The 61,574-nt window shown below is 41.9% G+C and overlaps 1 protein-coding gene across 4 annotated transcripts; it reads right to left on the bottom strand.

Annotated features, from left to right (window-relative positions):
* Positions 1-6,207: 6,207 nt before the first annotated feature.
* Positions 6,208-24,820, bottom strand: LOC103180709 (NSFL1 cofactor p47). Of its 4 annotated transcripts, none has more exons than XM_007896704.2 (9): positions 24,670-24,820; positions 19,962-20,065; positions 15,981-16,061; positions 14,885-15,041; positions 13,135-13,227; positions 10,552-10,661; positions 9,480-9,617; positions 8,860-9,018; positions 6,208-8,169 (listed from the first exon to the last, which is right to left on the bottom strand). In XM_007896704.2, exons 1-9 carry the CDS (start codon positions 24,775-24,777, stop codon positions 8,007-8,009), a joined length of 1,113 nt encoding a protein of 370 aa, XP_007894895.1. In that variant the 5' UTR covers positions 24,778-24,820; the 3' UTR covers positions 6,208-8,006. The 4 variants fall into 4 exon arrangements, with proteins under 4 accessions (XP_007894895.1, XP_007894894.1, XP_007894897.1 ...); XM_007896703.2 differs by having other exon boundaries at positions 19,962-20,061; XM_007896706.2 differs by lacking the exon at positions 13,135-13,227 and having other exon boundaries at positions 19,962-20,061.
* Between the last annotated feature and the right edge of the window lie 36,754 nt (positions 24,821-61,574).

The raw sequence follows: 61,574 nt of genomic DNA, 5'->3' as shown, positions 1-61,574 counted from the left end.
TGATGCCATCATTTTTTTAAAAAAATCTCAATCAAGTAACATTTATTTTTGTTATTTTTGTTGGCCATTGGCCACCACTGGAGTAGAGTGCAAGTACAACAACAACAACAACAAGATTCCATTTATAAAGCGCCTTTCACGTCAGGAGGACGTCCCAAGGCGCTGGTTAGAGCAAGTTAGAGAGATACAAGTATATTTTTTAAAATGGTATTTCCTATTATATACAATAATCAAAAGTTGGCTAGGCCTAATACAGCAACAATAAAATCACATTTGTAAAGCGCCAGGTCGCAGATGGACAGAATGTCATTTGTCACTTTGACCAGAGCTGTTTCTGTGCTGTGGGCGGTACGGAAACCCAATCGGAGGGTTTGAGAAGGGAGTGGCAGGAGAGGAAGGAGCGAAGCTGAGAAGCAACAACTCGTCCCAGGAACTTGGAGAGGAGATTGGAGATGGGGCGGTAGTTAGGGAGTAGAGAAGAATCCAGGGAGGGATTTTTTAAGGATAGGAGTGATGATGGTGGTTTTTAATGGGGTGGGAACAGAACCAGAGGACAGGGAGAGGTTTATGATGTCAGTGAGTAGAGGGGCAAGGAAGTGGAGCTGAGAGGTAAGGAGAGGGGTAGGGATGGGGTTAAGGGAGCAGATGGTCAGTTTCACACAGGTTATGGTGGTGATGAGAGAGGAAGGGGAGACAGGTTCAAAGGTGTGGAGGGAGGGATGGGTAGGGGCCGGGATGGGAGGAGGAGCTGGGGAGGGGGTAGCAGTTGCAGAGACAGCTGAGTGGATTTCCTTGAATTTGGATTCGAGGAAGTCCAGCATCGCCTCGCAGTTGGCATTAAGGTGAGGATGGGCGAGGCGTGAGAGGTGGGCAGAGGAGCTGGTTGGTGATGGAGAAGAGGAGCCTGGAGTTGTCCTTAGCCTCCAAGATTGTCTTGGAGTAGAATGACGATTTAGAGGAGGCGAGGGTAGAGCTGTAGGATTTGATAAGGTCCAGCCAGATCTGCCGATGGACCGTTAGGTTTGATTTAAGCCAAGTGCGCTCAGCGGAATGCACCTGGGCTTAAGAGAGCGGAGGTGGCTGGTGTACCATGGTGACGTATGTGAATAGGAGATTGTTTGGGAGGAGAGGGGGAAGCGAGGGAATCAAGAGTGGAGGATAGGTCATTGCAGGAGGACACCCAGAGGGGAAGGAGTTCAGATGACTCCAAAGCAGCCGAGAGGGAGGGGGAGGAGATTTTTTTCTATTGGCAGTGGGTGATGGAGGTGGGTTGGGTGGCATTGGGGAGATGGATTGAGGAATTAAGGGAGATGAAGTGATGGTCCGAGATCACTTTATCGATGATGGTGAGGTCCAAGAGGGTGAGGCGCCAAGTAATCACCAGGTCGTACCTCCCGAGTTCCTCATAATCCGATTGCAAAAACGATATCAACTGCAGGATTAGTGCTGCCTTTTTCCCAGCACATTGTGCAAATGGAGAAGGTTCATGGCCCTCATTGATACACTTTTATGTGAAATTATTCTGTAATTGGTCCCGTAATATTGTAAGCGACAATTAGCAGCACATTTTGGCACATTTCCTCAGTAGTACGTCAGCCTGACTCAGTTGATAGCATTCCGCTGATGTGAACAAAAGATCCACCTCAGGCCTTTGAATTTTGTAATCTAGGTCACACTCCCTTGTTGGAGATGTTGTTTATCATATGAGAGATTAAATAAAATCCTGGCTGCCTGTTCAGGTGAATGGTAAAGATCCCATTGCATTATTCTAAAAGAGAAGGGAGTTTTTCCTGCGCTATGTAAATGCAAATTGATGTTGTAGCTTGTAAGAGCAGTCAGAATTGAGGAAATTATTCCATTCAATGTGAATTCAAATACAATACAGATGAGGGCTGCAAAAGAGTAGATATTTGCTAATCAGTGTTATTTTACCCGACATTTTAGTGTTTTAGGCATTATATCAAAAGCAAGAATTATTATTGCTATTTACCAAGCAATCTGTTTTTAATTTGACTTTTGGTGGATTTCAATTTAGTGTTATGGTAATCATGATCCCTGCATGTTATCTGTCCAATTGATCTATTTTCTCATAGGTTTTAATTGCAGGCTGGCTTCCTGTCAGTCTCACACACCAGGCTGTAAAATATTACAGCCTTTTACTTGCAGAAACCCACCAGGTGGTAGATTGTAAAAGCAGTCAGCTGGAATATTCTAACTGCATAAAAATGTTCTCATTTGTGGAGTGTGAAAGGAAGCATTAAAGTTGTAAATTCCTACAAAATTATTTTGGAACAGTTCAATCAGGTTTTCTTATTCAAGAAGACACTTTGCGCTGATGTTTGAAATAAAATTTTGGACCAAGACTTTTTTACATTACTCAAATGCATTATATATTTTCGAGAAAGATGCTGCTGCATTTGGACCTTGTTGTTGCATGCTTCTTATGTAATGATTCTGAATTTTTAAATAACTTTACAAAACAATATTGTTTGCTTTAATTAGAGGTTAAAGACGTACCATTTTCCTTCAATTCCATAATTTCTTTAGAAACTATCTGAAACCATTAGCTCCTCAGCTCCCACCAACACCTCTTTGCTTCTGGCTCCAATTCCTTAACCTTCTGATCCTCTCTTTCCAAGCCATTGAAACAGGTTTGATCCTCAGCTCTCTTTCCTCATATACTGTCGCTGACAAAGACCGCTCGTCTGCTCTTTTACCTCATTGCCCACATCCAGAAGATATATTGCCTATAAAACTTCAACAAATCAGTTAATAATGATTTTTTTCTTTTATTTGAACATCCTGGATTATTTCCTAGCAGCATTTTTATTCTGTTTACATTTTATTCAAGGCTAGTCATGAAATACCAAATGTGTTTGTTTTACTTTTAAGCAGGATAATAGAAGACAGTAAAACAAAACACAAAACATGAAGTGCAAGAACTTTGGTTTCCAGATCATAATGTTCCTTTAGCTGGATACACATTAAGCTAATTGCATAATTCAATACAGTTCTTAGGATCAGATTACCTAGAACGATATGGACATTGCTTCCAGAAAGAGTCTATTTCAAATACAGTCTGGTAATTTAGTAGGTGCAGTACTAAGTGAGTTTCATACATTGAAACAAAAACAGAGAGAGCTGGAAAAACTCAGCAGGTCAGGCAGCATCTATGGAGAAAGGAAAGTGAGTCAACATTTCGGGTCACGACCCTTCATCAGAACAGTGATCATGTTTCTTATTGATAGTTTTCTTTACCAAAATTTCGAGATAGGATCCATCATTTGGGAGTCTATCTATAACTAATGAAGAGCAGTCTGTCCCAGGACTGGCAATAGGATTTTTGTACTTAATAACTTTCTCCCTTCCCTCTCCCCCTTTTCTCACACCTTTGATATTTAATGTCAATGTCAGGTAAATGTCCTGTAGCTCAGTGGTTAGAGCACTCGCTTTGCAAGCGAGAGACCTGAGTTCAATTCCAGGCAGGGCGAAACCTTGGGCAAGTTTCCTTACTCCACATCCCTAATAATAATCCCTCCAAAACCAAAAACAATAAATTGGTCAATCTACGACTGTTTGTGGGACATTGCTGTGCGCAATTGGCTGCCGCGTTCGCCCACAAATATACAGTCAATTCGCTTTACAGTGTGTTCTGTGAAGCGCTTTGGGACGTCCTCCCGATGTGAAAAGCGCTACATCAAATGCAAGGATTATTATGTCAATTAAACATTTGTGAAAATATGGAAGAATGACTCACCGTCAGAGTTCATCAGTTGTATTTGTTCATTCGAGTTGAATTTGTGAATTGTGCAAATATTAGGTATGTATAAATCACCAATGAAAAAATTTACAGGCGATTATGATATCTGTGTTTATGTTTGTCAAATGTCAAACCTCTTAGGAAAAGACTGGAGAGATCAACATGACATCTCAAAATATATCCCGTATGTTAAACATCCATGTCAATGTGTTACTGCAACTCCTGTGGCAATTTTACTCATTGTTGCCAATAAAACACTAAAAACAGCTGCCACCATGAAACCAGGGCTTACGTACAACACAAGGCTGAAAATAGCAAGATTGACACATTCTGATATCAGCAAAACACATGAAATGTAAAGAAATAGAAGTAGGGATGTGTTTCCAAACTGTAAGCAGGAGGATGGTGGCAAGGACATGCTTGTCAACTGAATGTTGGAATTCAGTCAATCATCTGTGGAGGTCTTGATAGTCCAGTTCCTGAGCCAAGCACATCTGGAGTACTCAATAGCACTGTTCATGACAGATGAGAAAGTCTGGCTCATTGGATGGACTTGGAGGGGTACACGATGAGCAGGAACTCTTCTCACTTGGCTTCCGTTAACCTTTCAAAGCCCGAAACCCTAACAGACAGGGTGGTCCTCATTGGACAAGCATCAGGAAGCTTGCCAGACAAGACTTTCAATGGCAAGCAACAAAGTTAGATTCCAGCAGTATCCAAACCCACCCTCTGAGGTCTCCAAGGCTTGGCTCTTGGCAAAATTTCATGCCAAATGCATTCGGTTATTAGGTAAACTGTATGTATCCCTCCGGGCAGAGAGTACGCACTTAATTCCAGACAGAGATATCTCCATGTATAGATTATACATAGCTGAAACTGGTTTGGAAACTTTGTTATGGTTTTTCATGTGAGAGCCACAAAAAATTGCTTATCCTGTGGATTTCACCTTTCATTGTAAACAGATCAAATTGCACAGTTCCAGAAGCTAGTGTCTCTGAACAGGGACCCTGTGTTTCTCTGGTACAGTACTTAATCATACTGGCTCAGTGGTTAGAGCACTTGCCTCGCAAATGAGAGACCTGGGTTCAATTCCCGGCAGGGCGAATGTTGGGCAAGTTTCCTTACTCCACACGCGTCTGTTTACCTAGCAGTAAGTAGGAACCCGGTTGTTGATCGGTTGGTGGATCACTTTTCCGGGGATAATAAATCCTCAAGAAAAAAACACAATAATAATTTGGTCACTCAATCCACGACTGTTTGTGGGACACTGCTGTGCACAATTGGCTGCCGCGTTTCACACACAAATATACAGTTAATTCACTTTACACTTTGAGACGTCTAAAAGACGTGAAAAGCGCTATATAGATGCAAGGATTATTTATTATTATCATCTATTTGCTTACAGGCAATGTTTACTTTTTAACAATACGTTTGTCTTAGTACTTTGCTGTGCAGGTTGCTTCTTCTTCATGATTTCCCAATATTTGGAAACCTTGACCCCTGAACTTTACCTTATCTTGTTTTATCTTGTTTCTCTTCAACCGTGGCTTCAGCTCTCCTCTCGACTCTCTACCCCCTCCTCGCTCCCTCCCTTGCCTCCCCTCACCCTGACCATTTTGCCCCCTGCTCGGGTCCCGACCCAACTGTCCAGGGCCTTGGGACGTCCTCCCGACGTGAAAGGCGCTCTATAAATGCAATCTTGTTGTTATCTTGTCCTTGTTTTAAAAGAAAACTTGAAAGGGTAAACAATCTAAAAGCTCCTGCTGGATGTAGAAACAAACAGATGTATATTATGTAAACTGTGTTTTTGCAGAATTCCCTATGGCAATAAGATGAAAGTGAAAAGTGCTTGATACAAGTCTTTCATAGCAAGGGAGAAAATATTTTCTGATAAGTCATGCCCTGGACCTTTTGACTTTTCCGAATGGAATTTATAAATAAGCACTTAAAAGCATTGTAATTTGCCCAATAGTTACCTTACCTAATTGTAGTGACTTCTGGTGCAGAGAAAAAGTATTAGAGGGCAAAGAGAAAGAGAAGGGAATCAGAATTAGAATAAATTGCTTCATGGAAGAGCAAACACTGACAGTAGGTTGAATGGCCTCCCACTGTGTTGTAGATTTCCATTTCCATGGTTGTTTATATTGTAGATTTTTATGGAATCTGCACACACCCATAATTCAAAGTCAAACTCTAATGTATTGATCTTAGTAAAATAACATTAAACAGGCTAAAAATCAGCGTGTGCTGTCACAACAAAGAGCAGTTAAAACAATTCTTTAATGAGACCTGTGTAGGAAGGTAGTTCTATTGGTTTTATTTCCCCTCCCTACAGATTTTGTTCCATTGCAAAAGAAAAACTCTCCTCCCAAAAATCACCTGGTTCTCTGATGTTGCAACTCTTGCAGACATCAGTTCATGATTTAGATAGACTCTCAGATCAGTCAGAGATTAAGCAGTTTCATTTTTAATCAATGCAGACTGCAAAACACTTCCATTTAGAGTAGTGACAATATTCACAATTTTGACAGTGACTAAGTATACAGTAATTTTAAGATTTATCTGTGCTCCCTCCCTGTAAATTTTACTTCATATTTTTCCTGGATCTATATTTTTATTGAACTGGAATAAGAATAAAAGAGTGAATTAATTTGAATGCATGCAATAAGCTTTAAATGTTTTAGTGCTGCTTTACTGTTAAGATCTTTCCAGGTTACAAAAAATGTTAACTGAGGTGTTATGCTGTGAATCAGCATGAAATGTAAAGCTTTTTTTTTGTTTAAAATAGCTATATGAAAACATAATAGTTCTGTAATATCCCCCACCCTTCCTGTACCTTTCGCCGATTACACATTTCTGCAGCAATTTAAGATGTGGACAGATGGCAAGCAGCAATATGAAAGGATATGGCAATGGAAGGTGGTGGTGAGTAATGCTATGGACTTGATGAAGCAAACAGTAATTTCCTTTTTCTAAATTTGTTCACTTCTCAAATCTAAATTGAGATTATACATTGTCACAAGCTCAGAGGGTACAGATGCATTCTTTTTAGGGAAGGTGAACAGTTCTGGTATAATGACCTAATCCACTGTGCTGAAGAGGAGGAATAGACTCTGGGGAGTTGGCCGGGGTATATTGTGTCAACACACCATTTGGAGAAAAATGAGAGATGAGAAATGGTGCAAGGGATAAATATTTAACTTTTTCCTTTAAATCTTATTGTGGAAAGCAAACCTGCAGCAAGCACTCCAATGCTGTATTGAAGCAATGCTGATGTGAGTTTCACTATGAAATGACTACCTCTGTATCTCAAACTAACCTCACAGGTGAACTAGCTGATAGTAGCTGGTGACTGGCTGGCCATTTTAATAACACACAGCAATGTAGTGTTTCTGACAGGGGAATTTACAGCTAAATATGAGCGCAAAACACTTATCACACCGTTATTTCACTTTGAGAATTGTTTTATTCCATGATTGTGAAGGTACATATAAATTAATTTTTACTTCTCTCATAAAACGTCAGTAGTATGAAATCTTGATCTAGGTAATAATTATCATGCATAAATAAGAAAACATTAGGGTTTAATTTGTATTACTGGAAAAACAGCTAATTGTGATTTCCGAAACCACCGAGCTTTTAAGAAAGTGCTGACGCCTGAAATGCTATCTGTCTAGAGTTTTCATTTGTACTGTGGTAGCTTTCGGAAATTGCAAATTGCTGTTTTGTGAATATCACAAAGTAGAGAGTTTTCAGACGTTGCAAACTGAAGATGCAATAAGCCCTTCCCATCTGTTGCAAAAATCGCAAAATTGGACTTCGTTGTCGGCCCCTTACAACTTTGTGCCTTCCACCTCGCCAATAATAAGTCGCAAATAAGTAAACATTATTGCAGTGATTCTAGCCCATAGTAGTGATAAATTGAATCAAATTGCTAAGATCAAACGATGGCTGCTTATTTCAATTCAGATTATAGTAAACTTTACATCTATTCACAATATGAATGAGTAGCTATTGACAATGAACATACAGTGGGAACAGTTCCCACAGGCCTTCGATAGGAGAGTCAAAAAGCAACCAATTAAAGGTCAACAGTGGCTTTCTTTTCAGTGCTCAATAGAGCATTCTGATGCGAGTGCCTTGGCAGTGTTACCACAGTCCTGGCACACAACTGCGCCTCAATACACCGAGAAACAAATATCACAAGGCTCATTTTGTCGGTGTGGCTCTGTTAAGTTGAAGATAACTACTTCAGGCGCTGAACAATCACTGCGTTGAGTAGCTTGGCTTCTTGCAGAGTCTGGTCTTCATCTGTCAGCTCTTTATTTGGGAAAGTTGTCATCAACAGAAAGGAGGAGGCCGCAAAGACAGGATAATGCTGAACTATAAACTGACGAATATCATGAATCCTGTAATTAAAAGAATAGGTTGTGACAATCTCAGAACCCTTGCTTGGGATTCACAAAGAAAAAAGAACTGAAACTTGATAGTTTTCGTGTAGGATATTCATCTATAATAATAATTATCCTTGCATTTAATACCTTATGTCCTGGGTGCAATTTGAACAAAGATTGTTTTGTTTTTCTACAAATTTCTTACAAGTGCTATTATTGTGTGAAGGGTGCATAATGAATCCGCAAACAACAACTTGCATTTATATAGCGCCCGTCATACAGGGTAGCGTCCCAGAGCGCTTAAAGAAAAGGTGGATTCGGATTGACCTCAAGATCCTCACCTTCACAAACAAATCCCTTCACGCCCGACCACCTCGTTACCTCTGACCCACTTGTACCGCACTCCTCTGCCTGCCCCTTCACTCACCTGCACGTACCCGAACCCCATTATCCACCATTGGTTATCATGCCTTCAGCCATTACACCAGAACCTCTGGAACTCCCTGCCTCAATCCCTCCGTCTTCCCTCCTCTTTATCTTCAAATCTCTAGTTAAGACCAACTTCTTCAACTGCAGCATCTAACCCTGCAGTTATGCAGCTTTCTGAGACACTATCCTACATGAAGTTATTGTGTTATTGATGTAATGAACGGTAGGGAAGGGGAACTGTAGCAAGTCTAACCGGAGGCTTGTATTAGTCCTTACCTGTGACTTTGATTGAATTTCTGTACCACGCGGCTCCCATCTGCCAGTCGGATCTGGATGTTGGTTGTTGGCACAGAGTCATCGATGCTCATAACATTAACAAAATGCTTGAATTCCTCTTCAGGAGAAGATGGAGTACTGACAATGGTTGGAGTAGGACTACAGGAAGAAAGAAAAAAACACTTGTAGCAAATTAGTGTCAAAGGAAGCACCATCCCCTGAAATAAACACTTGCAGAAATTGCAATCAAGTCAATTTGCAAAATCGCAAATTGAACAATCCGATATTCACTAAAAGGAAGTTACAGCTAGAATTATCACAAATCAGCCCCTAGTGTATATCTTACAAATTAAAAACTCCATTAAACCTCACATGGCAACCCCATTATAACTGAATTCAGTTTAGTATTGATCTACTTGTAGCCTGTGTATATTGTAGACATGTGCTAGATCAGATGCCTGGTACATTTCTGGTGATCTTTCAGCCAATCTGCTGCCTCTGTTCTCTGGATCTCCATCTCGGAGGTCTTTCACCTCCCAAGTAAAATATTTTCAATGACATAATACTGACCAGTCGAAGATTACTTGGCCTAATGACACACCAAATAAAATGCCCCCTACCTTCCCAGCTTCTGTCCCTCTCCAGAAAATGGCTTGAACTTTAATTTGTGCCTTAAATATTCTTCACGTCTGTGATCCTCCATATCCAAACTTACTTGGCCTCCATGTACCAGTCTTTGCAGCTCAAGGGGAATTTCTCTAGAGAGAACAAACAGCAATGAAATTGGAGATTTGAATGAGCGTGATGAACATTTTTTTAAAAAATCTGCTTCAAATGAATCTAGTGCTCACTAGTGGCCCAGAAAACACCCATGGGATTTCCTCTACAGGTAGTTTTTATGTACAATTAACTTAGGTTATAGCGAAATTATATTTTTAGTACACATTGCAAAGAAATGTCTATGAAGTAATTTCTCTACCAAATCTATATGTGAACGACAGATTTCCTGCAAGATGAAAGAAAGCAAAACTTCAAACCCCATGCCCAGAGAGAATTCAAACATGTGTTCCATCTTATAAGCATGTCTTCAGGGAGGGGGGAAGGAAAAGAATAATAAATTGTCTGGTCATCCTCTTTGTAATCCAATGAGGCAAAATATATCAGTATACCAACCATTGATGAACTCCCATTGATGATTCAGAAAACAAACCTCCACTACATACTACATACATAAAAGATGACTTTTCATTTTGAAGAAATGCTGCTTTTTTTGTACAAAATGGAGTACAATTGATGTTAAAGCCAGAGCCTTAGGCAGAGTAAAGCTTACATAGTGAATTAACATCAAGAAGTCAATACTGTCAAGAATCTAAGTAGGAGCTTAAAAAGTACTCAAAATATGCACTACCTCCTGCATCTGGCAAGCAAATAGCACACTGAGGTAAGAAGCTGTTTTTCCTTCAAATTAAGCACAGCAAGATGTGTCACATTAATCTGGTAACTGAACCCAGTAATCAAGTTTCACCTTAGAGGATAGCTCTGAGATTTAATCTGCTTTTGGCCTGAATTCTAGTCTCTCGGGGGGACTAATGTGCATTAATGTGCTGCAATGAACTGCAAAGGCACTCAAATATTTCAAATTATATTTTTCTAATTTTGAGCATCAGAGCTGCTGTGCTATCAGGATCTTACCCTCTGCCGACGGATTCTAAAAACCGAGAGTTTGCAGGGTCATTGTAGGTCCGAAGCTCTCCATCATCCAAACTAAAGCCATTTTTCCAGAGCTTCAGTAAAATTTGAACCTAAATATAAAAAGTACAGTATTGATATTTAGTTTCACACAAAAAACACAGAAAAAATATTCCTAACATTATATTAAATACAACTGAGGAAATCACACATTCAGAACTTTATAAAGAGAAACAGAAATAAAATAACTTCAACCTCGATTTTCATGTCTCTCTCTCTCTCCCCACCACACCCCTCATTTCTATGGTTTAACATTTAAATAATTATAACTTGCTTTTATATACGACATTTCATGCAAAGACATCTCAAAGTGATATCCAAAATATAATTGCTTAGGAAGCCAATCTCCAACAGTAATGTCAAATGAATAATAAGGAGATAAGCAGCCAATTAATTGGAATTGGGGATAAATTTGGATTAAAAGTGAAAAAATAAACCAGGATAACCAGGAGAAAGACTCCTTGCTCCACATTTCTCTGAAATAGCAGTGGTAGGCTCGCCCTCTAACGTCTACCGGAATCATAAGGCAGACAGAAGCTAAAATGATCAAAGAATGGATTATTATCTGAAAATCAATAACATGATTATACATAATATAGATCGTTGTGAAGGTAAAAGCAGCAGTTAGTTGCACCAGGACCATCCCACAAACATGTGAAATTAAAATCGAGGAAGAAAATGAAGAAAAGCAAAATGCATTTGTTCAAAACAATGAACAATGGTGACATCCCTGGTGGGTGCGGCCAGATTTTAGCAAAGTGTAGCAGAGTCCTACACAGCTCACTCACCAACATATCGCTCACAAGGCAAACACTGGAGAAATCTTTGTAATGACCAAAATTCTCCATTTATAGAACCAGAAGAGGAGCAACTCTTGCAACACTGCGATAGATTAAATGGTTTACACAGGTTTACACAGAATTTGCCCAAATAGTCTGTGCCAGCCTTTAAACTCCACACAAATTTCCGGCAACTCCTTACTCCCTCCATACCCCTTCATTTCCTGCTCCCTCATTTACCCATAAAACACACAGTCACTGCACTATACGCTATATCCTGTGAAGTGCTTTGGGATATGCTCCCAGCATGAAAAGTGCTTTATCAAATGCCTATTATCATTATTACTGTTGTTATGCATTTATCTAGTTTCCCCTTAAATCCATCAATACTATCCTACTGAACCACTGCTTTGGGGATCAAGTTCCATATTCTCACTACCATCTACTAGTGTTGCTCCCAGTAACTTTTCTTTTTAGATCTCCCAGTCATAATCTTACACTCGTGTACCCTGGTTACGGAGGTCCCCAAAAGTGGGAACAGTTTATTTATGGTAATTGTTTATAATTTTGAATACTTCTATTTGGTTCCCATTTAAATGTCTCCTCTCTAGTGGAAAAGGCCTAACCTATCCAGTCTATCATGACAGCAGTAACCTGCCAACTCTGGTACCATCCTTGTAAATCTATGCTGTACTCTTTCAATCGTTGCTATATTCTTCTTGTAATGTTCACAGAAATTGACACAATGCACTACTGGTGTTTTTTATAGCCTTATCTACCTGTGTTGCTACTTTTAGAGATTTATGGAATTCCTAGATTTCTTTTCTCTTCTACTCCTCTTATGATTCTAAGAGGATCGATCGATGGCTGCACAAATGGTTTTGGAAATCACATTAAAAAGCAATCCTGCTCCCCAGTTGGAGTCACTAGCTGTAGGACAGGAGAATAAAAATAATTGATCACAAGGTCACAAAGTCCAAAGAAACTGAAAATAACACTTACAATAACATCAATAGAAGTTATATCATAACAAAATGCTCATGAATTAATTAGTGAAATCTCAAAGTAGTGACGATGGGAATGACACAATGCGAATGACAAGGAAATGCTGTATGATAGAGGTTGAACAAAAGCAACGCGGCATAGATTTTACACTTGCGATTAACCCACACTTACAACTTCTTAATAGCAGCTGCAAGGGCTGCGGAGATTGGGTCAGGAAATCACTTACCCCAAGGAGAAAGGAGGGTGATGAAGCAACAATAAAATAGTGACATTTATCCTACAGCCAGTCCTGCATATTACCTAATGGCTACCTCAGAACAGAACAGTTGGAACTGTTTTCAACAAGAAGAATACATCAGGCCATTTAGTGGGAAATCAGATCGTGGTTCTGATAGTCATTTTTGCTATTGCCCATCATGATGCCTGGCACAAGTGAAATGATGTCAATGGTATCACTTGGTGGGAATGCCCCTAAAGGGAGATACACTGAACATGATACTTGGAAAGGTGGAGCACAAGAAATATAATATTTCTCAATGATTGAAACAGCGGTTGCAGACAGATTGCTGAATTGTAGAAAACAAAAACCACAGACACAAGTTTCAAACAAAAGGCTCATCATAAATCTTTAAGACACGTAGACATAGGAATAGAAACAAATGGAAAACAACAGGTTGTGATTGATGACCTTTCTGATGAGCTAATTTTTTGCTCATTTTAGCCTTTAGTTCTCACAACTTACATCCTGCACAGAATCTCGCCTTTTATCTTCTGAAAGGAATGTAGAATGTTCTTGTAATGATGCTCCAAGTCGGTACCCACCACCAGAAAATGGCTACAAAATAAATCAATTCATTTTAAAACGGAACCCTCACACAAAATGCCAACATATCTCTCAGATTGCTCGTTTTATACCGGCGATGGGGTTATAAATCTTATAACCGTTCATATCAGTTGCATACTGCTTATTGTAAACTCTTCCCTTGTATAATACAAAATGCAATACAAAATTACATTTGTATAGTACCTCTCAAGGGCAATAATATCCTTTATAAGATGAGGTCCAATGTGGAGCACACTCGCTCATTACTCATGACAAAAATAAGGCAAAATATTACTTCCACTTGTATAGTTTCCTCCACGCAGGGTAGTGTCTCAGAGCGCTTAACAGTGGCGGAGCCTGACTCAGAACCGGGAGGGGAGTGGAGGTAAGCACGGTCAAAGACGAAGGTTTTCAAGCAGGACTTGAAAAAGGGGAAATAGAGGGCAAGGTGGAGGGATTGAGGAATAGTGTTCCAGTGTTTCTGGGCATAGTGACTGAAAGCACGATTAGTATATTAGCTTTCAAAAAGGAAGTAGATAAATACTTAAAAATGAATAAATTATAGGGTACAGGGGTATAGAGAAAGGGCAGGCAAATGGGACTGAAAGGATTGTACTTAAAAATGTCAGCACAGACACGATGGACCGAATGGCCTTCTTCTATGTTGTAAATTTTGTTGGTTCTACGTGTAATCGGGTGAATTCAACATGAGAAATTACTCTTTCATCCTAAAACATTATAAACACTTGTTTTTCAGAAAACCATTGACAAGATTTCTCAATGGTAATTAATAGCTAATATAAGAAGGGGTTTATTATACAACACCTGGATAGAAAATTGGACTGCAAACAGCAAATAGAAGGTAACTACAAATGGGTGAACTTCCCAGGTTAGAAAGAGACCACAAGTTGGGTTCCTCGGGTGTGTGAACAGTAGCCTGCAATTGAAGGGGGGTAAATTCAGAACAAATCTGCGGAAACATTACTTCAGTGAGCGAGTAGTAAACTTATGCAACAGGCTCCCTAGGAAGACAGTGGAAGCAGAAAATGTTGCTTGTTTCAAGAAAAAAATTGGATAGATTTGTGCTGGAAAATAATATCTCGGGATACAGTATATAATTTGTGACATGAAATGTCAAGCGATTGCCAGGATGGTGGAAGGCGAACTAGATGGTCCTTGGTTTTAATTCACCTAGCAAATTCTTATGTTCTGATGTTAAGTTGAGAAGCAAGGTATTTTAATGTTGAATCAAGCTGAGCTCTAAGCAAAATGTCACCCAATCTTAAATTACTGCCCTGGAGAGGCGAGGAGCCATATATATATATACAAGGTTTAAGTTAGAAAACATGAAGGAAGCTGTGTTTGCTCTCTTTGGAGAAGGGGAGAACAACGTTTTCTACTAGTTTTGCTTGACGGTCCTTTTTTTGGCGAATTGATTTTGCAATTTATGTACCATGAATTTCACAAAACACATCAAGTTTGCCAATACTGCATGCTTATTAGACCCCAATATTGTAAGAATATTCTCAAATTCCTGGTGAATGACCAGTGTTCATTATTGCTACATGCTCCTTTCCTATGTAACAAATAACAAAATAGCCGGCATCAGTATCTTTTGGAACAAATGTTAGCACTATTGCATTTTGCAGTGCACTAGACATGATCTTACCATCGCACGACTGGACTCTGCCGCCCAATGATCCACAGGAACTGCCCCATGCTCTTCAGCTTCTTTAAAAAGCTCTTCCACAATTTCATTTGGATTTCTTTTCTTCGGGGGCCCTACTATCTGCTGGCCACTGTGCTCAGAGCCACCTGCATAAAATCTGAGGGGAGATTTGGTTCCATGAGACTAGAAAGTACCCAATGGGGATTAAAAAGCAGAATAAATGGCAAAATTGCAGCACAAATGGTACTTTGCACAGATACAAAGCATCTGGGGACTTTGCATCTCCTGTTGGGCACCCCTGGTATGTTATGTTGACTGGTAAGAGTTTGGTTGAAACCCAAGATCTCTTCTATATGTAAACTGATAAATCCTTACTCTCCTCTCAGTATTGTCACGTTCAATTTAGCCTGTTTCTGGAAACTGTCTGCACATCCTTGCCCAGAGCATGGTGATCTGGGTCTCATGCAAATTACACGTGGGTCTATTCTGACATGATTTGGGATGAGGAGAATATGAGCCAGTACAACTATTACATTGTCCTAGCAACAAAAGGGAAGAAACTTATGTGACTATGTGACTTACAAAGCAGAAGGAACCAAATCAATCCAAAGAAAGAGATGATCTGAAAATAAACTTGAATTTAATACGGAAAGGTGTTGTGTAAGCAAATGCAGAAGCCAATTTGTACCAGCATTGTTTCACAAGCAAGAATGAGATGGAGTTAAATTAAATAACCCATAAGGATGACAACAACAACAACAAATTACGTTTACATAAACATCGGAAGGACGTCCCCAGGTGCTGGAGAGTTAGGGATTTGGACCTGAACTGGGGGATGGGATCAGGAGGGGTGAATAGCAGGGAGGGTCGGGATAGAAGGGTGACTGAAGGTGCGGTTGAAGAGGAGGTTCTTGAGACGGGCCTTGAAGGAAGCAAGGGAGGGGGCGAGGTGAAGGGGCTGTGGGATGGAGTTCCAAATTGTGGGGGAAGAAAGGCTGAAGATCCGTCTGCCAATGGTGGGACGGGGGACATGAAGCAGGCCGGAGCCCAGTGAGCAGCGGGAGTTATCCATATACTGAAATAAAGTAAATTTTACCTTTGCCCCTCTTCACCGTCACTTTTACTTTGTTCATTCTTCTTGAGGTCATTCATGGACGCTATTTTTGAATGATTACCGCTGGAAGAGTAAAATATATTGCTCATAATACAGTATCTTATTCCTTACATCACTAAGAAAAAGATTTTCCATTCAGGATTTCTTTAAAACACTATTGAAAACTGTACGGCTCAATGTACAGTTCATCTCATTTTTGTACCGTGAGCATATCTTCTGCAGCAAATCAGTACAATACAATATTTATATAGTGTTTTTCATGTCACGGGAACAGAGCGGATGTGGAAAGGAAAGATGACCCGAAAGCTCGGTCAAAGAGCCTTGACCCCTCCCTTCCCACCTTCAAATCCAGCCTAAAGATCTTCTCTTTTGATTGTGCTTACGGTCACCTCCCCCTTCCCTCTCCCCCGGCTCGTTGTCAGACTCCGCCATTGTGAAGTGCTCCAGGACACTGCCCCGTGTAAAGTGCGCTATATAAATGCAAATTGTTGTTTTGTTGAGATGGACCTTAAATGAGATGAGGGGGACAACAAGTATTATGGTGGTTATTCAGCAATTAGTGGTAAAAATGGATGCATAAAGGTACCTTGTAGTATAATTGAAATACTGTATTAAAATGTTGGTTTTATAAGAAATTCAATTGATATTAAAAGCTATTAGGGATATATTATTCAACTCATTAGTGAATAAAACCCTGGCAATGAACCAATTCTTCATTATTTGCTTTCTCACTTGTGTCATTTTAGCATTGTGCCAATGTTAGTCATTTCCTCAAAGACTCAACACAGAAAATTAGAATACATATGGAAATGTAATGGGATGGACATCCTAAAGTTAAAAATGAATATGTGAACCTCAAGGGTAAAGAGCAGATTTATCAAGCGTTCTTTTTAATCATCATCCAACTTGGATATTAAAATCATCCACATCAAAATTAGCCATTCGAAATGCACTCTTAATAAATACCTGGAAATATACAGAAAATAATGTCCAGTCAATATTTTACAGCAAATTTCACTAATTTATATTTCTTTACATGCTTCATTTTATTCAGTCGTTGCCGCTACATAAAGCATGAGTGAATGTTTCTGAATAACAGCAATTCTGAAACTTTTACTGGACAATGCACATTTTTGAGTAAAACTGAAAACCTAAAAGCTCTATGGTGGCAACAATACAACTGACAAAGATGAAAAGAATGTGTAGGATCTTCTTCACACTTTAAATTGTAAGATTCTGGTCCACACTGACACTAAAGCTTTGGGGAACCATACAAATGGGTAAAGCTTGGTTTTGCCCCCTAGTGGTTTTCACATAGTGCTGGAGCCTAAGGTTTTAATTGTGGATAAAGGGATTAAGGGATATGGGGATAAGGCAGGTAGGTGGCGTTAGAATAGATCAGCCATGATCTTATTGAATGGCGGGACAGGCTAGAGGGGCCAAATGCTCCTAATTCTTATGTTCAATTTGTTTATACCATTCCTATGCCTAGTTCAATACATGCTCTCTTTACAAGGGCCTATGCAGAGGCTACTTTTGCAAGTCTCTGAATCCAATTTCACTGCTACCTGTAACTCAGAAGGGGTGCAGTGCTAACCCTTGTATTCTCTTAGTAGGGAACTGCATGATTTCATCTGAGATCTTTAATAAAAGCGAAACCTGAACAGATTGTAACCATTATCTGAAACCTCGATGATACACTTCAGATCTCCTGGAAGCAATTTTATTTCAATTTCTGTTTGATTGATGGTGGTATCATTGCTTTATCTGGCTGATTTGTAATGAAGAATCTGATTTAGGCTCAAGGTTAGCAAGTGAAAATCAATAGCTGCTTAAAATAGCAGGAATGCTATGAGTATATATTACGAGTGATTAATATCACAAGGCAATGACTTTCTCTTAACATAACATATCAAGGACATAGAAGATAGTTATTGGCAGAAAATGCCTAAAAAACAATGAACTTAATTCTTTGGTCCATACTTTATTGTATTTTTACAAACAGAACTCTGCTTTAACTACTAACAAACTACAATGTTTCATAGCATTATTCACATTTTGTAACATTAACAACTCCCAGTATTGCCAATGTCAAACTTTTGCTGTAATTGAGCAATTAAATGAAAGAGATTAGGAAAACAACAACATTCACTTATATAGCGCCCTCCATGCAGGGTAGAATCTCAGCGCGCTTAACAGTGGCGGAGCCTGACTCCGGGGCGTGGGGGAAAGGGGAGAGGAAGGTTTTCAGGCGGGACTTGAAATGGGGAGAGAGGGGGCTAGGCAGAGGGATTGACGAAGAGTGTTCCAGAGTTTCAGGGCGTAGTGGCTGAAAGCGCAACCTCCGATGGTGGAGCGGAGGGTGTGAGGGACGAGCAAGAGGCCAATGCCAGTCGAGCGGAGGCGCTGGGTGGTGGACTGGGGAGTGAGAAGGTCAGAGAGGTAGGGAGGTGCCAGAGAGTGAATGGATTTGAACACGTGAGGATCTTGAAGGCAATCCGTTCGGTGATGGGGAGCTGGTGGAGCCTGGCCAGAATGGTGAGATGTGGGTACGGAGTTGGTCCGGGTCAGTATGCAGGCAGCAGCATTCTGAATGAGCTGGAATTTTTGAATAGTGGAGCTGGGGAGACCAGCGAGGAGTGCATTTGAGTAATCCAAGCAGAAGGTGACAAATGCATACACGAGGGTTTCAGCTGCATTTGGGGTAAAGTACAATCGGAGGCGGGCAATGTGGAAGAAGATGGTCCTGGTTAGGGACCAGATATGGGGGTGGAAGGACAGGTGGGGGTTGAACCGGACGCCTAGATTGCGGACTGGTTCGGTGAGTATGAGGGAGAGCCTAGGGAAGTTCAGGATTTCAGATCCGCAGGAGTGAAGACGCTGATGGGTGCCAAGGAGTATGGCTTCTGTCGTGTCCACCTTCAGCTGCAGGAAGTTTGCACTCATCCAGGCCCTGATGTCTGCTAGACAAGCTGATAGAACATCAGCGCACCTAGAGTTATTACTGGAGGAGGCAAAGTAGATTTGTGTATCATCCTCGTACATGCGGATGACATCGGCCAGAGGGAGCATACAGATAAGGAAAAGAATAGGGCCGAGGATGGAGCCCCGGGGTACCCTGCAGGTAACCGGGGTGGCGGGAGGAGAAATCATTTGCCAAGATGAAACGGAGGCGGTTGGTTAAGTCGGACTCAAACCATGCGAGTGCGATCCCACTGAGGTGGATGAGGGAGGAGAGGCGGTGGAGGAGGAATGAAAACCATTACTGACTAACAAGGAGGAAAATTCTAAATAATTTCCATGGCTGAGAGTACTGAAACAAATTGACTTTTACTGTATTAAGATTATATCCTTGTAAGAAACTCAAAGCCTTCACATCACTTCACAAAAGATGCAGGAAAACAATCAGATCAGATTTCAACCTTGCCCACGATTTTCAGTAACTTTGCTAGTTCTACGTAATATTCTAAATGAATAAAATCGAATCAAGATTTTAACAGGTCAAAAATACATGAACGCCTTCCCAGTCTTCTATAGTACAAATACCAGCTCTTGGAATGTCCACTAAAGCTTTAATTACTTATACCTGAATTACTATGAAAAGGGAGCTTCCCCCACAGAAATGATATCTATCACAAACACCTTTCCAAACAGCAATATCAATCATCGTACAAGCAAAGTCAACGGATGGACCTTTCAAAAATAGTCATTTCTAGATGAACAACCTATATTCAAAATGATAATGAGAAACTTGTGTGGTTCATAGGTTAACATCCCAGGCTTATCTAAACATTCAAAACTAGTTAAAAACAGATTTCATCACAGAAAATAAATTACATTGAAGAATTCAATTACTTAAGTTTTGTAAGGCTAAACCTGGAAGTCACTCAACTGAATTTTACAAGCAACATTTTTAGAGAAAGCTAAGACCTCAAATGGTATTTTGATAGTTTTATTTCTTACCTATTAACTGCAGGTTTGAAATTAGTAGCATTACTAAACACTGGCGCTTCTTGCTGAATCGGCTGATGGTCACGCTCATCCTTATAAAAACTAGCCAGAGCTAGCTAAGTGAAAAGAAGGCAAAATCATTATTAATAATAATAATTCTCAGATTTAGTATAGTGCCTTTCATATTGGGAAGATGTCTCAAACCCTTCACAGGATATAATGTAAAGTATACTGACTCAGTTTTGTGGGCAAATGCTGCAGCCAATCTGCACACAGCAACGTCCCACAACAGTCATGATCATTTTTATTTTTGGAGAATTGTTAGCTACAACTCCAGGAGAAATTCCTTTCTCTTTTCAAATAGTGCCATGGGATCTCCCAAGCTCCAACATTCTCAAAATCCAACTGATTCAAAACTCCACCCCCCCCCCATATCCTCTGCAGTACCAAATCTGCACCCTCGTCACCCCATTGCTTGCCAGGCTCCACTGGATCCCTATTGCAGAATGAACTGACTTCGCTCCTGTATATCCCTCGTCCCCTCTTTTCCACCATTGGCGGCCACTATGCTCCGAAACTCTGGATCTCCCCCCTCAATTGCTCCACCTTCCCCCTCATTGCCAGTCTTCAGATGGTAACTGAAGACCCTTCTCTTTGACTGTGCCTCTGACTACCTCCCCTTTCTCCCAGCTGGTGTCAAGCTCCGTCATTGTGAAGCGCTCAGAGACACTGTCCTGCATGAAAGCTGCTATATAAATGCAAGTTGTTGTTATACTTAATCACAGAGCAACAGACAGAAGTATCACTGTAAGTCAACTGCCTGCCCAATTGTCCAGGTAATTGTGCATTGGATTCTTTTAAAATAAAATAATAATCCTTGCATTTAATATCGTCCGTTTCATTTCATGTCTTCAAGACACCTGAAGACACTTTACTTCAACGTGCAGTGACTGTGTATTTTTGCAGCAAATACGGTGTCCAATTTACAGAGTTGTTTATGGGACGTAGAACAATGTCCCACAAACAACTATAAAGTGTATGATCAATTTGATCTGGGGATTGTTGATCCCACTGAGATCTAGTGATCCCAGTGAGACCCAGTGACAGGGATCATTGGGTGCCACTGAGATAAGTAAGGTGTCACTGGGATCACTGGGTGTTATTGGGATTACTAGGTATCAATAGGTGCAATGGGAGTTGCTGGGATCATTTGGTGTTACGGGTATCATCAGGTTTCACTGGGATTATTTGGTGTCCCAGGTGCCAATGGGAGGCTGGGATTACTGAGTGTCCAAGTCACTGGGAATCACTGGGTGCCACTAGGTGTCACTGGAACTCACTGGATGTCACTAGGAGTCACTGGATGTCACTGGGAGTCACTAGATGTCACTGGTAGTCACTGGATGTCACTGGGAGTCCCAGGGAATCACTGGGTGTCCCTGGGAATCACTGGGTGTCCCTGGGAATCACTGGGCATCACTGAGTGTCACTGGAAATCACTGGAGGTCACTGGGAGTCACTGTGAATCACTGGATGCCAATGAGAGGCTGGGATTACGAGGTGTCCGAATCACTGGTGTCACTGAGATTCATGGTGTGTCATTGGGTATCTCTGAGAATCACTGGGGGTCACTGAGAATCACTGGGGGGTCACTGAGAATCACTGGGGGGTCACTGGGAATCACTGGGGGGTCACTGGGAATCACTGGGGGTCACTGGGAATCACTGGGGGTCACTGAGAATCACTTGGGGTCACTGGGAATCACTGGGGGTCACTGAGAATCACTGGGGGGTCACTGAGAATCACTGGGGGGTCACTGAGAATCACTGGGGGGTCACTGAGAATCACTGGGGGGGTCACTGAGAATCACTGGGGGTCACTGAGAATCACTGGGTGCCAATAGGAGGCTGGGATTACGAGGTGTCTGAGTAATTGGGTGTCACTGGGAGTCAGTGGGTGTCACTGGGAGACAGTGGGTGTCACTGGGAGACAGTGGGGGCCATGGTGTGTCATTGCGTATCCCTGAGAATCACTGGGGGTCACTGGGAATCACTGGGTGCCAATGGGAGGCTGGGATTACTAGGTGTCCAAATCACGGGTGTCACTGGGAGCCATGGTGTGTCATTGGGTATCCCTGAGAATCACTGGGGGTCACTGGCAATCACTGGGTACCAATACGAGGCTGGGATTACAAGGTGTCTGAGTAATTGCGTGGTACTGGGAGTCACTGGGATTACTAGGTGTCCGAGTCACTGGGTGTCACAGGGAGTCAGTGGGTGTCACTGGGAGTCAGTGAGTGTCACTGGGTGTCACTGGGAGTCAGTGGGTGTCATTGGAAGTCAATGGGTGCCAATGGGAGGCTGGGATTACTAGGTGTCCAAATCACTGGTGTCACTGGGAGTCACTGGGTGCCATGGTGTGTCATTGGATATCCCTGAGAATCACTGGGAGTCACTGAGAATCACTGGGTGTCCCTGGGAATCACTGGGTGTCCCTGGGTGTCATTGAGGGTCACTGATAATTACTGGAGGTCACTGGGAGTCACTGGGTGCCAATGGGAGGCTGGGATTACTAGGTGTCCAAATCACTGGTGTCACTGGGTGCCATGGTGTGTCATTGGGTATCCCTGAGAATCACTGGGGGTCACTGAGAATCACTGGGGGGTCACTGAGAATCACTGGGGGTCACTGAGAATCACCGGGGGTCACTGGGAATCACTGGGGGTCAGTGGGTGTCACTGGGAGTCAGTGGGTGCCAAAGGGAGGCTGGGATAACTAGGTGTCCAAATCACTGGTGTCACTGGGTGCCATGGTGTGTCATTGGGTATCCCTGAGAATCACTGGGGGTCACTGAGAATCACTAGGGGGTCACTGAGAATCACTGGGGGTCACTGGGAATCACTGGGGGTCACTGGAAATCACTGGGTGCCAATAGGAGGCTGGGATTACAAGGTGTCTGAGTAATTGGGTGTCACTGGGAGTCCCAGGGAATCACTGGGTGTCCCTGGGAATTACTAGGTGTCCGAGTCACTGGGTGTCACAGGGAGTCAGTGGCTGTCACTGGGAGTCAGTGGGTGTCACTGGGAGTCACTGGGAATCACTGGGTGCTGATGGGAGGCTGGGATTACTAGGTGTCCAAATCACTGGTGTCACTGGGAGCCATGGTGTGTCATTGGGTATCCCTGAGAATCACTGGGGGTCACTGAGAATCACTGGGGGGGGGTCACTGGGAATCACTGGGGGTCACTGGGCACCAATAGGAGGCTGGGATTACGAGGTGTCTGAGTAATTGGGTGTCAGTGGGAGTCACTGGGATTACAAGGTGTCCGAGTCACTGGGATTCACTGGGAGTCAGTGGGTGTCACTGAGAGTCAGTGGGTGTCACTGAGAGTCAGTGGGTGTCACTGAGAGTCAGTGGGTGTCACTGAGAGTCAGTGGGTGTCACTGAGAGTCAGTGGGTGTCACTGAGAGTTAGTGGGTGTCACTGGGATTCACTGGGCGTCAGTGGGTGTCACTGGGAGTCAGTGGGTGCCAAAGGGAGGCTGGGATTACTAGGTGTCCAAATCACTGGTGTCACTGGGTGCCATGGTGTGTCATTGGGTATCCCTGAGAATCACTGGGGGTCACTGAGAATCACTGGGGGGTCACTGGGAATCACTGGGGGTGTCACTGAGAATCACTGGGGGTCACTGAGAATCACTGGGTGCCAATAGGAGGCTGGGATTACAAGGTGTCTGAGTAATTGGGTGTCACTGGGAGTCGGTGGGTGTCACTGGGAGTCGGTGGGTGTCACTGGGAGTTGGTGGGTGTCACTGGGAGTCGGTGGGTGTCACTGGGAGTCGGTGGGTGTCACTGGGAGTCGGTGGGTGTCACTGGGAGTCGGTGGGTGTCACTGGGAGTCACTGGGAGTCAGTCGGTGTCAGTGGGTGTCACTGGGAGTTAGTGGGTGTCACTGGGAGTCACTGGATGTCAGTGGGTGTCACTGGGAGTCGGTGGGTGTCACTGGGAGTCGGTGGGTGTCACTGGGAGTCGGTGGGTGTCACTGGGAGTCAGTGGGTGTCAGTGGGTGTCACTGGGAGTCAGTGGGTGTCAGTGGGTGTCAGTGGGAGTCAGTGGGTGTCAGTGGCAGTAAGTGGGTGTCAGTGGGAGTCAGTGGGTGTCACTGGGAGTCAGTGGGTGTTAGTGGGAGTCAGTGGGTGTCACTGGGAATCAGTGGGTGTCACTGGGAGTCAGTGGGTGTCACTGGGTGTCACTGGGAGTCAGTGGGTGTCAGTGGGAGTCACTGGGTGTCACTGGGAGTCAGTGGGTGTCAGTGGGTGTCAGTGGGAGTCACTGGATGTCAGTGGGTGTCACTGGGAGTCGGTGGGTGTCACTGGGCGTCACTGGGAGTCAGTGGGTGTCACTGGGTGTCAGTGGGTGAGTCAGTGGGTGTCACTGGGTGTCAGTGGGAGTCAGTGGGTGTCACTGGGTATCACTGGGTGTCAGTGGGTGTCAGTGGGTGTCAGTTGGAGTCAGTGGGTGTCAGTGGGTGTCAGTGGCTTCGGGCAATAACTGCTCTCCGCTGTTTGTGCCTCTCCCTCTCCCCGCAGTGAGAGCCTCTGCCGAGGCCGGAGTCACCCCGCGGGCCGGAGTCACCCCGCGGGCCGGAGTCACCCCGCGGGCCGGAGTCTCCCCGCGGGCCGGAGTCACCCCGCGGGGCCGGAGCGGCCACAAAGCCTCACCTGCACGTCCCACTCGGCCGCCCGCAGGTGCAGCGCCGCCCGCTCCTCCGTGGCCCCCGTGACCCGCACAAACCGCTCCGTCTTCTCCCTCTGGGCAGCGTCCGCCATGTTCCCAGCATTCCCCGCGCCCCCCCATCACCGTCACCAACACAAGGCCCCGCCCACATCGCTGACCCCCACACAGGTCAACAACAACAACAACAACAAGACAACAACAACAACAACTTCACACTTGTCCAGCGCCTTTCACGTCAGGAGGATGTCCCGAGGCACTGGACCGACAGAGTTACGGACCCGAGCTGGGGGTGGGGGTCAGGGGGGGGAGGGTTGGGTAGTCGGGGGTGGGGGTGGAGGACGGGGGGTGGGGGGGGGAAAGGAGGGTGATCGAACGCACGGTCGAAGAGGAGCGTCTTGAGATGGGTCTTGAAGGTGGCGAGAGGGAGGGCGACGAGGCGGAGGGACTGCGGGTTGAAGTTCCAGAGGGTGGGGGAGAGTGGGGGAAGGCCCGCCCGCCCGCCCGCCGATAGTGGGGTGAGCGAGGCGGGGGGGAGGGGGGAGGGGGGGCGTGAAGCAGGCCGGAGCCCGCTGAGCGGAGGGAGCGGGATGGATGGTGGGGGGGTTTAGAAAGTCACAGAAGTAGTGGGGAGCAAAGCCATGGAAGGTTTTGAAGGTGAGGACCAGGATCTTGAACTGCATCCTCTGTGTGATGGGAAGCCAGTGGAGTCGGGCGAGGATGGGGGTGATAGGGTCGCGGAGCCTGGTGCGGGAAAGGCCATGGGCTGCAGCGTTCTGGATGATCTGCAGCCCATGGAGGGAGGAGTTGGGGAGGCCGATAAGCAATGAGTTTGCGTAGTCAAGCTGAGATCTTATGAATGTGCATATGAGGGTTTCGGTGGTCTGTGGTGTGAGACAGTGGTGGAGCCAGGAAATGTTGTGGAGGTGGGGGAAGGCAGAGCAGGTCACGGCACAGATGTGGGGTAGAAAGGATAGTTGGGGTCAAACAAGACCACAAGGTTCTGGATTGGCTCAGTGAGGATGAGTGTGCATCCATGGATGCTGTCAGCGCCTGAGCTGAGGAGGCGCTTACGGGAACCAATCAGGAGAGGTCAGAGTTCATCCCCCCCCACCCACAAACTGGTCAGAGATCCCCCCACCCACAAACAGTCAGAATTCACTTCACCCCCACAAACAGGTCAGAGATCCCCCCACCCACAAGCAGGTCAGAGATCCCCCCACCCACAAACAGGTCAGAGATCCCCCCACCCACAAACAGGTCAGAGATCCCCCCACCCACAAGCAGGTCAGAGTTTACCTGATTATTTTTGTATTTTGTATACAATATTGTTTTCAAAGAGCCAGCACAGACACGATGGGCCGATTAGTCTCCTTCTGTGCTGTATAATTCTATGATTTTATGATATTGATACAGAGGTAAAGCAGGAAGATGAGATTAGAGTAGATAGCTCCAATGGGCTGCTAATATTGCATGGGCATAATGGACTTCCTTTAGTGCTAACATTTCTAGGATTCTATGATACACAGAGTCCTGTAGCTTAGTGGTTAGAGGACTTGCCTTGCAAGCGAGAGAACCTGGGTTCAATTCCCGGGTAGGGTGAGTTTCCTTACTCCACACGCCTCTGTTTACCTAGCAGTAAGTAGGAACCCAGTTGTCAGCCAATTGGCGGACTGCTTTTCTGGGAATAATAACCTCAAAGTGGTCACTCAATCCATGACTGTTTGTGGGACACTGCTGTGCGCAATTGGCTACCAACCACCCACAAAATATAGTCAATTCACTTAACAATATTTTATATGAAGCGATTTGAGAAGTCTCAAAAGACATTGTAACACCCTATATCAAATGCAAGGAATACTATTAGTATAATATGTGATGTAATGATTACTGATAATGCAGTTCTGAAATACTGTATTTGGAGAAATGATTCGTAGAATCTATAATGTTATTTACCCACTAGATGGCACACTAGAACCATAAAACATTCAGATGGCATTACTGAATATAGACAGTCAGCTTTTCTCATCAAAGTTATTGCTCACAGTGGGATCTAATTTGTGATATCCGCAAAAGGATTTATAAATGGTGACTCTCGGATGTGTCACAGGGCGAACCTCTGGCACGCTGCTCGGACATGAACTCAACAGAAGGGAAATGAGAACTCACGCTCAGTGTCCAACTCAGGGTTCCAAAGGTTCAGCCCGTAACAAATCCAGGAAATGTTATTTAAAATTCCTTTTGGAAGAATTCAAGTTCTAAAGTCATATCTGGACCTCTTGGAACAACTTGCTGATTCTTCAATCAAACATTACTTTGCTCAACAATTATCCCCAACAAAGTGCCGTTCCCCCCTACCTTAGAGTATTTTCCCCTTCGCTACGGAAAATATTATACACCTGAACAAGCAGATGGGAACTTGCTTTAACATCCTCACTAAAGGACAGTAATGCAGTGTGCTCCCAGCTCTCTATTGGAATGGTCAGCCTAGATGAGCTCAAAATCTCAACTTGACAATCACACTTTCTCACTCAAGGTGAGAGTGCTCCAAACTGAGACAGTCCCATATTATCCAAACTACAGGAAATTTGAAAAAACTCTAGAACATTCATTTATCCCCATATATCCACTAAATAAAACATTTCTTCCCCCAAAGCATTGCAAAAATGTGGAATGCACTGCTACAAAGGTCTGATGGTACATAATCAAAGATAGATTGACAAAGAGGCAGGCATTTAGAAGTAATAATAATAATCCTTGAATTTGATATAGTGCCTTATCACATCTTTGAGATGTCTCAATGTGTTTCACAGGATACACTGTAAAGTATAGTGACTGCATATTTTATGGGTGAAACTCGGAAGCCAATTACGCACAGCAGTGTGTATGCTGTGCGTAATTGGCTGCTGCGTTTCGCAAACACGATCAGTCGTGTATGGATATTAAGAGATATAGTGGAGTCCCATTATAAATTGGAGGTTGGGATCTATAAAATCTCGACTCATGCTAAAAGTAGGGTGCAACAGCCGGTTTCACTGGTCATAAAAGTGGTTATTCACTGTGACACAGTTGTGTATGGAATACTGCTGTGCGCAAATTGGTGCCGCGGTTCCCTACAAAAATTACACAGTCACTTCACTTCAGAGTGCATCCTGTGAAGCATTCGAGACATCCTGATATGAAAGATGCTCTATCAAATGCAAGGTTTATTGTTATAATTTATGATCTCGCTTCTAACTGTTCCAGTTCTAATTTTAAGGACCATTGAAATACTTCTTTTTTACTGGTTTTCACCAATACCCTGTTTTTTTTAGGGAGAGGAGAGTTGTGTCAGTGAAACATTGGAATTTTTCATCATTTAGGAATCAGGAAGTTTACTCACACTCCTTCCTTGCATATCATTTTTCTTTCAGTATCACTAACTTGGCACAGGAAATAATACACAATACCACAAGATGTTTCGCAACTGAAAGTTAAAGCGTACAAGTAATTAAAATCTACCACTGTATGTGGCTAGTGGACAATTTGTCTAATCTAGATTTTTTTTCCCTTCTTCCTGTCATCTCCTGAAGGCATTCAATCATTTTTCTTTTGACTGGTACAGGTCCTCAGGCATCAGTTACCTTCCACTGACTCACTTAAGTTGCATAACTCAATTGTGAGCCTTTATACTGAGAGTTGGCTATGTGCGGTTATGTGAAGGTATGGAGGACAAATGCAGTTAACTGTCTTGAGTCGATGACTACAGGGTATACATATGAGGAGATGGTGGATAGTATCTGGAGTAGAAACTCTTTCAGATTTTCCTCTTACTAGCTGAGGCCAATTGTAGCTTCCCTTCTCAGCACACACCAGTGTCAAACTGGCACCTGCTACTCAGCTACTCGCCGGACAAACTCACTGATCCATCACAGTAGTCCTACAATGGAATCTTTATAAGTTTTTGGCTACCTCTGTGGCTAGGAGGTTAGCAAGTTTTGGAATTGCTAATTTGAAGAAGAGTTAGAATAGGAATGATACAAAGCCCTTACTCATATGTTTTTGAGATAATGGCTCTATTTTCTTGAGGCATATGTTCAAAAATCCTCTGAAAATACCAATTTATGGCAGCTTTCTGAGAAAGTACTATGCAAGAGCAAGCATACTGGTGTAATGCCAACCTTTATGAATCTGTTGGATTGTGTTTCTGCATCAATGACTTTGAACAGTAGATAAGTTCCAAGCACTAACAATGAAGCAATGAAACCTTACATTTAAATGACCTCTTTTATGTACAGGATTACCTCAACGCATATGACAAATTTAGTGGTGTTACAGCAAGCAGGGAATAAAAAACGTGTTTTCCAATGGCATGGATTAAGAGATCTGTTTTTAAGATACATTTGAAATCAATGAGCGAGATAGCAGGACAAAATGGTTTTGTAAGTCCCAAAGGTAGGTGCATTGTGGCTGAAGACTTGGCCACCACCGGTAGAGTGAAGGTATCAAGGAATGTGTAGTTTTGCAGAGCTGGAATACCGAAGGATACTGCTGAAAGGTTAGTCTAGTGAAAACTGTAATCAACTTGTGCTACGAACAGAGCTTTTATTCTCTCGTTTTGCTTTGCTCCTGATTTGACCTGTTTTCAGCATTAAGTGGCAAGTGATGACTGTGTCACTTCACCATGGAGTAGGGTTGTGGTGGGTTGGGACCAGAGGAGGAAGGAGGCATGGGTACACCTGGATGCCATCTCTCACTCCTGGCAGCTGGCGAGAGAGGGCATTGCCAGATGCCCTGAGCAGAGCACATGTCCTCAGAAGCGATGTGGCATAATTTGCATAAAATTAAAAACAGACTAAACACAAATATAAAAAGAAATGTAATACAAATAAATCCTTTGGCGTGTTCATATTTCATATTTGGCAAGTTTCTACTTCAGCGCTTCTGGAAGTAAATATTTTTTCTCCGAATTGGAAACATTAAAACTTGTTTCAGTAGCTACTAGAAAAATGGTAGCTACAGTATTTGCAGTGCTGAAAGTGTCAATTACCTCAGGTTAGCTGACTTGAGAAAATAATTGTTAGTTTTGTTACATTCTGTACCTGGGTTTGGTGTTGCTAATAATAATAATAATAATAATAATCCTTGCATTTGATATAGCGCTTTTCACGTTGAGAGGACGTCCCAAAGCGCTTCACAGAATAGACTGTAAAGTGAATTGACTGTATATTTGTGGGCGAACGCGGCAGCCAATTGCGCACAGCAATGTCCCACAAACAGTCGTAGATTGAAAATGACCAATTTATTATTGTTTTATTTTGGAGGGATTATTATTATTATTACCCAAACTGTCACATGTATCAATGCTGTTGGGCTCTGTATTATAATTTTGTTGTTGTTGTTGTTAACCCAGGTACAGAATGTACCCACCTCTTTCACTGAGGCACAGGAGTTTCAGCCTCAGTGCTCTCTTTTAACTCACTTGCCGACCAGAAGTTTTCACAATTACCAATGGTGATTGGAAGGTTAAATTGAGAGAGACTATTGCCACTCATCAGGGACAAGAAGACATAAAATTAAGGATCATCAATAGAAGAAAAAAAAGGGGTGATTAGAAGAATTCCTTTGACACAGAGGGTTATTATTATGAGAAATACTTTACTACAGATGGTTTTTGAAGCTGGGTCCATCAGATCATTTAAAAAGGATAAATACTTGAGGAAACTATTCTGAAATATTACAGGGAAGTAATATGAAATAATATGGGGAAAGAATAGAGAGTGGAACTGGAATTAATAGCTCTAGTGGATCAATGGCCTCTATCTCTACGGCAAATTTTCTTTGGTTCTATTCACTAACCAGAAGAGAACAGCATTCTCCCTCCTTTTTGGATACTCTTCCCTCCTTAGGTGGACAGATCTCAGTAAATAACACTGGTGTGGTCGATTCAGTCCAAAGGGCACAAGAGAACTTCAGAGAACTTGATAATGTGAGTTAAATATTATGAATAGATTAGAGGCAAGCAGAACATAGGCAGAGATCAATCAAGCTATGGCGTCAATAAATATAACTTCAAAGATCCAGGACTTTCAGAAATGATAAGAAACATGGATGGATTGCCTTATACATAAGGGGCACCTAAGGTCAAGGCAGTTGAGCCAACATCACAGGATAGTTCATGATATAATTTTTACCATAGGTGCAGAGGAGAGTAATGAGGCTGTGTCCCCAATTTTAGAGGGATAAGCTATGAGGAATGATGACATAGGCTGAGGCCATTCAGCCTTTAAGAAATACGTCTCAGAGGGGACTATTTAGAAATATATTAGGTGCTAAGTAGGAGAGTAAAGGTAAACCTCGAACAATGCTTTCAGGTACAACAAAGCATCAGGAAGGTCATAACACTTTTCATAAATTTTTGTTCCTTTAAGTATAATCTTGAACACACTGTATGATTAAGCCAACACAGCTGTCTCTGTATCCTCTGGGCACTGCATCACCAATGAATGGATCAACGACTGGGGACATGAAGTAATCACTAAAAAAGATTTCCTGCGTGATGAAAACTTGTTGCATACATAAGGGAGAAGGGAATAGAGAGGGACTAGTTGGGCCAAATGGCCTTTTTCTGTGACGTTGCACTGTATGTCACCTTCGAATCACCAAGCAGATGTTTTCAAAACTGAAAGATGGATTGATAAAGTGATCATGCTAATTCGGAAAAGGGACCTGATATGGAAAATTAATGGTAAGTAGATAATTCCGAATTGAGAGTAATAGAGATATAGAAAAAGTTATACACATGTGCAAAAGTTACCAAAAAACTCCTGAACGATCAGCAATGTTTAAATACGGTACAGTATAAATGCTTGCTGTTCTTTCTCAGGGTTAAGTACAGGACTTGAGTTCATTCAAATCACAATGAAGTAACTTTAAATCATTTTGCAGTGTCTCTTCAGTCTATTTTGTGGCGTTTCGAACAGAAATAATAAAAATAAATAATATTCCTTGCATTTGATATAGCATTTGCAAGAACATAATGACATAGTGTGAATTGAAGGTGAATGCGATTGGTTGACCCAGCGGTAAAGTGGGCTAGAACGTTGCTGGGCATTGGAAGCTGTTTCTGTACATTTCACCTCACACTTTACCTTTAGACTCAAAGCTTTACTTTATTTGTAATTTACTGCTTTCTCTCAAGTTACCTCTCTCATTCTGAATGCTTGCTTCTCCTGGCTATTTTTTTTCTTTCTTGACTCTCTTTCTATGCTCTTTGTCTTCACAAAAAAACATTGTAACAAAATAAGGTGTTGCAGTGCAATGATTTATTGGTGCAGGAACACGAAAGCCTCTGAGTCTGAAACTGAGGCTCAGCTGCCGTTCTCACTTGAGGTTAACTAAAATGGCAATTGGCCAGTCTAAAGCTGGGTTGTCAGCAGTAACACCATTCTGCTTTCTCAAAGAACGGATTCATTTAAACAAATGTGACAGCTAAATGTAATAATGTAAACCCTGACCAACTCCCTTACATATGATGTAATTATGATGGTATCAAATTCATGTCCAGATGTCACCTCTGCCCAAGTGTAGTAACACATACGGTCAATGTCACATCAAGATTACTGATCATTAATCAGGTACTGGGATTATCTGAAAGGCATTTGACTAAAACTTCACTTCGAGCACTGCATATCACCTTACCTTTAGATCATGAGCAAGACTGGGTAATTAAAAGCTTATGGATGCATTAAAACTTGAGCAAACCCTGAGATTTCTCCTCCTGCCATGATGTGTGATCGTGAAACACTCATTCTGTATTCAGAAAACAGGAAGAAAGAATTCTGACAGGTTCTCGAAAGAAAATGTGGAGAAGGTTGCTCATTCGGAAAGACTGTGGGCTCCAAATCGTTTGCTGAAAGCAGTGCAGCCGAAGTTATGATGTTCGCAAATCAAATATAAGTGGCTTATTGCGACTTCTAGTTTGTGAATATTGAAGGGTGAATAATAAATTGGTCACTTCAATCCACAATTGTTTTTGGGACACTGCTGTGCGTAATTGGCTGCTGTGTTTCGCCCACAAAATATATAGTCAATTCACTTTACAGCACATTCTGTGAAGTGGTTTCAGACATCTCGAAGACATGATAAGGGGCTATATCAAATGCAAGGATTATTATTATTATGAATAACTAGTATGGATTAAGATGGGTGCAAGTTGCAGCCCCCAGGAAAATCAACACTGAGGAGGAACAAGATTGGTTCATGCCCAATGGGGTGTGTTTTTGTTGTACAGATCATGAAAAATGGATTTTTAATTTAAATCTTTCCCTTTGAAGATCTTTCGTTATACAGTTTTAAAAACACTAACCTAAATTCACCACTCTGCTACCCATAAGAGGTAATGCATAATATTGGGCCACTTTGGGGCAAGTATTTGGTTGACTTTGGGCTACAAACACATTTTAATTTCTGGCAAATCTAAAGAATTGTAAGTCATGATGAGACAGTGGGCACAATGTGGAAAGGGCAATGGTGACTGAGGGGTAACAACTGACAGAGTGATGTGGTGTATTTAAGGGGAAGAAGGTGAATGGGTGAAATAGAGGAGAGCACACCAAATGTGAGGAGGGGAAGAGGGTGTTAATGGTACAGGTATTTGTTTCTTCTCCTCTCAGGCTACTTTGTTTTATTGTAGAATTGACAATCTCAATTCAAAGAGATTTTTGTCCACACATAGGAGTGGATACATTGAATAGACACCACTGCCATCCCCTCCACTATCCCCATTCGCCACTCCCCCCTCCATCAGCAGAACCACCAATTCTGTGCTCAATTAATTCCATTAGAAAAGTGTTGGATTGGTAGCTGGAAGGTTTCCAGTGCTGCAGGGACTATGAACATGTCACCTCCAGTGTGCAATATGCAGAGTTGAATAGTATGGATGGTATACAACAACAACAAGATTCCATTTATAGAGCGCCTTTCACGTCGGGAGGACGTCCCAAGGCGCTGGACAGTTGGGTCAGGACCTGAGCAGGGGGGAAATGGTCAGGGTGAGGGGAGGGAAGGGAGGGAACGAGGAGGGGGTAGAGAGTCGAGAGGGGAGCTGAAGGCACAGTCAAAGAGAATAGTATAGCCTGATTGACATTGTGAAGTGCTGCCTGTTTATCCTTGGGTGTCAAGGAGAAATATCACAGGAACCAATTCCCCAATGTTCTCAAGACTACACTGCCGCTGATGTTTATTTATTTATTTCTCCACAGAATCTGTAAACCTTGTAAACTGTGCAAAATATTTTCAGTTTGCATATGAACATTGCAAGTAAGTTTTGTACTGAATCGGAATGTCAAATTTAAAAAATGTCTCCAGAGACTATGCCTCAGACATAACACTCCCTGTTGAAATGCAATGCGATTGTGATTACATTATGTTATTTTAAACACCTACAGCAAACCCACTGTATTTAGAATGGGAAATGATTAATTACTTGTTGTAATAATAATAAATATTAATAATTAATTAATAAATATGAATATACTTGTACCAAATATACAATGAATCATGGCATCAGTTAAGAATACTTTTAAAAGTTGTGTATACTTAGCTGCTCATTAACATATACTAATAATTTTCAAATACAAAATACATGGTATGAATTCACCCCCCAAAAAGTGCCTGTGACAGATTTAATATAGAGAAATTATGATAATAATATAAAACTCTCACAAGTCTGATCTGTATACTGGTCCAGCTAGGTATGAATTCCAGATATCCAAATAAAGTTACTGTATTGTTCTGATATAGTGGCTGAACAGGTTGCCCAGCTTAGAGTGGGGTCAAATATATGGGAATTGCAACTTGTATTTGCATAGGATTTGTCTTTTTTGAATCCTGCCAGTATGTATGTGCATCACACCAATTCACGGGAACTTCATTTTACTGCATTCTCCTGAACACCTCACAGCAGAGTTCTCGTGGACTGGCACATCTGGTTGCCAGCAGGTTTAAATGTTTACGAATCCTTTGCAAATGTAAATTGTGTACTTACTGCTAGGTTACCCCCCCCACCCACCCCTCACATATTTTACTCAATTATGTAAGTCACTGACCTGAGATATACACAAACCCTGTGGTAACTAAACACGTTAGAATGTGCACATTGTACTTGATGTATACTGCATATTGACTCTCAGAGGGCAGCCGTGTGAGCCAACCCCAACATAAGTTGAAGTTGGTGGGCAGGAAAGGCAGGTCACATCTGGGTCACTGACAGACTGGAAACGTCTGGAACGATTTCTTTGTGAGGAGGGCAGATGTTAGAAACCAGATAGCCAGTGGAAGGGCAATCACAGGATCACTGCACAGCTATAGAACCCCAGTGGGACCAAATCCCAAAGCTGCAAAACTTGTAACAAAAGTATTTCATGCTGCAGGGGCTCATGTTGCTTACACAGATTGCAGAAAGCAGTTTAAAAGTACTTGTATTGCTCTGTTTTAAATGTAGTTGATTGAAATAAGCAGTATCGTTAACTTTAATACCGCCCGCATTATTTCATACACGGCACTGGAAGTAAAGTTCACATGTTTGCCATAGAAATAATATCCTGGAAGAAGACAGAAGTTGTATCATTGCCATGACAGTGAAGGCACAACAGGCTATTTACAAGTAAAGTGCAATGCTACCCAGCAGCTTTTCTTACCATAGTGAGGGCAGACTTAAACTTCCTGGTATGCTTTGTACCAATGTGGTAATGGCAGTTTAATATTTCATCCAAAGGATTTCATCTCCAACAATACAGGACACTCCCAATTACTGCACTGAAATGTCAGCCTAGAGTTCGTGTTCAAAGTTTGCTTTGTAAACTTCTACTTCTGAAGATTATTATTATTATTATTCGAACAACATCAAAAAACAACTTGCATTTATATAGCGCCCTTCATGCCGCATGGCATCTCGGAGCGCTTAACATTGACGGAGCCTGATGCTGAGCCAGGTGGAGGGGGAAGGTGACCGTAGGCACAGTTGAAGAGGAAGGTCTTCATGTGCAACCTGCAAATGGGGAGAGAGGGGGCAACTTGAAGGGATTGAGGGAGAGAGTTCCACAGCTTTGCGGCGTGGTGGCTGAAAGCACGGCCTCCGATGGTGGGGCGGAGGGTCTGGGGGACAAGGAGGAGGCCGGAGCCAGTCGAGTGGAGGCAGCTATCTAGTGTTGGGACAGAGTAGATTGGGGAGAGTGGGGAGTGACAGGGTGTGAAGGGATTTAAATATAAGAGTGAGGATCTTGAAATCGATTCACTAGGTGACAGGGAGCCAATGGAGTTTGACAAGCACAAGGAAAATATTGGACCCATCTTATATGGACACATAAACAGAGGGACATCTGTTTATGTTTAATGTACCCTTCTGTTTATTCGTCCATTTTAATATAGATAAGTTGAACATAATTCACACTGGAACAAAAGCAGTAAACATATGTATAAACTGAATTGAACAAGTACTTTGCTACTGTCTTCACCTTAGAAGACACTGAAAACCTACCAAGAATAGAGGGGAACCAAGAAGAAAATGTTAGCGAGCAACTTGGGGGAATTAATATTAGTAAACAAATGGTTTTAGGTAAATTACCATGTCTTAAAATGATAAATCTCCTGGACCTGATGGCCTACATTCTAGGGTTTTAAAAGAGGTGGCTACTGAGGTAGTGGATGGCTTGTCTTTGATCTTCCAAAATTCTCTGGATTCTGGAATGGTTCCCATTGATTGGAAGATTGCAAACGTAACACCACTATTTAAGAAAGGTGGGAGAGAAAAGACGGGGAACTATAGACCAGTTAGTGTAACATCAGTGGTAGGGAAAATTCTTGAGTCCTTAATTAAGGATGTCGTTATGGGATTTCTGGAAGACCATAACAAGATTAGACAGAGTCAACATGGCTTTACAAAAGGGAAGTTGTGCTTAACTAATCTTTTAGAGTTTTTTGAAGATGTATCTAGCGAGTTAGATAGGGGGGAACCAGCAGATGTAGTATATTTAGATTTTAAAAAGGCATTTGACAAAGTGCCACACAAAAGGCTATTGCAGAAGGTTAAGGCCCACGGGATTAATGGGAACATATTAGCATGGATTGAAGAGTGGCTTATGAGTAGAAAATAGAGAGTAGGGATAAACAGGTCATTCTCGAATTGGCAGGATGTGACTAGTGGAGTGCCACAAGGATCAGTGCTTGGGCCTCAGCTATTTACAATTTACATCAATGATCTAGATGAGGACATTGAATGTAACGTATCTAAATTTGCGGATGACACTAAACTAGGTGGGAGAGTAAGCTCTGAGGATGATGCAAAAAGATTGCAACGGGATATAGATAGGCTAGGGGAGTGGGCGAGTAGGTGGCAGATGGAATTTAATGTGGGGAAGTGTGAAGTTATTCACCTAGGTAGAAAAAATAGAAAAACAGATTATTTTCTAGAGGGGAGAGATTAGATAGTGTTAGTGTTCAGAGGGATTTGGGTGTCCTTGTACACCAGTCTCAAAAAGTTAGTTTGCAGGTGCAGCAAGCAACTAAGAAGGCGAACGGCATGTTAGCGTTCATTGCAAAAGGTTTAGAGTACAAGAGTAGGGAAGTGTTGCTGCAACTGTATAGGGCCTTGGTGAGACCGCACCTAGAGTATTGTGTGCAGTTTTGGTCTCCTTATTTAAAAAAGGACATACTTGCCCTAGAGGGGGTGCAGCGTAGATTCACTCGGTTAGTTCCTGGGATGAGGGGACTGACCTATAAGGATAGGCTGAATAAACTAGGGCTATATTCTCTAGAGTACAGAAGAATTAGGGGGGATCGTATTGAAACATATAAGATTCTTAAAGGGCTGGATAAAGTAGACACTGAGGGTCTGTTTCCCCTGGTAGGAGAATCTATAACCAGGGGTCACAGTCTTAAAATTAAGGGTCAGCCTTTTAGAACAGAGTTGAGGAAACATTTCTACACTCAGAGGGTAGTGAATTTATGGAATTCACTACCCCAGAAGGCTGTAGATGCTCAGTCCTTGAACATCTTCAAGGCTGAGACTGATAGGTTTTTTAAAAAATAGAGGGATTAGGGGATATGGGGATAGGGCAGGTAATTAGAGTTAGGTATGAAGATCAGCCATGATCTTATCAAATGGCGGGGCAGGCTCGAGGGGCCGAATGGCCTACTCCTGCTCCTAATTTTTATGTTCTTATGTTCTTAATTGCACAATTGATTCCCGCATTTTGCCTAAAAAATACAGTCATTCCACTTCAGAATATATTTTATGAAATGCTTTGAGACGTTTCAATTATATAATAAGGCACTGTATCAAATGCAAGGATTATTGGCAGAAATATAGAAGCAAAAGGATTTAAGTGTGATTATTGATCATTTACTAAATGTTTTCCCATAAGGTGAAGCTGCTGTCATGAAAGGAACCAAATGTTTAGTACTGTATTTTGAGGTTATTTGATTATAAGATGAACTAAATTATTGCAGCATTTTATAGATCACCGGAAAGACCATATTTGGAATATTAGGGTGCAATTTGAGGTGTTACATAACTTTTAAATGTAGAAAGTGTGGCTGGTGATAGTTATGAAACTCATATGCAAAGTGAGTGTGAAAGCTAAATGGCCACTAGGTGACAGCACTCGCCTCCTCCCCGACTGGGGTCTCAAAACTTTCAGCTCTCTCACTGCCACATCTTACAGTGAAAGATTTTTAGTATTAAATTGTAATGTAACCACCAGAGTTTCTTGTAAATCAATTCTTATTGTTTAATAGTTGTTTTATGGGCTTGATCTGCCAAAAATTGGCAAAACTATTCTCCCCGGACTACCATTTATTTTTCCCAATTGATAAAGAGGCCTCAGGTTTTCTGGAATTTTTAGTAAAGAATTGGCTTTGAAATTAAGACTGAATTTAGAAATTTTCCACACTACAACTCTCTGTGATCTTACATTTTAATACAAAGTGACCTTATACACTAAAAATAGATGGGAATCCAATCTTCTGACGTCTATTCCCAGCGAAGGAGTAAACAACTGGGATGTGGGGAAAGGATGGGTAAATGGGAATGAAAGGATTTTTCTTTAAAAGAGCCAGCACACACGATGAGCTGAATGGCCTTCTTTGTGCTGTAAATTTCTATGGTTCTCTGGTACTAAATAACTGTATTAATTGATGTGATTAGAAGCATGAAACTACTGATTTTTTTCTTTTGCCCAGTTTAAAGACAGGAGGTGTGTGTGTGCGCACTCTGAGACCAATTGGAATACCCTGACTGAGATCTGCTAATTTAGCACCAACTGGAAGTTGTACTTTCGACAATCGGTTCTATACAGCCAAGTGATGTATGAAAGTGTCTTAACTCCCAAGGCTATTGAGAGAGCCACAGTGGTTCAGTGTTGTATATGAGATTTTGGTGTTGTGAAATGCAACTGAATTTCTTGTGGGATTAGAGCTTGCTGCTCCTACCTGCTAAATCTTTATTATTTTAATGTTGAATAAATATTGGAGTTCCTGTGGGTTTGTGCTAAGGGTACACTGGAGTGCATATTGTGTAGCTCAGTGGTTAGATCAGTCGCCTCGCAAGCGAGACTTGGGTTCGATTCTTGACAGGGCGAAATGTTGGGCAGGTTTCCTGATTTCATATGCCTCTGTTTATCTAGCAGTAAGCAGGAACCCGGTTGTTAGTCGATTGGCGGATCACTTTTCCGGGGATAATAATTACTTAAAAAAATATTATATGGGTTACTTCAATCCACAACTGTTTGTGGGATTGCTGTGCGCAATTGGCTCCCACGATTCGCCTAAAAATATATAGTAAATTCACTTAATAGGATATTCTGTGAAGTGCTTTGAGACGTCTAGAAGACGTGAAAAGCGCTATATCAAACGCAAGGATTATTATTATTATTACTTGTAAAACTCATCTAGAAAAACATCTCTATGACTACGCTTTTGGCCACCACATGCCTACCCCACTTTTTCTACCCCTGCTCAGGCATCTATCTTTCCCCCCAACCCACCCCACTCAGCTCCCACCCCACCTCAGCTCCCACCCCACGCAGCTCCCATCCCACGCAGCTGCCATCCCCAGCTTAAATGACTATGCAGCACAGTGAAGCTCTTTATAAAAGCGCTATATAAAAGTAACTTGTGTTCCATCTCTGTAAAGTGGTTTGAGATATTCTATACGAAAGGCACAACATGCATGCAAGTTGTTGTGGGGTGTATGCAAGTCCTTGGTCATATATTATCAGTATTCAACAGTTGGTCTGGTGGAGATCTTTCCTCGCTTGTGGACTGGCATTGTTGAATACATTTTATGAGGCACATCACTACATCTCTTTCCAATTAAATGTTGGATTTGATGTGATCTGAATGCTCGGAGCTGTCAATGGTTTGAATGCATTTTCAATCAGAAACTTCTTACAGAATTTGTTCCAGTTTATGAATGATCTAAGTTGAAGAAAATGTCACAATTGGATTCTTACATTGATTATTTCTGGAGTCAATTTCAAGTTTATTCACAAAGAAAATCCTGCGGCAAGCAATCTGAGCCATAAGCCACGACAGTGAATGACTCCAGTTTGTCACACTAGATTGTTTCTACATGAGGCATGGCTTTCTCTCAGAACCCATTCTGGATAAGATGGTGTCTCCATGGTTACTCTTCAGATGGGTTGGATACTGGATAACATAATAGGAATCCTGTAGTTGAGCGGTTAGAGTACTTGCCTTGCAAGCGAGAGGACCTGGGTTTGATTCCCGGCAGGGCAAAACGTTGGGCAAGTTTCCTTACTCTGCACACTTCTGTTTACCTAGCAGGAAGTAGGAACCCAGTTGTTAGTCGATTGGTGGATCGCTTTCCGGGCTTATTAAACCCTTACAAAATAAATAAATAATCATAATTTGGTCACTCAAACCACGACTGTTTGTGGGACACTGCTGTGTGCAATTGGCTGCCACATTTTGCCGACAAATATACAGTCAATTAATTTTACAGTACATTCTGTGAAGCGCTTTGAGACATCTTGTAGTTGTGATGAGGCGCTATATCAAATGCAAGGATTAATATTATTATCAAATTATGGATCATATATTAACTGCATTTTCCCCCTCTTGTTCCTACTCTAACGTTCTCTCCTCTTCTCCTGTAGCTATTGATAAACACAAGGGAATGGTTTTATAAGGTTTGATAAGAGTATGAAACGATCGAACAGTTTCTTGTGAAAACTTGTCATAATATTAGCCTAAGCCAAAGGAGACTAGTGCTATTCAATTTCACAACAAACAATACTTTGTAATTAAATAATGAATTTGCATTGTGTATGAAGATGCCAACTATGTGTTAATTATGCCAATGCATGTAATCTATCTACTGAATCTGACAAGGTTACAGTTAAGTTTAGGGTTAGGACAAAGTGTAGGATTAAAGTTAGGGTTATTAAGATTGGGATTAAGGTTAGTCCGGAAAATGTTAAATGAAAGCGAAGTCAAATTTTCCTCTTAAAGAAACAAACTGCTTCTGCTATGCATGTTCCATTCTAATCTAAGAAGCTAGCTAATTGCTTGACTTCTCAAATGCACTTAAATCTCTGGGGCTGTTGACCAGAACATAGAGAGAAACTATTCTCTTGTTGAAGAGTGCAATGAGATGTTTTAACATTCAGGCAAAGAGCAGGATTTCTGCCCACACAGCTCTATTAATCTAGCAAACTAAAGCTCTAATGGAGAATGTAGTCCTAGCTGCACAAGCAGCAGAAAGCTTGCCAGTTAGTGCTCTCAATGGCAGCTATGTGCATTCAACTGATTAAACTCCAGCATTACCCTAATGCACACTCTGAGTTCCCCAAACCTTGGCTCTTGACAACCTGCACGATAATGCTCTCCGGAATTAGGTAAGCAGGGTGCATCTCTCCAGGGAAAGAGGGTGCATTCCATTCGAGATACATGGAACTTTCCATATGTAGGTGGCATACGTATGTGGAACTGTCAAACTAGTTTGGATTCTCTTAAGCATGGTAATGGGTTTCCGAATGTGTCAGACAAGTGGCTGACCAAACATTCTCTGAAAAGGCAGACAGGACCTTGATTTAACATTGCATCTGAAAGACAGTAACTCTAATGATGCAATGCTCACCTGGCATTGCATTGAAGTGTCAACCTAGACTGAGGTCAAAGTTCTGACATGGGGCTTGAACCCAAACCTTAAAGGGGAAAGTTCTGCCAGCTGAACCTGTAGTGTGACATAGTGCTAATGCCCCATCCGATATCCCTGGCTCTTTCCGAATTAGAAACAAACAGTATTTTCTTTATAGTGCACTGTACTGACATACTCAGTCCTGTCTTACACCACAGATGTCCCCAGTTGGTTCTTGAATATAGCCAGTGCCACAGAAATGTAAAGCAGCTGTACCACAATTATTGGCAGGACTGTTCTTATAGATGACTTGCTTGCAAATCCTCAGCTATTAGATTTCATACCACTCTCACAACAACTCTGGGTGATCTCAATCTCCATGTTCTTTAGTCATCTTACAGTATTCCATTCTCATTCTAGCAATTCTTGGCATGGGTAAAATCATCCTCCAGATGTCAAATTATTGCCACTACCTTCTCCTCTTCTAGCATCATTCCCACACTGGAAGGAACTTCCACAGGGCTCCCAAAGCACAAAGTAATTCACAGTCATTTTTAGGAAAATGAGTTAGAAACCCAAGCTGCTCAGAAACGCCATTCAAGCAGTGTTGTTTTCAAATGCTTACAAATATAGTCAATACCCTTTGCAATGAATCCTGTGAAGTGCTTTGTGAGGTCCCCCTGATGTGAAAGGTACAACAACTTGCATATATCAAATGTAAGAGTTATTGTTGTTATTAAATGGTCCAAACCCCACAATCTAAACTGATGGCCCATCAATTAAGAAATTATCCTGTTAAGGGGGTACAAGTCATTTCACAAGATCACAAGATTGGTCTGAATGAAGAAAGTCCTTTGGCCCATCTGATCTCTTCCCTTCAGAACACCCACCCTACAGTTCCCCCATCACTGCATCAATCTGCTTTTCAATGATTGTCCTGGCCTGTACCACCTTTCCTTACAACCTGTTCCAGACATTGATTACCATCTGAGTAAAGAAAGTTTTCCTGGTATCTATCTTGAAATTGCCTTTTACAACTCTAAATCTATACTCTCTTATTCTACTATCATGATAAATCCCCTAAAGTAATGATCCAGATTCATTTGCAAGTAAATAAGTGGATAATCGAGAATTCTGAAACACATCCACATTTTCCACAAAAGAGAGGAAAACTGACTCCAACCAGAAAAGTTAATCCTTGATGTTTTATTTTTGATTGTGTCTGACTATCCATGTTACTTAACCATTCACCTTCAGAGAGTAAACCATTTATTACCAAATAGGTTCAACAGCTCTGTGAAAACATTGATTCTGATGAATTCCCTTGGATAAGACGTTAAACAATAACAACAACAACTTGCATAATATAGCGCCCTCCACGCCAGATGGCGTCTCAGAGCGCTTAACAATGGTGGACCCCAATGCCGAGCCAGGGGGAGGAGGAATGTGGGCGAACGCGGCAGCCAATTGCACACAGCAATGTCCCACAAACAATCATGGATTGAAAATGACCAATTTATTATTGTTTTTTGTTTTGGAGGGATTATTATTAGGTGTGTGGAGTAAGGAAACTTGCCCAAGGTTTTGCCCTGCCTGGAATTGAACTCAGGTCTCTTACTTGCAAAGCGAATGCTCTAACCGCTGAGCTACAGGACTCCACCTGTGGCGTGTGCTTTGAGACATTTCAACAACAACAAATTACACTTGTATAGCATCCTTCACATCAGAAAGACATCGCAGGGCCCTGGACAGTCAAGGAGTTTTGGACCTGAGCTGGGAGTTGGGGTCAGGAGGAGTGGACAGCAGGGGGTGTGGAGTGGACATCAGGGGGTGTGGAGTAGGAGGGTGGCCGAAGGCACGGTTGAAGAGAAAGGTCTTTAGATGGGACTTGAAGAAGGCAAGAGAGGGGGTGAGGTGGAGGGATTGCGGGATAGAGTTCCAGAGTGTGGGGGCAGAGATACTGAATGCAACAACATGATAAGGCATTATATCAAATGCAAGATTGTTATAATTTAGTGAAAGGGTTACAAATATAATGGAAAGATCTGGGCCAAGAATTGTTGAATGACTCTGGATCCACTAATGGCCCAGAGCAATCAAAGCACGAGCACCATGTGAAGTGGCTGATCATTCCAGGGCACCATTTTGTACATTGTTTTTCAGTTTTCCAGCATGCTTTGAAAGAAGTCTTTTTTTGGCTCTTGTTGAGGTTATGATGAATTTGTGTGTGATGTCTCTCAGAGCAAAGCACACTTTCTGTTCAGGGAAAATTATCTGCAGCCGGCCATTTTAAGGCAAGCATCCTACCATTTCCTCTCTATATACAGCACTTGTGTTTTCAGGTCAATTATGCCACTGCATGAACGCCTGCCCTAAATTTGACTGGTAGCTGCCGTACGTGCATGGCTGTCTATTTCTGTTGGTTGTTCCATTAAGGCATTTGTTTGTAATAATAATAATCCTTGCATTTAATAGAGCGCCTTATCACATCTTCGAGACATCTCAAAGCTCTTCACAGAATATAATGTAAATGAATTGACTATATATTTTGAGGGCGAAACACAGCTGCGAATTGTGCACAGCAATGTCCCAGAAAAAGTCGTGGATTGAGTGTGCCGCATTTATTATTATTATTATTTTTTGAAAGGATTATTTCCCCTGGAAAAGTGTTCTGCCAATCAACTAACAACCGGATTCCTACTTATTGCTAGGTAAACAGAGGTGTGTGGAGTAAGGAAACTTGCCTAAGGTTTTTCCCTGCCCGGGAATTGAGCCTAGGGATGCTACAGGACTTCTGGTTGTAATATGCAATATGTAAGTGAACTGATTTTCTCTATTTTATAATAATAATAATCCTTGCATTTGATATAGTGCTTTTCACGTCTTCTAGACGTCCCAAAGCGCTTCACAGAATATACTGTAAAGTAAATTGACTGTATATTTGTGGGCGAACGCGGCAGCCAATTGCGCACAGCAATGGCCCACGAACAGTCGTAGATTGAAAATGACCAATTTATTATTGTTTTGTTTTTTTGGCGGGATTATTATTAGGCATGTGGAGTAAGGAAACTTGCCCAAGGTTTCGCCCTGCCTGGAATTGAACTCAGGTCTCTCACTTGCAAAGCAAGTGCTCTAACCACTGAGCTACAGGACTCATATTTTTTTAATGTCAAAGAAACATTTATATTTGTTTACATCATAACCTAACAACATTTTTTTTCTTTCTCAACACTGTAATGCCCTCACATCTGGATTTGAAGTATATTCTGGCACATTACTCTATTTGGGTACCAGAGCTCAATACTGGAGATAGTGTAGTGTTCCTACAGATAGAATTTCACCTTCCAGTGTTTCCATAAAATCTATAATAAAAGCCTGAAGGAGTAGTGTTTGTCTTGCATGTACTCTCTAGGCAGGATTATTCTGCTCTTCCTTTCCCACCCTCTCAATGTCCCCCGCTGGCCCCTGGGGAAGATTTCTCGCAGACCAAAACATTTAGCTGTCAGGGCAATAGAAGAAATCCTCAAATGAAGTGTCCTGTGGAGTTACCACAGGCATTTGCACTAGATAACAACAGGAAGTGGTGATGCATAATTATTTCTCTTCCTAATACCTCTGATGAACATAATTACCATCTAGACATACAGAGATAAACAAATTTTTAGTTGGAATGCTCATTGCAAGCTCAAAATTCCATTGACTCTTGGCCTGTAAAGTCATTTTGGCTTAAAACTTAACATTGTGCAGAATTGTGGAAAATTCTTCAATCCAGTCTAAAAACGTAAGGCAGTTTTCAGTAATTCTTAAATAGAGCCGTCGTCAAAGTTAAGACTGAACTTTCCGTAGTTCCCCGTCTGCACAATCTCAAATTATAAGACAAAATAAAGGAGTTCAATCTAAGTCTGGGTGGAATTTTAGACCTTATTCATTCTTTACTCATTCAGTTCAGTGATTTTCACGTGTCTGCTGTAGCCAGATAGACTCATAATAATATTACAGCTTTACAGATAAATTGGGAGGTTTGCTGCTGGAATTTATTTTAAAGTACAAAACATTGCACATCAGTGGTGGAATTATTCATCACGTCCAGCTACTCTTGGGAAAATTAGCTTTGATTTATAATTACATTTAGAGTGCATCTCAGAGCATATCAGAATATGACTGTCTCATTGAGGGAGAGTGTTCCAAAACTCTGGAACACTCTCCCTCAATCCCTCTGCCTTGCCCTCTTTTAAGTCCCCCCTGAAAACTTTCCCGTTTGACTGTGCTTACTGCCCCTCCCCCCGGCTTGGAGTCAGGCTCCGCCATTGTTAAGCGCTCTGAGACGCTACCCTGCATAGAGAGCACTATATATGTGCAAGTTATTGTTGTTGTTGTTGTTTCCTCTATGGCTAAATGGCCCTGTATGTATACCAACCATACTGTTTAAAGGGATTCAAGGAGACCAATTTGAAAATGTTACCCAAGGATAGAACCCATTTGCTCTCCAACTGGGATGTGGTGTGGATGCAATCTATCCCTGGGTATAACATTTTCAAACTGGTTTCCTTGAGTCCCTTTAAAAAGTATGGTACATCTAGTATCGTTCAGCTATAGAGGAGAGACAGTCACATTCATTCTGAAGGTTCATTTACATTTTTATAAACCATTGTTGCTCTGTCCACATGATGTCCAAGCAACCCATTTAATCAACAATTTTCAGTGCACTATATAATTAATGATCATTAAAGTTTTTTTTAAAAAACTATTTTCACCAATATGAAACTGTTTTGTTGGTAAGAAACAATTGTCACCAAATTTGCATTTTTAAACATTGAATTCATTGTTTTTTTGAATGCCTGCAATTTTGGATGGACATTTCAAAATCTTCCTCATCACACTGCCAGCTCAGAGAATGCACAAATGCGATGCGAATGCATGCACTTGAAAGGCTTGTGCACACATTACACTGTACACTCCCATGATTTTTACTGAATATCTTTTTTTGTGTGTTAAATTTTTCCCCTGCGATTTTCTTCTGTATTTTTTAAAGAAAAAAAATTGAACTCTTTTCCCCTCCTGATTTTTATTTGTAAATAAAAACAATTTCCTTAAATATAATTTGTGAATGAATCACTTGAAATGGGCTTGTGGTTAAGCATGTTGTGTAAATAGTGCTTTTCTGAATTTATGAGATGGTGAAAATGATGTATTTCTTCTTACCGCTGTTTGTACAGTGCTACCTTTCCAGGTGCCCTCTAGTCTCACAGTCCTATTCTCCAAGAGGAGCCCTTGAGAGGCTACCATGAATGCCGCAGCCAAGGAGCTCAGAATGTGCAATAAACTTCAATTAGGATTTGATAGGAAATTTTTGTGAAATTAAGAGCTGAGCTGTATTGCTTTCCCAGATTCAGATTGGACCGCAAGAAAGTTTTTGCCTGAACGGTCTTCCCTTGACACAGATTGAAGAGGAATGGTATTAATCACAGAAAGAGGAAGTTCCCACAAAACAAAATGCCCAGCTGACAGATTTGTGACTACCAGATGGGATTTGGGAAAGAGTTTGTGCTCTGGACATTGTATACGTTAATGGTAAGCAAAGCATTCATACATCTGTGTTGTTTTAGGTGCGATTTTGACAGGTTAACTCCAGTTATGTTTAAACTGAAAGAACACTTAGTTACTCTTCTCATTTCTGTAATAAAACACTCCGGGATTGCTGAGGCTGAGCTGATTAATCCATACGAGCATGGATCAGTATTGTGAGAGAGGCTTACACTGCTAACAGATGATCTAGTGATGCAATACATTACTGCTGAGCTCAGTACACCAAGAAGAGATAGGACACAGATTTGAGGCACAAGGCAATGTTGCCTGTTTGCCTTCTCTGTCAGAGGTCGAATGTAATGCAGGGTGGGAAAAATTAGTAAAAGAAATGGAATTAAATTGAAGAAAAGATGAGTTCAAAACCCTTAATAAGGCAGCGTGAAGTTGTGGAGTCCCGTAGAGTAGTAATTAGAATGCTCGCCTCGCAAGTTTTGCCGGGGCAAAACCTTAGGCAAGTTTCCTTACTTCACACACTTCTGTTACCTAGCAATAAGTAGGAACCCGGTTGCTAGTCGATTTGTGGATTGCTTTCCAGGGGTAATAATCGCTCAAGAGGTAATAAAAAATATTGTCCCTTAATCCACAACTGTTTGTGGGACAATGTTCTTTGCTATCGGCTGCCTCGTTTCTCCCTTAAAATACACAGTCAATTCACTGTACAATATATTCTGTGAAGCACTTTGAGATGCCTCAACAATGTGATAAGATGCTCTATCAAATGCAAGAATTATTATTATTAACAGTATGAAGAAGTAGGTGGGCTGCATTATTATATACAGATCCCATTAGGGACAAATTGACATAAAGGCTTTTCCAATGGCATCGTAAAACAAAGAAAGATGGGATCAACATTGGGTTCAGCTCCAGTGCCCCCACATTCATAGAGCTAGCTGGTGCTCCTGTCAGTGATTGACATGTGAATAATGGCCATTTGGGTAAAGGACTGAAAGACATCTGGTACCCATGGAACAGTACTCAGGAGAACAAACAGAAATGAGCCTTTAGTAGAGTAGAAGGGGGTGGGGGGGGGGGGAGAAAAAAATTCAGAGTAAAAGAAAACAAAAGCTGGAAATAGCCTGTCAAGGTCAAAGGTAAAGCAATGTTAAGTGTGTACAGAAGGGATAAGGCAATGAGTGTCCCCTTTCACATCTGTAGCACATTTGTGAGAATGCACTATTATGTGGTTCCAGACAAGTTCCTTTGTTTCATTTTTCCTACGTTCACAAATAAAATGATGGTCTTCACGAGGGGTGTGCAGAGAGTTGATTGAGGTTAATAAAGGTTAAGGCCTCTCCGATGTTGTCAATGGAAGGATATCATATGGATACCTGATACCGAAGGGCTACAGTGTGGAGAAACAATTGTCTAAGGTCACTGCTAGAAAGATGCAGAAAATCATGGTTAAGAAAAAGTTTTTTTCAAAACAAATACCGAGGTGAGACTTGTCTACACCATATTTATGAACCTGGTAAATATGTTTCCATGGATATGGACATTCTGCTAGTCAATCCTCAGGTGTCGTATCCTGCAGTGAAGGCTAGGACTTGCTCACATGTTCTTCCAACTGCTGGGATTTGACTTTGGAGATCAACAACTACAATAGAAAGAAATATGCCATGAGATGAATCTTCTAACTGAACAAAAATAAAATACTTAAAATACACATCATTGCAATATGTGAGCAAATTGTCTATTTCTTTATGGTGTATATCTGTTAGCTTTCGTGAAACATCCTGACAATAAATTGATTCCTAATTATCTAATAATAATTATAATTCTTGCATTTGAAATAGCACCTTATCACATCATCGAAACGTGTCAAAGCACTTCACAGGATTTGCTATAAAGTGTAGTAACTGCATTTATAGGCAGATAATAATAATAATAATAATCCTTGCATTTGATATAGCGCTTTTCACGTCAGGAGGACGTCCCAAAGCGCTTCACAGAATATACTGTAAAGTGAATTGACTGTGTATTTGTGGGCGAACGCGGCAGCCAATTGCGCACAGCAATGTCCCACAAACAGTCGTAGATTGAAAATGACCAATTTATTATTGTTTTTGGTTTTGGAGGGATTATTATTGGGCGTGTGGAGTAAGGAAACTTGCCCAAGGTTTCGCCCTGCCTGGAATTGAACTCAGGTCTCTCGCTTTAAAACGAGTGTTCTAACCACTGAGCTACAGGACTCCACGATGTGGCAACTAATGTGTACACAGCAATGTCCCACAAACAGTCATAAAGTAAATTACCTTTTTTTTTGTAATCTCCGGGATTGTTGCCCAAGCGACTCAGGTATTCTTCAATAGCTATGGGATCTTTAAAGTCCGCTTGAACAGGCAGGTTGGACCATGGTCTAGTCTCATTTGAAGAATGGTACCTCTAATAATGCAGTGCTATCCCAACATTGCATTGGAGTGCCAGCCTTGATTGTAGATTGATTTCCTTTGACTCCAATATCAAAAGGTGAAGGTTTTGCAATTTCATAATGCATTCCTTGTGAGAATGAGATTTGTGGTAATAAATGTTTCTCCCAGTTTCCAAAGTTTGTGGTGAAATTTTCAAACAGACAGCATAATTGCAAATAAATTTTGCATTTAATGCAAAATTCTGTTTGGGAACATTGCAAATTTAGACCCCATCGTGTCAAAACAATTTTCTGCCCTCTCTGCTCCACACATGTTCACAATAAAGCAGATCTGGAACAGATTGAAAACTACAAAAGCAAATGCAGTAAACAAGTGCACTAGGCACCCTGGTCTTCTTTGTACAAGCCAGTTAGTTTAAAGAGGTCTCTGGAGTCAGAGGGCTTACGATGCCAGTTTTATTAGTCCGCATGTTTACATAGGACATGCAATGTATTCATTCCAATATCAACCATCTCCACATGAACACTAATAGATTGCAATATTGAGAGAAGTCTGGATCAGTGACTCTAGGAACAATTATTATTCAGACCATTAAATCGCTGAGAGTCAATAGCCTCAGTGACACTCTCCTCCCAGTATGAATTGTGCTCCAGAGGGGGACTTGGTGACGTGAACCTTACTAGTGTAAGAACTTTGGTGACAAACTGCCATGAAGCCTTGCAACGGGATCTAAATGATTTGGACTTCAGCACAGAATTCTAGTCCCTTAGACTCTTAAATGTAAGGACTGCAGAATTAACATGCAGGCAGCCTTCTCTGTTGCTATAGTAACATAGAAGCCGGTGCTGTGAAAGCTGCAACGATTACTGTAGCTCATTGACAGTGTCCATTAGTCTCACTGAGCAAATTTAAAGCATCTATATCAAGGCAATCTTTGTATATCATTCTGACCGATGAGCACTATGGCTGTAATTATTACCATGCATCCTGGAATTAACTATATTGGACTCAATTGGATATTACAGCATATAGCCGGCATGGCATTAGCTAAGTTACATTATTATTGTTTGTATTATTCTCTTTCATGTGTTAAAGTCCCATAGTCATTCCAAGAAATTGTGAAATCTACTTAATTGATGAAGCAGGCCAAGTATTGCAGTGAGTGATGCACTGAGATTATCTATCCAATAGTTCCTAATACCATAATAATAATAATCCTTGCATTTGATATAGCGCCTTATTACATCTTCGAGACGTCTCAAAGCTGTTCATAGAATATACTGTAAAGTGAATTGACTGTGTATTTTGTGGATGAAACGCGGCAGCCAATTGAGCCACAGCAGTGTCCCACAAACAGTCATGGATTGAGTGATTTATAAAATGTATTTATTGTTTTGAAGGAATTATTACCCCTGGAAAAACGATCTGCCAATCCACTAACATCCGGGTTCCTACTTACTGCTAGGTAAACTGAGGTGTGTGGAGTAAGGAAACTTGTTTCATCCTGCCCGGGAATCGAACCCAGGCCCTCTTGATTGCGAGGCGAGTGCACTAACCACTAAACTACAGGACTCCAATTGGATTAAAATAAGTCTAATTGAAATGAGACATAAACTAGAAATGTTAAAAATATAAATGTAAATCTTTCCATGTTGTGGGACACAATCATTGCTGGTTTCCATGGTGATACAGGCTCAGGACCAGCTCTGAATCGGTCTATGATTATTCTTGCCTTACCACTGGGTTGTGCCTGCTGTAGGGACAGACACTTTATATATTGAACTGCAGGCAATGTCATTATTTCCTTTAGTTCTGCTTGATTTATTTTTGGCCTCTCTTTTGCTTTCCTCTTGCATTGTGCACTGTTAGAGAGCTGGCAGTAAAGACAGCTGCCTGGTCCCGGGCCTTTGACACTGGACATCTGTAGCAGCACCTTGGGACGTCCTCCCGATGTGAAAGGCGCTATACAAATGTAATTTGTTGTTGTGGTTGTCAGCTGGGAGAAATATAACTCATCAACCCATTCAAACCACCCCCCACCTCCAAAGTAGGGACATATCTGGTCCACAGATGGACTTCCCCCTGGCAATTGACTGAGAACTTGGACTTGCCAATGTGAGGAACCCTCAATACTTATGCTTAGTCATTCTATCCATCCCAAGCTTCCCTAGCATGTTTTTGAAGCCCACCCCATCCCATCAAACTGCTTTCCATCTCCATGTCCAATTCTCTTGTAAAGCTTCAAGCTGGGATTTCACGAGTTTTACAAGCAACGGTGGAGCCTGCTCATCTTGTAATACTGGGTATTGGGTATCAATGAGGTTAGTTGACATTGTGGGGTATGGAGTGGGGGGATGGGCATAGACTGACAACCAAAACTAATCCTCACTCTATGCCTGAAATTTCACCCAGTCTTAACCTGTAAGACCATTTTTTTCTTATGGTCAGTCTTTAATTTGGAAGCTGTTTTTTTAAAGTTCTTAAAAGCAATCGGATCCCAAATCAAGTCCTAATTGAACAATTTTCCACAATTCTGTGTGATCTCACATTATGAGGTAAAACAGTCTCGCAGCCTAAGACTAGGTAGAGTTAAAACCTCTAATTTCTACACATTTGCACCATGAATGGGAAGTAACTATAATAATAAATAATAATCCTTGCATTTGATATAGCGCTTTTCATATCTTCTAGACGTCTCAAAGCGCTTCACAGAATATACCATAAAATGAATTGACTGTATATTTGACGATGAAACTAGATAGTTATCAGGAAAAGAAACCCTGGCCTATTTCCCTCTCCTTAGTCCAGGGATACTGAGTGCAATTTTTGCTTCCTTAATTTGTACCTCTCTGGCTGAGATACGATCAGGATTAAATCAGAATCTGTATATCTCAACACAAAACCTCATGATGCATTCATCCATTGTGAAATCACAGGAGGGCAGTTTTGAGTTTTTAATTTTTTTTAAGTAAAGTTACTACATTTTGTGCAGCAGTTTTAGTCGCTGATATGGTAGCAGCAGAATGTCATAAAGTGGTTACTCCATTTTAAACAGCACCATTCTTTGTTACTTTGAATGCAGAAAAGAACCACCAAGTGAGAACCATGCAGCCATATCTAACAGCCTTTTTGGATAATATCACTTTAAAGGCTTCAGATTGCGCTTGTTTCATGTTTCATTATTCAACATATGTGCAAATGCAAGAAAGCTCCAACAACAAAAGCTGGTTGATGGTGCATTAGAGAGTGGCAGAGTGAATGCTGATTCCAAGATGACATGGAATTGTATGTGGAAACATAATGGAACAAAAGCAGTAAAGAACAGGATAGGTCTAAGTGCACGAGGATAGTCCTGCAATAGGAAGTTAGAGAGGGATTATATTTAATAAAGCTATTCAGTCACAGGAGTTATGAGATTGAAGATGAACATGTATTTAACTTTGTAAAATACTTAAAAGGTTCTAACAGGTCATTGCTTAATTGCAGAATCTTCCATCGTACTCTATGAACGGCATCAACTCCCCCAAAATGTTTGTATACGGTCATTTAATTATTTGTGGAAAGAAATCTTCTTCACTATAAGCACATTCCAAAATTGCTGATGATGTAATTTGCATGGGCAGATTTATCTATATGGCGACTCCCCAATTTTTAATTAACTTAGCCAGGGTGGAGTTCATCGTGATTAGACACTGGCTGGTCATTTCTAGAGTCAAAAGTGATTGATCATTCGCTTCTTCATGAAAATTCTTGTGACTCGGGAAAGTTGTATCCAATTGCGATCAGTTATATCAATAAACACATTAGTACCGAACATTCTTAAATATACTGTAACAATGAAAAAAGCCTCACATTTGATATGACCTTTTACATCAGAAGGATATCTCAAAGCATCCCACAAAAAATAATAATAATAACTTGTTCACTCAATCCACGACTATTTGTGGGACACTGCTGTGTGCAATTGGCTACCACGTTTCGCCCACAAAATGTAGTCAAATCACTTTACAGTATATTCTGTGAAGTGCTTTGAGACGTCTCAAAGACATGATAAGGCGCTATATCAAATGCAAGGATTATTAATGTTATTATGTTTCACTGTGAAGTGTAGTGACTGTAGGGAAACGCAGCAACTAATATGTGCACAGCATTAGCCCACAAACAGGCATGAAGTAAGTGACCAACTTTAGTTGGGGTGGATTGTTGGCCAAGACACTGGGAGAAGCTCCCTTCACTTTTCAAACAGTACCATAGGATCCTTAATGTCTGCCTGAACAAGCAGACGAGACTTCAGTTTAATGTCTTATCTGGAGGACAGCACCTTCAACAATGCAGCTCAACCCCAGCACTATATTTGAGTGTCAACCTGGACTGTAAGTGCAAAGCCCCAACCTGGACTTAGAACCCACAGCCTTCTGATTCAGAGGCAAGAGTGCTAACAACTGAGCCAGCGTGTCAAATGTTATTGTCAATCTGCCAAGTTCAGGTAATATCATACTAGTCGTGTTTTCCAAGAGGATTTGTCATTCACCTGAATAGATTAACTAACATATTGCAATGTTATTAGGAAAGCCCTTTGATTGCATTTGCAGCATTGTTTTCAATTTAATGTAGACTGAAATGAGGCCTCGGACAAGGGTTAGGAATAGTCTGCTGTGGTATTTGTCCATCAGCAGGAAGAGGTTATCTGCATCAATGTTATTTAATGTTACATCACCTTAGGAACATTTTAACATCCGAGATTATTTTTGTTGGCAAAAAGAATATATTTTAAATTAACTGCCTTTGTTCCCAGATCTGTTTGAGTATATGTGAGTGTTTGATAAATGAGCTAGATTGACTACGATGCTCAAAAGGATAGAAGTTAAAAGTCTGTAGATAGTCGGGTCAAGTATATCTTCAGAAAGCTGGAGACCATTGCAACCGTTCAATATCAATGATTCATTGAGGTGGGAAGATTAAAACTGGCATTTCCTGTATTTGTTCCCTGCTCTCAGGCAATGTAGACACATAAAGTTAGGATTATAGTGTAGAACTGCAGAAGTATCGTTTTAACTGGTTTATTGCAGTAGACACACATTAAATCCAGATGGTTTAAATGACCAAAGGGAATCTGATTTACTGACAGTCCTTGGATTGAACAAACCCAGTGGGAAAAAAGTAACCCCTAGCCGATTTACCCTTTAACCAGTGTCAATAGGATATGTGCTGAGACAATTATCTGTTTCACTAGAGAAAGAAAATGTCACCCTTGTTATATTTCTTAGTGAGTCGGAGCAATTGACTGATAATTAGAGTTTAAGAAAGGTTTGAGAGATTTAATTTCATTGACATTTTAATTGTGGATGTTCAGAATTACAGAAGATTGTGAGTTCAGAGATTTAGAGATTAAGAAGGTCTGTTAACATTAATTAAACATCTGTCACCCATTGCCCTTCAGGATTAATTAGTTTCTGTCATGAATATATATTCTTAGTCAAAAATTGTTATGTTATTAATAATAATACTTACATTTGATATAACACCTTTCATGTCAGGAATGCATCTCAAAGTGCTTCACAGGATTTACTATTATTAAATATATAATTTAATTAAAACTCATATCATAGCTGTTTGGTTCTCAAAAGAGTCGTCGCCTCTCAGCTGTGCTCTTTCCTCTCCACGCACTCACTGTTTGAACCCCTCCAATTGCGTTTCCGTGCTGCCCATAGCACGGAAACCGCCCTGGTCAAGGTCACTAATGACATCTTGATCATCTGCGACCAGGGCTCCCTCTGCCTCCTCGTCCTCCTCGATCTATTGGCCGCATTCGATACGGTCGACCACTCTATCCTCCTCCACTGCTTGTCCTCCCACCTCAACCTTCAAGGCCCTGTCCTTGAGTGGTTTAGGTCCTACCTCTCCCACCGTCTTCATTTTGTCTCTGCAAACGGCTTTTCCTCCACCCCCGCACTGTCTCGTGCGGTGTCCCTCAGGGCTCTGTCCTCGGTCCCCTCCTCTTCACCCTCTATATGCTCCCCCTTGGTGACATCATCCGCAGACATGGGGTTAACTTCCACATGTATGCGGATGACACCCAATTCTACCTTTCCTCTTCTACCCTCAACTCCACGACCACCGATGTCCTGATAGCCTGTCTGTCTGACATTGAGTCCTGGATGAGAGACAACTTTCTTCAGCTCAACGTGCGCAAAACTGAGGCCCTCCTGATTGGCTCACGTTAGCGCCTCCGCACCTCAGGCGCTGACAGCATCAGCATCCAAGGCTGCACTCTCCACCTCTCAAAGCCAGTCAGGAACCTCGGTGTTCTGTTCGACCCTGAGTTGTCCTTTCTTCCCCACATCTGCGCCATAACTGGCATTGCCTTCTACCACCGCCGGAACATTGCCAGACTACGGCACTACCTCACCCCTCACGCTGCTGAAACACTGGTTCACGCCTTTGTCACCTCAAGGCTGGACTAAGGGAACTCTCTCCTCGCCGGCCTTTCCGGCACCTCCCTCCACAAGCTGCAGGTCATTCAGAACTCGGCAGCTCGTGTACTGTCCCGCACCAGTGACCACATCACTCCCACCCTCGCTCGCCTCCACTGGCTCCCCATCCCCCAGAGGATCGAATTCAAAATCCTCATCCTCACCTACAAGGCCATTCACGGCCTTGCACCCTCCTACCTCTCCAACTTATTATCCCCCTACTTACCTGCCCGTACCCTCCGTTTCTCTGGCTCCGGGCTGCTCCACTTCCCCCGGAACTCAGGTCTCTCGCTTGCAAAGCTCTAACCACTGAGCTACAGGACTCCCCCCTGCTCGGGTCCCAACCCAACTGTCCAGCGCCTTGGGACGTCCTCCCGATGTGAAAGGCGCTCTATAAATGCAATCTTGTTGTTGTTGTTGTTTGTTGCTGTGCACAAATTGGCTGCCATGTTCGCCTAAAAAATATACAGTCATTACACTTCACAGTAAAATCCAGTGAAGCGCTTAGAAACGTGTCAATGACATGATACTGTATCAAATGTAAGATTATTATTATTACTAAAAAGTCCAGTTGCTGTGTACTTTGTACAAATTAGAAAATTGGAAGCCAATTTACATACAGTTTGGGCCTATTAATACAATAAAATAATAATCATTGCATTTGATATAGCGCCTTATCACACTGAAATGTTTTAAAATACTTCAAAATGCTGTAAAGCGTAATTAATTTCTATCTCAGGGTTCATACGTCCAGCTGCACTGTGCAGAAAGCACCAATGAGCATAAGAATCTATGGGGGACCATATGGAGCAATCAGTAATTTTATTGGCCAATTATAACCAGGTAAATGCTACAATCTTGGCATTGAGGACCTTTTCAGCTGCATTTTATGCTCAAATTCTAATAGATTTAAGGTATAGTTAAATGATTACTGCCAGGAAATGAAAAGCAGCAAATGAACCATTGCTTAGAAGTGGGTCCAATTAATTTAAGTGCCCAGCATATTCTTTTTTTTAAAAAATGTAAGCTTGCACTTTTATAGCCCCTGATCACTTCAAAACATTTCAAAACCCTTCACAGGTAATTACTGTCAAGCATGGAGACTATTTCTATGCAAACAAAGCAGCCATATGCACCAGCAGGACTCCACAAGCAGTCATAAAGTGAATGATCAATTAGTCTGGAGGATTGTTGGGTAGGACACTGGGAGAATCTCACACTTCTTTCCAAATATTGTGGTGGGATCTTCAACGTCCATCAGAACAGGCAGGCAAATATGTCCTCAGTTTATTGTCTCAATCTGAAAGATGCTGCCTCCTACAAAATAGCATTCCTTTAGTATTTCATTCGAGTATCACCCTAACCTTCTGCCCCCTTTTTTTGTGGGTCAGCTGGGCGTCTGACACATGTGGAAACTCATCACCATGCTTGAGAGTATCCAAACTATGCTGAGATTTCCACGCATCCCACTACACATGGAAATCCCAGGGATAGATTGTAGGAATGGAATGTGTACTTTCTACCTGGAGGGACACATCCTGCTTACCTAATTCTAGAAAGTATTCGGCGCAGGTTGTCGAGAGCCAAGGTTTGGGGACACCAGAATGTGCGTTGGGGTACTGCTGGTGTCTAACCAGCTAAAATCACATAGCTTACCATTGATATTGCTGTCCGATAAGCTTTCCCGCTGCATGTCAAGGTAGGACCACCCAACCCATTAGGGCTTTGGTTGCAGGGTTAACAGTAGCTGAGTGTGATGACTTCCTCCCTCCAGTGACTGGTCTGCTCTTCCAGGTGCTGTCAATGAGCCAGACTGGTTGTCCTGTCATCAGCAGTGCTCTGGCATTCAGCGGACCCACCTGGCTCAGGAACCAGTATACCGACACTGCTGTAGAGGGCTGGATTGATTCCGACATTTCAATGCCAAGCATGTCACCTTGGTACCAGTTCAGCTCCTAGGAGACCCTGATTACCAGCCCCCAACCCCACCATTGAGGATAGCGCCAAAGTTGTTACAAACTGACACAAAATTCTTTAGCCGGCAGCTATTTATCATGAATCATACCTGGACTAGATTTTGTTAAAACACCATAATAATAATACAACCGTAGAAATTTACAGCACAGAAGAAAGCCAGTGTGGAGCCCTGTAGCTCAGTGGTTAGAGCACTCGCTTTGCAAGTGAGAGACCTGAGGTCAATTCCAGGCAGGGCGAAACCTTGGGCAAGTTTCCTTACTCCACACGCCTAATAATAATCCCTCCAAAACCAAAAACAATAATAAATTGGTCATTTTCAATCTACGACTGTTTGTGGGACATTGCTGTGTGCAATTAGCTGCCGCGTTCGCCCACAAATATACAGTCAATTCACTTTAGAGTGTGTTCTGTGAAGTGCTTTGGGAGGTCCTCCCGACGTGAAAAGCGCTATATCAAATACAAGGATTATTATTATTATTAAAGCCATTCAGCCCATTGTGTCTGTGCTGGTTCTTCTGACTCAGAGGCAAGAATGCTATCAAATAAGCCAGGATAACACCTTAATTCATAGACTCATTGCAAAGTATTTAACCGTTATGGATGATGCATTATAAAGCACTCCTAACGTGTGTTTTATTGTTGATGCTTGGTCCAATTTTGTAGCACATAATTGCACAGGATTAATGCAACTGTTCAGTGTTCTGATTTGTCATTTAGGAAAAACGTTTTGCAAAAATAGATACATTTCAAAATGGGTAAAGCAAAGCTACCTTTCATAGGACTATAACAATGATAGGATCCATAGGATAGAAAAATACGACACATTATGAACATTCCAGAAATTGAAGCGCAGAGCAAGGGGAAAAGATAACATGCTATAAAGTTGTAGACAAAATTGAATATCTGTCTTGCAGGAGAATGAAGACACTAGACAAAGTTATCATAAAAATAAGTCAATTTTTCAAATGTCCATATAAAGTTTCATAGACAACTAAAGATCTTTCTCGTATTTCAAAAAGTAAATGTACTGAAAATTAGATAACATTTTATACACTGATAAGGTATGGAAACAGGTCATTCGGGCAAGCCAGTCCATGCTGGTGTTTACACTCCACACAAGCTCTGATCCCTCCTATTCCTTTCTCTTATAACTCTCTATTCACTTCTCTCTAATGTATGCATCATTTATACTATTTGCTTCAAGCACAGCTTCTAGCAGTTCCACCACCCTCTCTGCAGGAAGAAGTTCCTCCTAAAATTCCTATTAGAGCTCTTGCAAAATTATATTGATGCCCTCTTGTAGCTAGCTTTCCTTCATTGTTTAGATAACATGAAAATATGGTTTGATTTGCAGTATTTCTTCGTAGGATGACTTGATAAGGAATCCCATCAGAATTCCAATTTTGTTACTAAAGTTTCCACCCCACAGGTATTACACAGCATAATATACTTTTGTTTCCATCAGGGCACGCTGTTTCAGACTCAGAGTTGATATTAACCACATCTATGGTGCAACATTTCATATTTGACCTAGGACACACCAGGGTGTGGATTTTTAAACTATATATTTCTTTGCTTAGGCTACACCTGGAGTATTGCATACAGTTTTGGTTTCCACAATATAAAAGGGGCTCAAAAGCCTTAGAGGCAGTGCAAAGGAGAGCAATGAGATGTTAGACAGATGAGCTATGAGTAATGATTGGATATGTTAGGGGTCTTCAGTCCTGAAAAGAGACAGATGGGCTAAACTTCTGGAAGGATGAGATCAAATAAATCAAAGGGCGTTCTTCTTCTATACCTCTTTCATGATCTCATGTGTTATGTTGAAAGGTGTAATAAGACAGGTAATGGTCATGCACCATTGTGCCCTGGGTGGCCTGTGAGACTTTTTCTATAGGACCTCACCTACCTGTGAACTGTGATTGATGTGACCATGTCTTTTTTCAGCCAATTTTCGCCACTCCTCTTCAAAACATGGTGACTCATTTAAGAGCCCAGTTTCATGAGCTCTAATAGCCCTCTGGTATCTTGCCAAAGAGGCCATTCTTCATGTGTAAATTTCAGACTTTGTTACACTGGAGGAGACACCCAGTTGAGCATGATCTTTGAGCACCTTTCTGAACTGAAGTGCTGTGTCAATAGGCAAGCTGTGTTTTATGTGTAAAATTACTCCTCGGGCCCATGCAGAATGTAGGATTCTTGCATTTCAGTCTCATGAGTACCTCTGGTCCAGCCTACCCTGATCTGGCTCTTTTTATTTGTACACATTAGTTTTTTATTAGTGTACATGATTGACCACCTTCAGCGCAAGTTATTATATCAACTTTAAGGGCTCTGTCCTTGGTCCCCTCCTCTTCAATATCTACATCCTCCCTCTTGGTGACATTATCCGCAGACATGGAGTCAACTTCCACATGTATGCAGATGACACCCAACTCTACCTTTCTGCCTCCACCCTTGACTCCAGGACCACTGCTGTCCTGACAGAATGTCTGTCAGATATCAAGTGCTGGATGAGAGCTAACTTTCTACAGTTGAACATCAACAAGATCAAGATCCTCCTGATTGGCTCCCGTCAGCTCAGGCACTGACAGCATTATCATCCAAGGATGCACACTCCACCTCACTGAGCCCATCCGGAATCTTGGCGTCTTGTTTGACCCTCAACTATCTTTTCTACCCCACATCCGTACTGTGAACCACTCTGCCTTCCCCCACCTCTGCAATATCGCCCGGCTCTGCCACTGCCTCACCCCTCAGGCTGCCAAAACCCTCATCCATGCATTCATCACACTTAGGCTCAACTACGCCAACTCCCTGTTTATCAGCCTTTCCAACTCTTCCCTCCACAAGCTGCAGATCATCCAGAACTCTGCCAGTCATGTCCTCATCCACACCAGGCTCCATGACCTCATCATCCCCATCCCTGCCCGGCTCCACTGGCTCCCCATTCCCCAGAGGATAGAGTTCAAAATCCTCGTCTTTGCCTTCAAGGCCCTCCACAGCCTTGCCTTCTCCTACCTCTGTGACCTAATGACCTCATATCAACCTGTCTGATCCCTCCGCTCAGCAGGCTCTGGCCTGCTCCATGTCCCCTGCCCGGCCTGCCCCACCATCGGCGGTCGGGTCTTCAACCTTTTGCCCCACCCTATGGAACTCCATCCCATATTTTCTTCGCGTCGTTCCCTCACTTGTCCTTCAAGGCGCGTCTCAAAACCCTCCTCTTTGACGAGCCTTCAGCCACCCTCCTACTTTCCTGTCCTCCAGCCTCCCCAATCCCGACCCCCTGCTCGGGTCCAAATCCTTGACTGTCCAGTGCCTTGGGACGTCCTCCCAATGTGAAAGGC

The sequence above is a fragment of the Callorhinchus milii genome, unplaced genomic scaffold (assembly GCF_018977255.1).
Source record: "Callorhinchus milii isolate IMCB2004 unplaced genomic scaffold, IMCB_Cmil_1.0 Scaffold2, whole genome shotgun sequence".
Classification (NCBI taxonomy): Eukaryota; Metazoa; Chordata; class Chondrichthyes; order Chimaeriformes; family Callorhinchidae; genus Callorhinchus; species Callorhinchus milii.
Note: the sequence above shows the minus strand (reverse complement) of the source record. Positions and strands in the feature narration are given on the sequence as shown.

Excerpts from the sequence above, each read along its gene's own strand:
- LOC103180709 (XM_007896703.2), bottom strand. The coding sequence starts at position 24,805 with ATGGGGGGGCGCGGGGAATGCTGGGAACATGGCGGACGCTGCCCAGAG. Across the intron at positions 13,228-14,884 it reads CAGAGTCCAGTCGTGCGATG|CCATTTTCTGGTGGTGGGTA; the intron begins GTAAGATCATGT and ends TTTATTTTGTAG. Across the intron at positions 9,618-10,551 it reads TTAGAATCCGTCGGCAGAGG|AGAAATTCCCCTTGAGCTGC; the intron begins GTAAGATCCTGA and ends TGTTCTCTCTAG.